Below are 72089 nucleotides of genomic sequence, written 5' to 3' on the forward strand. Positions count from 1 at the left end.
ATCTTCCTGCAAGCCTGAATTTTGAGAAGATGCAGTTTGACTGTATTCTGGTTATAGTGGACCAGTTCACAAAGATGACTCACTTTATCTCTACAACAAAGAAGCTGATATCAGAGAAATTGGCCCATCTCTTTATTTGTGAGATAGTGAGATTGCACAGATTACCTGTGAGTATAGTAACAGATTGAGAATCTCTGTTTGTGAGTGAATTTTGGGGTGATTTAACTCACATCTTGAAGATCACAAGAGCAATGAGCACAGCATTCCATCTGCAAACTGATGATCAGACTGAGAGACTGAATAGTGTGCTGGAGCAGTATCTGCAAAGCTATATTAATTATAATTAAGATGACTGGGTGATGTGGTTGTCAATGGCTGAGTTTGTGTACAATAACTTGTGACAGGCTTCCACACAGAAATCATCTTTCCAGCTGATATATAGATTAAATCTGTAAATGGAATTCTTGAACTCTGATGAGTATGGCTATGTGTGCAAGGATTCAAGGGATCAGGCAGAGACAATAAGATTGCTCCATGAAGAGATCAAGAAATCACTTGCAAAGGCACAAGTCTACCAGAAGAAGTACTACAACCAGAAGCACACTGTGAAGGCCTTCCAGATAGAAAACAAGATGTGGCTCAATCTTCACAATATCAAGACCACACAGTCTAACAAAAAACTGGATTTGTTGAGACATGGGCCTTGTAGAATTGTGGAGAAGATAGGCTTGTGAGCCTACAGACTGGAACTGCCTCCAGATCTGCAAACTCATGATATCTTCCATGTATCTCTGCTCTGTGAACACAAGACCCATGAAGAAATTGATAGCTCACCTCATTACAAAGTTTGTGAGGTGGATGAGAATAAAAAGAAGTACTGGGTCTATAAGATAATTAACTTAAAGAGAGAGAATCACAAGCTGTGGTACAGAGTACATTGGGAAGAATATAATGATAAGAAGAACAAGACATAGATTCCCACAAGCAATATCTGTCCACTGAGAAAGCTACTCCAACAATTTCATAGTAGAAATCTGGACAAGCCTGGTTTGTGAAAGAGATGGATGGAGATAGTGGAACTAGAAAATGGGTTAGAGAGAGAAAAGACATAGTTAAACTGAACTGAATTCAATTGATTTCAAAACAAAAAAAGAAAAAAACTAAACTAAGACTATATAATTAGAGTCTTCAGCTTCTTCTGTAAAGATCTGTAACAACTATCCATAATCTCACTGCTGGAAAGAGCAAGCAAGGTGCCTACAGTATAAACAGTTGTTATATTTTTAACTCAAGTCTGTGGAGATGCACTCTGCAAAGACTATATTATTATAGTCTTGCTGAGCTCTCTTGCAGGTGGAGCACTTCTGTCCAGATAATAGCTGGGCCTCAGTCTAAGTCACAAGAATTCCCTTGTGGAGCTGAGTGTGCACAGCCAACTGGTTTGAATTATTCAAACCAGTAATAAGTATGGGTATTTGAATAAACTTGTGACACCATGCTCTTTTGCAGGCAGACAAAGCTTGTGCCCCTGTGTGGAGGGGGAGACCTGGAAGGACCACCAGATTGGCCTGTGACACACCAGTAAAAGTAGCAGCTGGTGGCATTTAAGTAAAGGTGATCTGGAACCACCATTGTCAGTCTTGCAGAGAGAGTGCTGGATGATCTCAAGCACTCTGTAAGACTACAGCATTCACAAACCCTGCTGATGCAGAGAGAACAACAACAACAATCTAAAGAAGATTAGCTGTGAACTGAAATATAATAGAGAATACTCACATTTCCAGCTGGGGCTAGAGCAATAACCACAGAGAAGAGAGACAGAGCAGCAGAACTCTAACTTCATCAGCATGTGAATTAATGTCAGCTTGTAAGAAGCACTTACAGCTTAAGCTGGCATGGAAGAGACAGTGACAACTGATAAAGAGAGAGAAGAGAGAACAATAACACTCTAGAACTATCAGTCACAAACACTTCTCAAACTTCTTGTGACTACTTACTAAAGGCCCAATCTCATCTGTGAAAGAGAGGGTGGAGGTCCTCTCAAGAGAGAAAAGTGGAGACAAGTTATGAGAGAGAGGAGGAGAGAACTGCACACTGACAGCAACTGCTAGCAAGCATCAGTCTTTCCACAAACCAAACCCCACACAAAGACAAAACCTAATAGCCATGTGAAGTAAAGATATAACCAGAGGTGAACTCACCAGCTTGTGGCCTTTCAGCCAATCATGCAGAACATTAAAGTGAAGCTATTTTTCTTTCAGAACATCAGAGACCTCCTGCAAGTCTGCCTTCTATGTGAAGCAGTACTTGAAGGGTTCACTTATCTTTATAAAGATAATATAGACTAGAGAAGAAAGAGAAGAAAAGAAGAGAAAGAGAAAGCAAGAGAAAGCTCTCTCTTAAGCTAGTATTTATTATCTAATAGTGACACAGGGCTAGCAAGAATAATAGAGACTCTCTACACATTGTTGTGTTATTGGGTTCTGTTGTGTTATTAGAGTTGTGTTAATATTACATCTCTAGTGAGGCTGTACTCTTTTCCTTATGAGAAAATTTTTATTTTTCCCAAGAGGTTTTTTGTTTTTCTACTCATGAAGATTTTTAATAAGACAGCTGCCTTGAGGAACCAAGACTTACAAGAGAGGGGAATCTGTAAGAATTCACTGTGAACCCCTTACACAGATGAACAGCATCTGTAAGGGCCAGAGGCCTCAGCTTGCAAGCTGCTGAGAATTGCATGTGTTCTTGTGAGGCACTAAGTTATGTGCTTGCAAGCACACATAAAAGACTGTCACTGCATGAACTTCTTGCTGGGAGCCAGTGGCAATCTTGTTTACAAGTTGTACATAGTTGCCAGAATACAGATCTTTTACCTCACATACTCTTTTTCCATGTATATTCCTTCTAGAGATTCATTGTTATGCTGATCCACACGTACAATCCTCACATGTAAGCAGTTCCTGATCATGAATACTATAGTTTATCTCCACAGATTGCATCTTCCACAAATAAAATTCAACTGGAACCCAGATGCCATTCTTCACCAGCTGTGATAGAATATCACATATTACAAAGCCAGATGCATCTGTTTCCAATCTGGTCTTTCATTTTATATCAAAATAGTGAAGCATAACAGCTTCTGTAAATGCTCTTTTCAGACTTATGAAGACTTTATGATCTTTCTCAGTCATGAAAGTGTTGACTTCTCTTCTCATCTCTCTTCACACACATCTGCTTAGCTTTGCTTCTTCTCTCTTTAGGAGAGCAGTCAGGCTGCAGGCTATCTTAGAGAATCTTGAGATGAAGCATCTGTAAAAGTTCATAAATTCTAAAAAGATCTGAACCTCTTTCTTACTGGTTGGCTCTGGCCAGTCAAGAATAGTGTCCACACAGCTCTTCTCTATAAGAACACTCTCTGGTGTTATAACATACTCAAGATAGTCAATCTCACAAGCATTGAACTTGCATTTTGCCAGCTTGTAATAAAGATCTGTATTCTTGAGTATCTTAAGTACTAATTTTACATGCTGCTTATGGTTCTTCTCACAAGTCAAGTACACAACCACATCATCAAGATAGGTCACTGCAAACACATCCAGATATTCACTAAGTGCCTTTACAATATATGATTGAAAAGCTGCCAGTGCATTCATGAGTTTAAAAAGCACTACTAAGTACTTAAATAGCTTCTGTGAAGTTCAAAATGCAGTCTTCCACTCATTTTCTTTACAAATTCTCAGTCTATGGTAGATATTCTTAATATCTAACTGAGTGAATATTGCAGCTTCCACAAGCTTATACAATACATCTTTAATTAGTGGTAAAGAATATCTATTCTTGACTGTTTTTGAATTCAGATTACAATAGTTTACACACATTCTTAGTTCATCATTCTTCTTGAACACAAACAGAATGGATGCTTCTGCAGATGACTTGAAAGATCAGATGAACCCATGAGTTAGAGCACTGCTTAGATATTTATAAAAAGTCTCTTGCTCAGCTTGCAAAAGTCTGTATATTCTTTCAAATTCTGACTGCTTCTCTGGTTCAAGATCTATAGTCAAATCATCTTTACAGTATGGTGGCAGCTCCCAAGTTCTCTTGTCACTAAACACTTCCACAAGTTCACAGTAGACTTCCAGTATCTGAAGATCTAGATCTGCTGTCACCACCTGTTCTGATTTACAGAGAATCATTATATAGATGGGCTTCCCTTCTTCCACAAGCTCTGAGAGATTAACTGGTTTAATCTTCACAAGCAGATCACAACATATAGTTTAGAACTCTAGTCTTAGTTTCTTGAAACACATCTTGGAATTGTGTCACTGCAGCCAGCTTAAACTCACTAGCATCTCATCTCTTATGTTCACAACCATTACTTGTTTATGGAACAACTGCCAGTTTCTCTGAGAGTCACAGACTTTAAAGAATATATTCACAATCTCTTCTGCAAGAGTGATATTCTCATGATCCATAGCAGTTTCAATCTCTATAGGCATCTTGTGCATCTCTAGATCTAGCTTTACAGCTAATCACAAACTGATCACTAGAGATTGACAGCCCAAATCTATTAGTGCTGACCAGATAATACTTCTGTTAGTTGAGCTTCACACACCTAGAATAATAAAGAGGAGAGCAAGAAGACTGTTCTTGAACAACTTCATTATATTAATTCTATCTACTTGCAGCCCTCCAACTTTCTATTCACTACTTTTCTTCTTCTTGGAACAGTCTTTTGTGAGGTGGCTCTTTTGACCACACTCAAAGCACCTTCTATTCTTTTTCAAGACTTCACAATTCTTGATAAGATTCTTCTCTATCTTCTGAGCAGGTCTCTGGAGTTGACTTCTCTTATTTATTTACAGCCTTAAGTCATTGATCTTCATATCTCTGTAAGCACTTTCAACTGGATTGGTAGACTTCACATATGAGACATTCTTCACATAGGCTACTGATACACTTGGTCAGAGCCAGATAACCAGTACTACTATATTATTAATATCATCTGGTATCTCCAGCTGTTTATTCAGTTTAGTTCACATAAGCTTATCCAAGCCCCATATAAACAGATTCTTCTTTATTTTCATGGAATCTTCAAATTCTTCACCAATCTCTGTTGTAAGCTCTAGAAATCATTGGCAATAGGCATAATCAATTTCATCCAAACTTTTGCAAAGACCAAAGATTGCTCATCAAGAGTTTCACATACAGTTTGCTGGATCTCCTAGCCTCACACATAGAAATTCTTTAAGACCAGTTCAGTTGTTTTTTAATGGATTGCCTTCACAGTGGGCCTCCTAAAGATCTTTCTCAATATAATCAAGTCTTGTAAGAGCATACACAAGAGTATTCTCATCATTCAGTTTGCTTGCATCACAAATAGATTCAATATCTGAGATAAATTGGTGATATTCTGTGTAGGTTTCAGTCTGGTAGCACTTTGTGTGTTGTGGTGATCTTAAGATTAACAGACACTTTACAGATGTTGGATTGGAGATAGTTATATCAAGAGATTCACTTTACAAGTGCTTTTGAGTGTTCTGGAGAGCATTTAACTTCTCTTCCCATTTCACTATTTTCTTTAGTAGTTTGGTCTTCTCACAAAGCTGTTGAATTTTGTCTTTTGGTGTCAGGGTAGACTTTCTCTCTGAGTTTACAGTGCTTGTTTTATCAACAGTTGAGAGAGATGAGATGTCAAGATTAGTTGTCTCTTCACAAACTTGGGTTTGTTCTTCAGGTAGATTTTTGGCTGGTGTCTCAGATTCACAAGTTTCAGAAGGTTGGCTTCTTTGTATTGATATCATTGTTGGGTGTTACCAAAGAAGAGTGGCAAAATGTGAGAATTATATGTGTGGATCAGCATGACAATAAATCTCTAGAAGAAATATACATGAAAAAAAAGTACATGAGGTAAAAGATCTGTATTCTGGTAACTATATACAACTTGTAAACAAGATTGCCACTGACTTCCAGCAAGAGATTTGCACAGTGATGATCTTTTATGTGTGCTTGTGAGCATGTGACTTAGTGCCTCACAAGAACACATGCAACTCCCAGCAGCTCATGAGCTGAGGCCTCTGGCCCTCACAGGTGCTGTTTGTTTGTGTAAGGGGTTCGCGGTGAATCCTTACAAGAAAATAGTAGAACTTCTGAATGCAGGTAGATTTCTTCAAGCAGTGTACATCAAGAATGAACTCTCTTATATTATTTTCACATCAGACAATAACCAAGTTCTGACAAAAGTGCCTGAGTGATTGAGAAACTATAAAGATGTTTTCTCAGAAGATAAAGTAGTGAAGTTGTCAAAATTAACAAAGATCAGTCATCTGATTGTTCTTAAAGATAGCTGTAAGCCCTTATACATGCTAATCTATAGACTATTACTCAAGCAGACAGAGATTCTATAAGAGTACATTAAGAACAAGTTATGCAAGAGTTGAATATATTCATCATAAAGTCTGGCAGAGGCTTCAGTATTGTTTGCACTCAAGACTAATGAAGAACTCAGACTCTGTGTTAATTATTGTGATCTCAACACAATTACAGTGAAGAATCACTATCTCTTACCATTAATAGATGAGATATTAAGTCAGTTAACAGAAGCACACTACTTTTTTAAGATAGATCTACATGATACCTATCACTGGATTAGAATCAAAAAAGAAGATAAATAGAAGACCATATTTTATACAAAGTTTGGGAGTTTTAAGTATCTTGTTATATCTTTTGAATTGTCAAACACACCAGCAATCTTTCAGTTCTATATTAATAGAGCACTGGCAGACCTGATTGACATATACTGTGTAGTTTATCTAGATGATATTCTTATCTTCTTGATCTCAGAGAAGAAGCATAAGAAGCATGTTAGATTAGTTATAAAGTATCTAAGAGAATACCAGTTGTTTGCAAAGCTTGCTAAGTGTGCTTTCAAAAAACAAACAATTTTATATCTCAGATATATTATTGATACTAAAAGTATTAAGATGGACCCAAAGCAGGTACAGACAATTATGAAGTAGCTCTTGCCACAAAGTTTTTATAATATTCAGGTATTTCTAGGTTTTGTGAACTTCTATCAGAGATTCATACAAAAGTACTCAGTTATTATAACATCATTAACAGATCTCTTGAAAAACAGTAAAAATAAGTGAAAGAAGAAACTATTTCTTCTGACATTCACTGCCAGAGAAGTATTTTATGTATTAAAAGTGGCCTTCTCCAGAGAATTTGTCATTCACCACTATAATTCAGAATGTAAAATATGTCTGAAAACAGATACTTCAGAATATGCTGCAGGTATAATATTACTACAGCTGTTTGATGACAGATAGCATTCAGTTGCTTACTGATTATTCAAGTTTAATCAGACCCAATAAGTCTATAGCACACCAGATAAGAAGATATCAGCCATTGTCTGAGTGTTTGTTTATTGACAGCAGTACTTAAAAGAAATAAAGTACTCTGTAGAGATTATTACAGACTATATAAATCTTTATTTATTTATGAAGTTCAGAAACTAGATGATATAATAACAACATGTAAGATAAATAGAGATTCTCAAACCATATAACTTTGAGATTCTCTACTGCTCTGAGAAGCATAATCCAGCTGATATATTATTATAAAGACCAGATTATATTAAACTAGAAGAAGACATTAATCTGCCAACATATGTACTTAAATAATGTTATGCAGATGATGTTCTAGAGTGGGACCCATTTAAAGAAACTTTCTTTAATAAAGAGAGTATTTAAGTACATACTGCTTGTGCTGTCTAAAGCAGTGAAGTAGAGATAGCACAGAAGAGATCTGGTGGCATCAAGATAGTTCAGTTAGTTCAGAAAGCACTAGCCAGAGATGCTGAAGAGACTTAATAAAGAAATTGCAGAAGATTCTGAATTCTCTATATGCATATAAACATGATAACAAAAAAACAAAAAGATCTATAATAAACTAACTATAAGCACATTAAATCTGCTGCTAGAAGTATAGAGAAATAATCTCTCTGTACAAGCAAGATTTGCTGAGACAAGATCTTAGCAGTTAGAGTAAAAAATAAATAAACAAGATTTTTTAACAAAGAGCAGCAGAATCTACATCTCTAATAATCCAGCTCTAAGACAGAAATTATTACAAGTCCATCACAATAACTTATTTGCAGATCACTTTAATATAGTGAAAATATTTGTCTTGCTCTGGCAAAAATACAATTAGTAATTGATGAGATAAGATATTTAGATATATATACACAAACACCAAACCTGCCAATAAAAGAAGACTCCAATGCACAAACCATATAGATTGCTTGCATTATTACTAACATCCAGTAATCCCTGATATTTAATATCTATAAACTTTATAATGGACCTCTCTCTGAGTGGAGAGAAGAGGAATTTATATGATGCAGTTCTGGTTATTATGGATTAATTTATAAAGCTTGCACATTTTCTTGTATGTAGAAAGAAGATTGACATGCCAGAGATGGCAAATCTTCTGTTCAGAAGTGTGAGGATTGTACATATAGATCAGCATGACAATGAATCTCTAGAAGAAATATATATGGAAAAAGAGTACACAAGGTAAAAGATCTGTATTCTGGCAACTATGTACAACTTGTAAACAAGATTACCACTGGCTTCCAGCAAGAGATTTGCACAGTGATGGTCTTTTATATGTGCTTGCAAGCATGTGACTTAGTACCTCACAAGAACACATGCAACTCCCAGCAGCTTGTGAGCTGAGGCCTCTGGCCTTCACAGGTGCTGTTCGTCCATGTAAGGGGTTCACAGTGAATCCTTACAAGAAAGGTGTTTAAAGACTTCAGATTTCCAAATGATATTGTTTCAGATCAGGGACCTGTTTTCACAAGTGAATACTGGTCAGAGCTATATTTTCACATGAAAGTTAGATGAAAACTTAGCATGGCATTCCACTCACAAACAGATAGCTAAACAGAGGCACTGAACAAGATTTTGAAGAGATATCTTTGTATCTATTGTAGCTACAGGCAAGATAATTAAGAGAAGTGACTTGTGTATGCAGAATTTGCATACAATAGATTAGAACACTTCATGATGCACATGTCCCTATTTAAAGTAATGTATGGCTTTGAATCTAGAAGATCAGATAAGATCCAGAAGTTAATTAATAATAATGATAATGCACAGATAATGCCTGATGGAAGACTAAGAATAATTTTTATGTTAAGAAATAGTCTGGTAGAATGTTTGACAAAAGCAAAAGAGAATCAAGCATAATTCTATAACTGAAGATATCAAGATAAAGTGTATACACCTGATGATGAAGTAATATTGTTATTAAGAAACCTACAAACAATATATTCTTGCAAGAAGTTAGACAACAAGTACTATAGATCTTTCTTAGTGATAAAGGCTATAGAAAATAATGCATATTAACTAAAGCTCTCTCTGAGCTATCAGATCTATAATGTTTTCCATATCTTATTGCTGAAATCATACTGCATAAGAATGGGTGAGGCACCAACACATTCTTCTGTGATACTAGTGAATGGCCATCATGAGTGGGAAGTAGATGAAATCTTGAAGAACAAAGTGCACTATTATAAGAAATGTTACTTAGTGAAATAGAAGAAATTCTCTATTGAGAAATTGATATGGGAATCTGAGAAAAATCTTGAAAATACACAAGAAGTTCTTAAGAATTACTTATAAAAGAAGCAAAGTCACTCTAAGATAAATAAATTTATATACAAAAAGAAGACTAGACAGACTAAAGATTATCACATGTAATAAAATCATACAACTAGTGACAAGAAGAGATACTATAAGAATGCCTGAAATACAGCTACAACAGAGGCAAACCAGCCAAAGACAGACATAATTCTGAAGTTACCAGAACCAGTGATATGATGATGGACAGTATTGCAACAGAAGTAGACTTAACAGATAAAGAATCATAAGAAGAATAAATTATATCTACAATACTCTGGAAACCAGAGAAGACAATGCCAGTCAGATAGTTAATGAAAGATATAAGATTAATCTAGACAGAGATTAGTCTGATAACAAGAGAAAATAATGAAGAAAATTTACAAGACTGCTTTCTATAATATGCTAAAGAGCTTTGGCTTTATCTGTTAAACAAGTGGTGAAATAATCAAGTGAAACTTGAATGTTTCTGATTTCATTTTCTACCTGAGACAGAACAGTACAAACTGGAGTTATTAAATAAAAAAGCTCAGACAGACTGTCTTTGGTAGATTCTGTTTTAGATATGAGATTCATGATCTTAGTCTTATAATGTAATGCAGGACAACAGTATTTTGTAGAAGATTCTTTAAGACAAGAAGTAGTCTGACAGCAACAGCATTTGATAGCTTCAGAGTTGAGTTCATGAAACTCTCACACAAGTACACTCATGTACTTTATGTTGTACAGATGATGTGAATCAGCTATATTAAAACTATAGTATTCTTCTTGAAGTCACAAGAGCTAACAAACTAGTTCAACAGCAGATTCTGGAATCTACAACCATGTCAGAACAATAAGAAGAACAGACAAAGACACACTTATATTATGACAGATACAGATTTGATATTCTAAATAATGAGAACAAGATTTCTTCTCAGTATTTTATAGACAAGACTTGCTTTCATTCAGACAGTCTATATATATTAAGTAAATGTAAATGAAGTATGAAAGAGTGTCTTCTTTGTCATACATAATAGAGTTTTTTGATGATAATATTGTGACAAGTTACAAAATAAATAAGAAATAATGTCTGAGCCCAAATAAAGCAGAAGAAAAAGAAGAAAGAAGAGAATCAGGAACTCTCTATTTATATTTATATCATAATACACTTAAGTTGCTAGTTTCATGACTTGTTAATAGACAATGTGACAACAGACAACAGATAATATAGTAATCAGACAAGTAAATAAACAAAAAAACAAGTATATGACAAAATGCTGAATGTTTGTAATAAAATGATTACCATTCTACAACAAAGAATGTCTACTGCAACCAGTAATGATATGCATGCAGGATGTCTATATAGACAAGCAGTAGTAATGCAGAAGCTTGCACATTCAAGAATCTATAATTCTCCACCAATAATAGAGAAGCTATAATAATGTATGAAAAACCACTTCAGTGACTCTATATCTGTTAGGTGAACCGGTTGTAGGTCACGTAGGTTTTCCCAGAGTTAGAGATATGAAAGAGCTAAGTAGATACAATGCCTGCAACTGATGGGAGAGAGTTGTGCATAAAATATAGAGGTTTCCTCACTCAGAGACTGAACACTAGGGTTCCCACAATCTATGTGAATTGTGTGATCCTTATACATTCAGTGTTGGGGTCACATGAATACCCCTGAACATCTGACATTGTCTGATGCTTGGTTGGTCTAGATCTATGTTTGTAACACTATCCCTCCCTTCAGAGGCCTCAGACTCCAAGATATAAAGTCACTGAAGTGGTTTTTTGTACATTGTTGTAGCTCCTCTATCATTGGTGGAGCATTGTAGGTTCTTGAATATGTAAGCTTCTGCATTACTTACTGCTTGTCTATATAGACATCCTGCATGTGTATTGCTGCTGGTTGCAGTAGATATTCTTTGTTGTAGGACAGCAATTGTTTTATTATGAAAGTCCAGTATTTCATCATATACTTGTTTCTTTGTTTGTTTGCTTGTCTGATTGCTATATTGTCTGTTGTCTGTTGTCATGTTGTTTATCAACAAGTCATGAAACTAGTAATCTTGGTGTATTATGATAAGTATAAATAGAGAGTTTCTGGCTCTCTTCTTTCTTTTTTTCTTCTGCTTTGTTTAGATTCAGGCATTATTTCTTGTTTGTTTTATAACTTGTCACAATATTGTTATTAAAAGACCCTGTTGTGCATGATAAAGAAGACACTCTTCCATGCTTCATCTATATTTACTTAATATTTATGAACTGCCTGGATGAAGGCAAGTCTTGTCTATGGAATACTAAGAAGAAATCTTGTTCTTATTATTTAAAATATCAAACCTGTATCTGTTGTAATATAAGTGTGTCTTCATTCATTCTTCTTGTTGTTCTGACATGACTGTAGATTTCAGAATCCACTATTGAACTAGTTTGTCAGCTCTTGCAACTTCAAGAAGAATATTATAGTTTTGATACAGTTAATTCATATTGTCTGTACAATGTCAAGTGCATAAGTATACTTGTGTGTGAATTTTGTGAGCTTGACTCAGGAGTCACTAAATATTACTGCTGCCAGATCACTTCTACTGTTGAAGAATCTTTCATGAAATGTTATCATTCTGCCTCACACCATGTAGCCAAGACTATGGACCTTATATCCAAGACAGAATCTACCAAAGATGGCCTGTTTGAGTTCTCTTGTTTATCAAGTTCAGTTTGTACTGTTCTCTCTCAGATAGAAAATGAAGTTATAAACATCTGAGTCTTGCTTGATTATCTTATAACTTATTTGATGAGTGGAACCAAAGCTCTTCAAGATAGTACAGAAACTGGTCTTGTAGATCTTCTGTATTATCTTACTTGTTCTCAGACTAACTTCTGCTTAGGCCAATCTTACATCTTCTATTGATTATCTAACCAACATTATTTCTTCTGGTTTTTGAAGTGTTGTAGAAATACTTCATTCTCTTCATACTTCTTTATCTGTAATATCTTTTTCTGTGACTGCATTTTCTGTTGTGGTTCTGTCTGTTGTCATATCAAACATACCTGCAACTTTTGAGCCTCACTTATCTATGGTCAGTTTGCCACTGTCACAGCTGTGTCTCAGATGCTCTCACAGTACATCTTCTTGCTATTAAATTCTTGATTTTGTAGGTGTGTCATAATTTTTATGTTTGTTTCATGTTATATTTATCTTTCTTTCTGTATATAGATTCATTTTTCTTCTTGTAATTTTATCTTTTCTTTAGATAATTCTTAAGAGTTTCTTGTGCATTTTTGAGATTTTCCTCAGGTTCCCACATCAATTCCTCTATAGGAAATTCTTTCCATTTTACTAGATAACATCTCTTGCAGTAGTGTGTTTTGTTGTCCAAGATTTTGTCTACTTCTTACTCATAATAGTCATCTACCAGTACCACAGGAGAACACATTGGCATCTCACCTGTTCTCATACAGTATAGTTCCAACAATGAGATATAGAAAATATTGTAGATCTGATAGCTTAGAGAGAGCTTCAGTCAATATGCATTATTTTCTATGGTCTCTATCACTGAGAAAGATTTATAGTACTTGTTGTCTAACTTCTTGCAAGAACATATTATTCATAGATTTCTTGATAACAACATCACTTCATCACCAGATACATACACTTTATCTTGACATCTTTGATTATAGAATCATGCTTGGTTCTCTTTTGCTTTCATTAAATGTTCTACCAGACTATTTCTTAATACAGAGATTATTCTCAGTCTTCTGTCAGATGCTGTCTGTGCATTGTCATCATTATCAACTAACTTCTGGATCTTGTCTGGTCTTCTAGGTTCAAAGCCATACATTACTTTGAACAGGGACATGTGTGTTGCAGAGTGTTCTGACCTGTTGTATGCAAATTCTGTATACACAAGTCACTTCTTTCAATTGTCTTGTCTATAACTATAATAGACACAAAGATATCTCTTCAAAATCTTGTTCAGTGTCTCTGTTTGGCTGTCTGTTTGTGGGTGGAATGCCATGCTAAGTTTTCATTTAACTTTCATGTGAAAACATAGCTCTGACCAGTATTCACTTGTGAAAACAGATTCCCAGTTTGAAATAATGTTATTTGAAAATCTGAAGTCTTTAAACACTCTTCTGAACAGAAGATTTGTCATCTCTGGTGTGTTAATCTTCTTTCTACATGCAAGAAAACATGCAAGCTTTGTAAATTGATCCACAATAATCAGAACTGCATTGTATGAGTTTCTCTCCTCTCCACTCAGAGGGAGGTCTGTTATAAAGTCTATAAATATTGAACACCAGAGATCATTGGATGTTGGTAATAATGCAAGCAACTTATATGGTTTGTGTGTTGGAGTCTTCTCTTGTTAGCAGATTTAGCATTTGTCTATATACATCTGTACATCTTGTCTTATTGATTGTTAATTGTATTTTCACCAGAGCAAGACAAACATCTTTGCCATGTCAAAGTAACCTGTGAATGAGTTGTTGTGGTGGACTCACAGTAGTTTCTGCCTTAGAGCCAGATTGTTAGAGATGTAGATCCTGCTACTCTTTGTCAAAAGATCTTGTTTATCTATTTTCTACTCTGACTGCTGAGATTCTGTCTTGATAAATCTTGCTTGTACAGAGGAATTGTCTCTCTGTGCTTCTAGCAATAGATTCAACACACTTATAGTTGATTTGTTATAGGTCTTTTAGTTTTTCATCACTATATTTACACACACACAGGGAATCCAGAATCTCCTGTAATTTCTTTGTTAAGCCTCCCCAGCATTTTTGACTAGTGCTCTCTGGACTGACTCAATCATCTTGATGTCACCAGATCTTCCCTGCACCATCTCTACTTCACTGCTTTGAACAGTGCAAGCAGCATATACTTAAATATCTTCTTTATTAAAGAAAGTTTCTTTAAATGGGTTCCACTCTGGAATATCATTCATGTAATGTTGTTTGAGCATATACATCAGCAGACTAATGTCTTCTTCTAGTTTGATATAATCTGGTCTTTATGATAATGCATCAGCTGGGTTATGCTTCCCAGAATAGTAGAGAATCTTAAAGTTATACACCTCAAGAACCTCTATTCACCTTATATGTTGTTGTTGTGCCACCTTGTTTGTGGACTTCATAAATAAATGAAGATTTGCATGATCTGTAATGATTTCTACAGAATACTTCATTTCTTCTAAGCACTGCTGTCAATAAACAAATACTTGAATGATGATCAACATCTTCTTATTCAGTATGCTATAGGCTTGTTGGATCTGGTCAAACTTGAATGACCAGTAGATAATTAGATGCCACCCATCTTCAAACAGCTGTAGCAATATCATACCTGTAGTATGTTCTGAAGTATCTGTCTCCAGATATATTCTACATTCTGGATTATAGTGCCAGATGACAGACTCTCTGGAGAAGATCACCTGCAACTTATGAAACACTTCTCTGGCAGCAGGTATCAGAAGAAAAGATTCTTTCTTTCTTTTTTTTTTACTGCTCTTCAAGAGATCTGTTAATAGCATCACAATAATCAAGTACTTTTGTATGAATCTTCAATAGAACTTTGCAAAACTCAGAAATATCTGGATATTATGGAAACTTCATGGCAAGGGCCACTTTATGATTGTCTGTACCTGCTTTGAGTCCATCTTAATATCTTTGTTATCAATGATATATCTGAGATATGAGATCATTTATCTTTTGAAAGCACACTTAGCAAGCTTTGCAAACAACTAATATTCTCTTAGACACTTCATAACTAGTCTAACATGTTTCTCATGCTCTCTCTCTGAGGCTGAGAAAATAAGAATATCATCTAGATAAACTACACAGCATACATCAACCAGGCCTGCCAGCACTCTATTGATATAGAACTGGAAGATTACTGGTGTGTTTGACAACTCAAAAGACATGACAAGATACTTAAAACTCCTAAACTTTGTACAAAATGTGGTCTTCTATTTGTCTTCTTCTTTGATCCTAATTCAGTGGTAAGCATTATATAGATCTATCTTGGAAAAGTAGCATGCTCCTGCCAACTAGCTTAACATCTTGTCTATCAACAGCAAGGGATAATGGTTCTTCACTGTGATTATGTTAAGACTATAATAATTGACACAGAGCCTGAGTTCTTCATCAGCTTTGGGTGCAAACAACACTGGAGCCTCTGTCAGACTTTGTGATAGATATATTCAACCCTTGCATAACTTGTTCTTGATGTACTCTTGTAGAATCTCTGTCTGCTTGAGCAATAGTCTATAGATTGGCATGTACAGAGGCTCACAGCTGTTTTTAAGAATAATTAGATGACTGATCTTCATTAATTCCAGTAACTCTGCTGCTTTTTCTTCTGAGAAAACATCTTTATAGTCTCTTAATCACTCAGATACTTCTGTCAGAACTTGGTTGTCATCTGACATAAAGATAATATAAGAGAGTTTGTTCTTGATGCACACTGCTTGGAGAAATCTATCTGCATTCAGAAGTTTCACTGTTTTCTTTAAGAATCAGTAACACCATGTCTTGTTCTTCCAGTTTATATCCAGGTTGAAATCTTCTAACCACAGCATGCCTAGAACTATATTCATGTTGATCATGTCAATCACTGTGAATGTATATTTTACCATCTTTGTGGTCTCCATGAAGTTCATTATAGTGAGTTGGGTCTTGTAGGTGCCATACCAATCAGTCTCAGCTCTGTTTAACATCTCAATGACTCCCATGGGTGTCTCTGATTGATCCCAGTCCAATTGGGACACCAGTTTATAGAAGATACTGTCCACTGTAGTACCTGAGTCCAACAGTGCAGCTTGCTCCATAAGATCATCTGATGGTGTAGTCAGTGGGCTGACAGATACATACTGCACCTGCTTGCCTTCTCTATTGGGTTAACACCCCATCTTTCTAATATTTGACCTGGGTCTTGCATGGGCTTTGCAGCTCTAGTCTTTGCCTGATTCTTATTCTTTTCATCTGTCTGCTGGAACTTGTTGAAGCCATTTGTACAGAACTTTGCTCTATAGTCTGATTAACTACATCTTAGGCAGAGCCCTTCATCCATTCATTATTTGTGTTTCTCTTTTAATATTTTTAGAAGTGGTTTCACCAGCATCTTTTTTGTTTGTGAATAATCTTCTTTGTTGTCTTGTTGGGATATATCTTTCTCTTGAGAGATTGAGATTTTCTATTTCTTCTCATTTTAATTCTTATTCCACTGACTTTGCTTCTTCTTTTCTAGAATGGACTTAATAAGTATTGCTTGTTCTTATAATTCTGCAACCATTTTTGGTTGGTGTTGCAGTTTATCCAGTTCAGTCTGGATAATTGATCTGAACTTCATCTGTAGAAAGAATACATAAAAGAATTCATCCAGTAAACTGTCCAGATCCTGTTCAAGTTCAGTAATGTACATGAAAAACAAGAGTATGGATTGGTTCTCTTGTTGAATAGTGTCATGATAATGCTGTATTGTGCCTCAACTACAAGTTATCTCAGATTTAATATTGTTCTTACACCACATCTCAAATTCATTTCATGATATGAGTAGTTGTTCTCTCTCTATTCCCAACATCTATTAATGCATCTGGAGTTTGTCACAAAAATAGCTAGACACCCAATTAATCCTGACCACATCTGGTGCCTTTCATAATAATTTTCTCAGGCAAAACTGCTGTCTTATTAAAGCTAATCACAATTTGCACTCACCAAGTGATTTGCCATGGTAGTAAGATGCTTTTAGTGACTTCACATCATCAAGATCATCTGACTCCTCTATCAGTCTTGTACATAAGAGGAACTCTAAAGAAAAATCATCATTTACTATTCTCTGTTTGTATTCTATCTGCTTCTGCAGCCTGTGTATCTTATTTTGTTCATATATATCTGCTAGATTCTTTTGCAGACATGCCTTCTTTTCTTCAAAGATCTCCTCCCTTTGAATTTTGTTCAATATATTGAGGGGTGTATCTCCATTGCTTGTATCATCTGCTGATGTCTTGCTGGTGGTGGCTTCACTGCTACCAGCATCTTTATCAATGTTCATCTTCTCCACATTAGTGTCTATCTCTGTTAGATCTGCAACATAGAGTGTTGTTGTGGTTTGTCTTGTGAGTCTTGGTGGCATTATACTGACTTAGGCAATCATATGTCAGAGTGTTCAGAATGTTAGGTGAACTGGTTGTAGATCATGTAGATTTTCCCAGAATTAGAGATATAAAAGAGCTAAGTAAATACAATGCCTGTAACTGATGGGAGAGAGTTGTGTGTAAAACATAGAGATCCTCTCACTTGGAGACTGAATGCTGAGGTTCCCATGATCTATATGAATCATGTGATTCTTATATGTTCAGTGTTGGAGTCATGTGAATACCCCTGAACATCCAACATCATCTGATGCTTGGTTGGTCTAGGTCTACATTCATAACAATATCTCAGAGTCCAAGGCCTCTGGAGGAGGGGATAGTGTTACAAATATAGATCTAGACCAACCAAGTATCAGACAACATCAGGTATTCAGAGCTATTCACATGACTCCAACTCTGAATGTATAAGGATCACACAATTCACAGAGATCATGGGAACACCAGCATTCAGTCTTCTAGTTAGAAAATCTCTATATTCTACACACAACTCCCTCTTATCAGTTGCAGGCATCATATACACTTAGCTCTTTTGTACTTCTAATTCTGGGAAAACCTATGTGACCTACAACCAGTTCTCCTAACATAGATAATATGCTATTAATAGTTTGAAATACAAACTCAAGTAACATAATATACAAGAATATAAGAAATTGTGTGCAGAAGATAAAGAAATATATAAAAGCTCTGAGCAGAATTTATATAACTAAACAAATTAAATTCAGAGAGACTCTCTCTAATAAGCAAATTAGGCTGGTATTTGGGACTGGGACAGAATCCCATTTCCCATTGAATCTGGTCCTGGTCCCAAATTTAGAAATAGCCAGAATCCCAAATATGAAATCTCAGTCCCATATTCCATTTTACTCAAGAGCTTGAGGTCCTGTTCCCATTCCTATTCCAGAAATTATTTCCCAGTCCTATTCTCAAATAGAAAATTATGTCCCACATTTCATTCCAGCAGAGATAGTAGACTTCCATTTCCCATTCCAGCCAGATCTATAGTGGGACTGGAATGAGATCAGAATTTCTGGTCCCATTATGTCAAATTTATAGAGAAGAGTCAAACTGATCAAATTTTGTGTGGACTGTTACCAAATTTTATTACTTTTTTGATAAAGGTGAAACCCATAGAAAAATTAATTTGATTATCAAAAGAAACAAAGTATTAAAACTAACTAATAGTCAAAGCCAGCAAATAAACAGAAACTGTCTAAATGGCAAGTTAATTATTATTATTATTATCTTCATCATTATTATTGTTCTTCTTCTTCTCTTACTTCTTCTTCTTCTTCTTTTTCTTTTTCTTCTCCTTTTTCTTCTTCTGCTTCTCCAGAACCAGCTTTGTGAACTGAACAGAGGCTCTAATATTCATCATTTGACAGACAGAGACCCTGACAGTACCAGAGAGAGACAGAGAGACAGTGGTGAGCAGTGGCAGTGGTGGTGGAGCAGCAGCCACAGTAGTTGACAGAGCAGGAGCAGCATACAGACAGCAGATGGTGACAGCAGAGACAGGGCAATCAGATACATCAATCAGGCCAAAATAGTTCAACCCAATTTTGGTACTGATGCCAAGAATAAGCTTCATATTATTGGTATTGACCATAACACACTTACAGTGTGCCATTGCCATAATAGAATCTATATTACTCAGTATAATTATTGGTGTTATTACTAAGAGTAACTTACACTTAAACAGAGTGCACAAGATTACTTCAGTTATCTTCTGAAGTAACTTAATAACAGTATATTGCCAGCAATATTTATATTCTTGATGACAGAACAAAGTAATTTTCCAAATTGATTATTAAAACAGAGCTACTGGCAAGATTAACTTGGTAGAGCTCTGAAAGTGGCAGATTTTCTTAATGATATCTATTTTCATCAATTAGCATCAAGACTGTTACTAAAAATTATTACTTTTTGATATATAAGTGCTGGCCTTTCAATTTTGAACAGAGAGATGGGGGCAGAGATTCTTCTAGTTAAAGTTGATCAGATCAACATCTTTATTAACTTTATGCTAATTACTCTTCTTCAGGGCTTATTCTTTCAATACAGTCTTGTGCCACTTCTCTCCAGCTGTGTGAAATGAACATGCACAGGGAAAACTAATATCTTGTCAGTAAATAATGTGTGCCAGAGCAGTATTCTGCAAGCACTCATCTCTTAATGTAATCCATTTTGTTGCAGTATATGTTCATTGTACACACAGATATTGAAGCTGCAGTAAATAAAAAGATGGTGAAGAGGGGAGAAGAGAGAGAAATAATCAATATTAGTCCTGAAGAGAAAGAAGAAGAAGAGAAAGAGAAAGAGAAAAGAAGAGAGACTAATCTGATGTTATTATTCTGTAGCCAGTATAGCAACAATGTGTTGATCTTGCTTATAGCAACATGCCTGTAGAATGTAAATAATATATATAGTAATCATTCTACAGTACTTGATCAATACACTCTATAATTTCATTATTCTGTAGCCAGTATAGCAACAACATGTTGAGCTTGCCTATAGTGACATGTCTGTAGAACACAAACAATGTGTATAGTAATTATTCTATGCAAGTACTTGATCAATATACTTTATAATCTCATTATTCTGTAGTCAGCAATTCAACTCATCACATATAATTATGAAGATGGGGCCAAAACAATATTCAATAAGAGAGAAGATCTGTGCAGTACAGAAGCACTGCCAGGTCTTGAAAGATCATTAAAAAGATATATTCAAGGCAGGAGAGATAGATTGCAAGATACATCATGATATGCTGAAGAGAATTCAAGCAAAACATGAGTGATATATACTCTTAGTGATTTGCATTGAATTATATTGACATCTATTGCAGGCAGAATAGCAGCAAGAAGAATCACAAGATAATTAAAGATAAAGTTATTAAAGAGTTGATGATCAAGCAATTTGTCAAGAGCAAGTTAAAGAAGTACTATAAGCACCAGCTCATGGTCTCTCAGCAAAAGAAGAAAGAGAAGGAGAAGAAGTATTAGAGCAGGGTACAATGAAATGCCTTGTCAAGATAGGCAAGTTGGTTGATATGGTGAGAGTGCAAGAAAGGTGAAAAATCACAACATAGTAAGAGTATAGTTGAGTAGTAAGTGTAGAGATAGGTATGTCCTAACAGATGCCTAAGCTCACAAGAAGTAATAGTACTAAAGAGCTCTGTACTAATACAGGCAGCTTTAATGAGGAACAGTAGCAAGTTTTATAAACAAGAAATCTTTATATTCCCTAACTAATAACCAAACTGGTAGTAAGAAACAAGTGTGTAGAAAAGAGCAATAATGTGTGAAGATAATAGGCAAGATGCAGGGGCTACAGATGATTTATATAGCTCAAGAATAGTAGCTTTAAAGTAGTTTGCATCTCAGACCAGAACAATCTTTGTTTTAATAAGATACTGGAATCCCCACTACATTTTCTTCTAATCTTTAATATTGGTGTCTTCTGACAACAAGCAACATATAAAATAAAATAAAATCAATTTAGTAAAATAAGAGAATAATAAATAGTAATGAGCACTCTGGTAAGAAAAAACATAGAAAATAAGAATAAGAAAAGTAATAGCAGCAATCTCTAATAGTGATTATTATAATCCTCTTCTTCCACCAAGTTCTCAGAAGAAGAAGAAGACTGAACTGATGCTGGATTAATATTGTTGTGCATGCAATATCAATAGAATTTATTACTAAAAGCTTTCTTTTCAATTTAGTAAGTCTTGATAATAGCATCCAGAGCAATTCATATAGTCTTTAGATGCCAGTTATTAATGAAGTCCTGAGTCTTTTTGTCATCAGGGCCAAAGAGAATATTGAGTTTCTTAATTACCATGGAGTTGTCCTATCTAATTTATTCTACCAGGGCATCTGATATAGCTTCTGAGCCTTGTAATTGAATAGTGGTAGGGAATTAATATGGAACTAATATGTAATGATTTGAATGACTGGATGAAGATGAAGACTCTGAAACTAGATCTCTATATGCAGCAGAGAGCTGGAACCATGTACCAGCTTTATTGACTTCTGGATGTCTATGATTCTCTTGGATTGTCATATACCAGAATAGCATAGTGCATTGGATCTTTTTGCATAGATCATGGGCTTCATAGGGTAGCAGAGGGCTTGTAATTTGAACATCACCAGGCTTGTAAATAATATTTGTCCATCTAATATCAAATTTTCTTTTATTATCTTTGGTATATATTGTATCTTTAATATGGTGAACATAGGCATCAGTAAATAAGTCTTGTTCTTTGACTAGTTCTTATTAATTCTCTAGATGATTATGCATTTCTGGCAAGATTTCTGTACAGTTGCCAGGCTCTTCTGCAGTTAAGATCAAGAATTCTTGTATTATGTTAATACCCCTTCCAGTAGTAATAGCATCTGGAATATTGACATTGATATGGCAAAACCCAGTTTTATTGCCTGGCTTAGCATACTTGATATAGTATGGATAGGAGATTAATTTTCAAGTGTGGTTGGGTCTTGTCAGTATGTACCATAGGTAGTATGTAGGGTTCTGATGCATAAGTTGTTGGCTGATACTGTGATACATTGTTCTCAACCATCTGTAATTATTATAATCTCTCATTATTTGCTGATGATGGTAGTACATGTTGTATTTGCTGTTGACCCAAGTAAGTACTGTGATAGTGATGTCTTGTAACTTATTGTTCCACCAGTGTATTAGCTGAAGAATAATAACAGATTCAGTGGTCTCCCATTCCTTCTAAAAATTGCTGGTGGTGAACTTGTTAACTCCAGTTATTTGTGTGTATTGATTAAAGTCAAAGGTCTTCATCTTTGTGACCAGAGAGATAATTAGCTGATGTTTGAATTTGTAAATATTTAAAGCATCTTCAGCTCTAGCTAGTCTATTTGCCAAATAAAACCAGAGATAGATGCTGTCATTAATCTTGACTGAGTTAATATTGTAATGATTCCTATGAATGTAAGTGTTGTGTTAGGTTTTTGGTGACTGGGAACCTCCCTGAGTTCTTTGAGTTCTTGAAGGTATCAAAGGGCTTAAAGAGAGCAACAACAGATTGGAGATAGTGATCAATAATTCAATAGTGCTCCAGTTGAGTAGGCAGTCTTGCTCTGATGACAAAGAGTTTCTGTACAGGTATATCAGAGTCAGGGCAAGACTATCATATCTTCTCAAGAGTAGTGGGATCAGGTATAATTGTACAGTATCACAAGACTTCAATGATATGAAAAGTAATCAAGATATAAAAGTATCTGATTCAAAGATATCTGTAAGATAGGTAAGAAGATTAATCACAATAAACAAGTTCATTGGATTTCTGGTAATAAGCATTCTTATATACATAATACTTTTCTGATGATACTTACAATACTTTCTTCCAGATTACTTATATTATAGTATCACAATACATGATACTCTCTTTTCTATATCTTGTCTCACTCATATTATTTCCTGGTCATGTGACTTCCCACTCTAAGATTTCTCCACAACAGTTTATAACTTTATCTTGTCAGATTTCATCCAATCATTCTGTGTCTTTGACTGCCATGTCACAAGTTTCATAATATCATTCTCTTCTTTTATAGCATGTTGTCCCCAACTGCTCTGCTTTCTTTTCTAGAATATAAAAGAGTGATTTCTTCTTCTTGTGTTTTTCTGTGCTCTTCTTTCTTAAGTGAGTGTCTTTATAGCTTAATCATAGCTTTCAAATCTGCCATTTGCAAGAATGCTCTGATCACTAATATTGAGAAATCAGGATTTATTATGATCTTCTCTTGTGTTCATTGTTCTTCTCTTAATAAGACATGTATTATGTCTTCTTGTTCTTCTTGATGCAGTGAGTGTATACATTCTGATTATTTATATGTTCATGATAATGGTTCTTCTGCTGAGAAGTGATGTTCTCTTGAAAAAGCTCAGAAGAAACTAGAGTCAGAGAAATATCAAGCTCTTAAGAAACAGATTTATATCTCTTCAAAACTTCTTTATCTTCAAAAACAAGAGTCCCTTCTTAACCATCATGGTAGTGATATGATAATTCAAGGTCTTTCTTCTTTGGAGGAATTGGAGCACTTGAAAGAGAAAGAGCAGAAAAGAGTGGCTGAGCAGACAGAGATCCAGAATCTGCTAGCTTTATTAAACAATCTTTCTTCTTCAGGCTCTTTTCTAGTTATTTCTGATTTGTTTGTTAATGCTTTGCTGAGTGAGGATATTATTAATGATACATCTCAATAATTATTCAGATATTCTTGAGGTTTTCTGTTGGTTCTCAGATGTTTTTCAAGATATCATACTCTTTTCATTTCACTAGATAGTGAAGTTTTTCACTGATCTTCTGATGATCTAGTATTTATTTGACTTTGTATTCTTGTTCTTCATCAATCTCTGTGGGCATTTCTTTGGTGTGTAGTGGTGCTTTTTTCAATAATGAGACATGAAATACTGGATGTATCTTCATCTTCTTGGATAGCTGGAGTTTGTAATTGACTTTTCCAATCCACTATGTGATTTTGTATGGTCCCAATTTTTTGAAATCAAGTTTTTCATTTGGTCATTTGGTTTTGATATTCTGTCAAATTAGAAATACTTTTTTCTTCTCTTTTAGAGTTGGTGCCTCCTGGCATCTTCTGTTGTAGTAATGCTTTATTCTTTTGTTCAGAAATTTGATGTTCAGTTTCATCTGGTTCTGCAGTTCTTGTAGTTGTATTGCTGTAAGTTCTGCTTTTTGAGCTTTTTATTATGTAATTCTTGGGTGTTTCTGTATTTTCAGTTCTCTGCTGTAGTTTATATAGAATAGTGTTATTTCTGTAGTGGCATTCTTTGCTCTGTTGTATGCTAATTATGCTATAGATAATAGTGTAACCCAATTGTTCTGTTGATAGTTGATATATTCTTACAGATATTGCTTTAAGATTTGATTCAGTCACTCTGCCTGTTCATCTGTCTGTGAATGATAGGCTGTTAATATTTTCTGTTCAATTCCCAATTGTGCCATCAGTATTGTTTAGAATTTGCTTGTGAATCTGGTGTCTCAGTTTGTACTTATTTCTTCTAGCATTCTGTGATTGGCAAGTATGATTTGCAGTACTATTAGTGCTGTATCTGGTGCTATTGTTGCTTCTCTGAATGGTATAAAGTATCCATACTTTGTCAATCTGTCAGTAACTACTAGTATTGAGTCATACTTCTTCTCTTTTATATTCTTTGAATTTGGGAGTTTTATGATGAAATTCATTACTATGAATCTCCATGGTCCTTGCAGTTGCAGTATTGGCTGTAGCTTTTCATATAGTTAGTGTTTGTTGGCTTTGCTTTGTGCACATGTCTCATATTCTTTGATATGTTGTTGAATATCCATCCACATTCCTGGCCAATAATAGATTCTTGTGATTTTTTCTATTATTTTGTTGATCTCAAAATGTCCTGCAGTGATTATGTCATGTTCTTGTACCATCACTTGCTTTCTGACTTCTCTGAGTACATATATCAGTTTATAATATAGTATTATTCCATCTTCTTCTTTAAAGTTCTTATTTTCTTTGTTGATTTTTCTTGCATATTCATCTTTCTTCATTGCTTCTTTAATTCTTTTCACAATATCTAATTCTTTCATGGTGATTCTTGTCACTCTCAATATTTGTTAGTCCAGAACCATATTCTTTATTTTTTCCAACTCTTTGAAGAGTGTTCTTGAATCTTGTTCTTTTCTTATAAGATCTGTTCTTCAGCTTAATGTGTCCACTCAGGCATTTTCTGTATCTTTGCAGTGTCATATTCTGAAGTTGTAGTGTATCAGTACATCTGTGTACTATCTGGCTTGTCATCTTATAAGTTCTTTGGTTGTTATAAAGTATCACAGATTGTTGTGCTCTGAGATAATCTCTGTCTGGTGTTAATTTTCTTGTAGTTCAATCTTCTATTTTTTCAGTAATGCCACTATTGCAAGTAGTTTCTTGTTGTGGATATTGTAGTTTTGTTCAGCTGGTGTCATTATTCTTGCATAGTATATAACTAGTTATAGTCTTTCTTGTTTATCTGGTTGTTGTAGTCTTTCCACTATTGCACAGTCTGATGTATCTGTATCAATCACACATTTCTTTGTTGGATTATAGTGTTGTCTTATCTCTTCTTTTCTGAACTTGTTTTTTATTGCTTCAAATGCTTGTTGACACTTCATTGTCTATTTAAATACTTTGTCTTTCTTGAATAGCTGTGTGAGCAGTCTCACTTCCTTTAAAAATCTGTGTATGAACTGTTGATAGTAATTCACTAGTTTATAAAACATCTGAACTTCTTTGACTTTCTTTGGTATTGGCTATTGTAGTATTTTGTTGATTTTTTCTGGCTTCATTCATATTTCTTCTATTGACACAATGTGTCTAAGATATTCAATCTTCTTCTTGAAGAAGTCATACTTCTTTAGCTTTGCTGATAGATTGTATTTTTATAGTTTTTCTAGTACTTTCTTGACTTTTCCAGTGTGATTCTTTTGGTCTTCTTTGGTCAATATAACCACATCATCAAGGTATGCAATGACAAAATTGTCTAGGTACTCTTGCAGTACATTATTGATAAGTGCTTGGAATATTACTGGTGCATTTATTAGTTCAAACAGCATGATGTTGTATTTGTACAGTCCATATCATGTTCTGAAAGCTGTTTTCCACTTATTGTCTTCTTTAATTCATATCTGGTAGTAGGTGTCTTTGATGTTAATTAGAGTAAACCATGTTACTCCCCTTAATCTGTCTTGCACTTCTTCAATCAGTAGTATCAGATAGCAATTCTTGACTGTGATGCTGTTCAACTGTCTGTAATCTATATATAGTTATAAAGTTCTGTCTTTCTTTAATACAAACAGTATTAGATATTCTGCCAGTGATATTGACTCTCTGATATAATCTTTTTTGAGATTATTCTCAATGTATTTTTTTACTTCAGCTGATTCTTTCTCATTCAACTAGTATATTAGCAATTTCACTGGTTGTTTTCTATCTTGTAGCTTTATCTTGTGGTTCCAGGGTTCATGCTTTGGTAGACTGTTGCTCTGATCTCTTTTTCTGAATACATCAATATATTCCCAGAATTCTTCTGGTAGAGTTTCCTTGATTTTTTCATTCTGGTCATTCTTTTGTATTTGCAGCTGTTCCAAGTCATTGGGGTTCTTTATGACTTGATTTACTTTGTCATCATGGGTCAGGTTTCTATGAATTTCTTTAATGTTGATTGATTGTTCTTTATGCAGTATCTTCTTGTTGATCTGACTTATTACAGTCAGTGTCTCATCTAAGTTATTTCTAAGTATGGGTCTCCAATCATAGTATACTGGTTTGAGAGAGCATTCATAATTTATTAGTCTAATCTTTTCTTCTCATCAGTCAATTTCTGGATTGTGTTGCTTTAACCAAGAATATCTCAAGACTATATTATAGTCTTCTAAGTTTGTCACTTCAAAATGCACTTTCTTATGATGTTGTTCTATTCTTATTCTGATGAAATAGATCTCTTCTTTAACTCTATCAAGAGTTTCTTCTCCCAGTTCTGATAACTGATAGAGATATTTCTTTATTCACTTTATAATGCCAGCTTGTTTAGTGAATCTTCTGTCAATAAATAGTCTGGTTGTTTCTGAGTTTACTAGAATTATTGCACACTTTAATTCAAGTAAGATTACTATAACTCTGAGATGACAGATTTGTTTATTAATGGCTAACAGTTTTGCTTGCCTATTCATACTGCTCACAGGCTCTTGTTTATAGTAGTCTTCTCATTTTCCAAATTAATAAGAGTTATCTTGAGTACTTGTTTGTGTATTTTGCAATCATTTCCATCAGTACATTATTTCTTATGTATTTTTCATATATACTTGTTGTCTCTGCATTCTGTGCAGTTTTCATATTCTTCTAAACCATGCAGGGATCTCATTATTTTTCAAAATCTTTTATCTTCATGAAATTTGCATTGGCATTTATACTCAAATTCATTATAACATGGGTGGTTTGATTTTTCCATCTCTTTCTGTTTTCATTCCAGTGCTATCTGTATATTGTTATCACTAGTAATTTGTTTTCTTCTTCACATGTGGTTCAGTGCAATTGGTTCTCTTGAATTTATAATATTCTTATCATTGGGCATTTTGCCTCTTCAGATATTACACTTTTTATGAGACTGAGTTTCTTCAAGACATCTTCTTTATGTTTCTTAGATTCTAGTATTTCCCACCTTGGTTCTTTCTTCAGCTTTGGTGTGGTTGTTGATTTTTTACTTAAGCAATATTCTTTATTATTGCTGTGATCTTGTTTTTGAGTTACTTATAACTTTTTCAGTAGTTATAGGTAGTATTCTCTGTTCTTTTCATCTCTGTAGATAGAATAATTATTGTTATAGCAAAAGCTTCAATAAATTCTAGCATGATCTGAATATTCTGTAGATAAGATATTCTGTAGGTCTGGCATTTCCCATTCTTCTTTCTCAGTGTCATATTTGCAATACTGGTAATTCTTGATATTGCAACTATAGTCTTCATAATACATAAAGTCTTCTATAATCTATGTCTATTATTTGAACTTTTCTTGTTATTTCTGGTGAAGCTTGCATGAACATTTATAGATTAGATACTAAGCATGTTTCTTGTGCTTTGGGTTCTGAATTTTGTTCATTTTCTTTCAGTAGTGATATTTATGGTCAAGTAATTAAATTCTCCAATTATCACTTGATTTGCTTCTCATTCTCACACATAATTCTTTACATAACTCCCATTTTTCATCATCCAGCTGGTTTCAGTATTTCAGTTCATCTTTTAACTACTGAAGTAGCTTCAGATAGACTTTTATAACTTGTTCTTTAAATATCTTTCTGAACTGTTGTTGGAGTTTTTCTTTAATTTACTCTTTCTGAGTTGTTACTCAGAGATATTATTTGACTTTAGAATCTTCTTCATTTTCTTTTGAGATTGCTCTGAGTTTCTTATCTCTTTACTCTACTTTCTTTGCTCTGCACTATCTTGCTCAGTATCTGAGCTTGACACAATAGAAGTATAATTTTTCTTTCTTTCTCTGCTCTTTTTCTTTCTTATCAAGCATATCAACTTTTATTGCATCCAGCTTCATGAGTGTGTGTTTATAAGAGTTCAGTTGTACATGTTTGCTCCAGTCTCATCTTCCAGTGTGGTTCAATAAACTGGGTCACTTTCATAACACTTTTTCTTGCTTTTCCATCTTTCATTTATAAAGTTAGTTCCCAATTCTGACTGCCACTTCAATCATCTTGATCAGAGTGTGTGATTATTTTTCCAATCATACCATTTCATTTTTGATCTTATTGAATAGTTCTTGATAGAAAGTGTTAGCTAAGGCTTCATCATTCCAGTCAGTATTAATACTGACTTGCTGGAATCTCATGACATATTCTTGTGGTGATATCTTTTGTTGTATGTAGTGTAACTGCTGGACTGCTACATTTCATTCTTTAACTTCTCTGAAAGTGATTTTTAATATTTAAATAAAGATGTTATAACTGTCAATAATCTTAAGCATATTGTTGTCCTGATTGACTTTATCTCTCTTATAATAATTCCACAGATAGGCATCAAATCAATCAAATGCTGCTTCACAAAAGTATAATGCTGCCATTATTATCTTGTTCTTATTATTACTGAGTTCTTTGTCTTTTATATTCATGTAGATATGCAGTTGTCTTAAGAAAGCTTGTAATTTTTCTTGTTTGCTCTTGAAGAGTTCTGGTAGATTGACTTTGACTTCATCTTTCTTTTTCTGTTGTCTGATGAATGAGATGGCCATGATCTAGGTCTCAAGCTGCTCATTATAATTTTTTAACTTGTGGTTCTGCTCTTCAAGTCTCTTGGTAATCTGTTCAAGCTGCAAGATTCTATTTATAAGATCTTAAGTATTGATGGCTGGTGCTTTGAATGCAGACATGGTTTCTATACTTTATTAGGTCTTGATGTGGGGTGGGGGTCATATCTTTATACTTGATATGATGCAGAAAGTTCTTTCTTTATATATAATCTCTGAAGTCTCAGATATATTCTCTCCTGAGTTAGAGATAATCAATATGTTATATTAGATTTTTGGTGACTGAGAATCTCTCTGGGTTCTTTGGATTCTTGAAGATATCAAAAAGCTCAAAGAGAGCAACAACAGATTGAAGATAGTGATCAATAATTTAATGGTGCTCCAGTTGAGTAGGCAGTCTTGCTCTGATAACAAAGAGTTTCTGTACAGATATATCAGAGTCAGGGCAAGACTATCATGTCTTCTCAAGTGTAGCAGAATCAGATATAATTATACAGTATCACAAGACTTCAATAGTATAAAAAGTAATCAAGATATGAAAGTATCTGATTCAAAGATATCTGTAAGATAGATAAGAAGATTGATTATAATAAACAAGTCCATTAAATCTCTGGTAATAAGCATTCTTATATACATGATGCTCTTCTGGTAATACTTGCAATACTTCTTTCCAGATTGCTTATATTGTAGTATCACAATACATGATACTCCCTTTTCTATATCTCATCTCACTCATATTATTTCCTGGTCACATGACTTCCTGCTCTAAGGTTTCTCCACAATGGTCTGTGACTCCATCTTGTCAGATTTCATCCAATTGTCCTGTGTCTTTGGCTGCTGTGCCACAAGTTTCATAACAGTAAGCCAAATAATTGAGAAGCTTCTCTCTATTAAGTGTGTGAGTCTGTAAATCAAGTTTTGAAGCTATTAGTTTAGCATGATTATAGTATAGGTAGATGTCAGCTTTCTTATTGCTAAAGATCTTTTCTAATTGCTTCAGAATGTAAATAAGCTCCAATTCTGAACATATTTTAGTACTCTTTATCTTTTGAAGAAGCTGCTGTTCAAAACCACAGCAACAGCAAGTATCAGAGCATACTGCTATAACAGATTCTTCTCATTCATGTTAGGGTATTTCCTCATCACTTTCAGAAGAAATAACAGACTCATCTTCATTATCTAGGTTTTAGAGGGTTTGGTGTGCTGACATGGCTGCAATTCTCTCACTGTGTTGTGTTAGGCTTTTGGTGACTTGGAACCCTCCTGGGTTCTTTGGGTTCTTGAAGGTATCAAAGGGCTTAAAGAGGGCAACAACAGATTAAGTAGTGATCAATAATTCAATGGTGCTCTGGTTGAGTGGGCAGTCTTGCTCTGATGACAAAGGGTTTCTGTACAGGTATATTAGAGTCAGAGCAAGGCTATTGTATCTTCTCAAGAGTAGTAGAATCAGGTACAATCATACAGTATCACAAGACTTCAATAGTATAGAAAGTAACCAAGATATGAAAGTATCTGATTCAAAGATATCTGTAAGATAGATAAGAAGATTAATCATAATGAACAAGTTCATCAGATCTCTAGTAATAAGCATTCTTATATACATGATGCTCTTCTGATGATACTTGTGATACTTCCTTCCAGATTGCTTATGTTATAGTATTACAATACATGATACTCTCTTTTCTATATCTCATCTCACTCATATCATTTCCTGGTCATGTGACTTCCCACTCTAAGATTTCTCCACAACAGTTTATAACTTTATCTTGTCAGATTTCATCCAATCATTCTGTGTCTTTGACTGCCATGTCACAAGTTTCATAACATCATCCCCTTCTTTCACAGTATGTTGTCTCCAATCACTCTGCTTTCTTTTCTGAAGTATAAAAGAGTGATTTCTTCTTCTTATATTTTTCTGTGCCCTTCTTTCTTAAGTGAGTGTTTTCATAGCTTAACCATGACTTTCAAATCTGCCATTTGCAAGAATGCTTTGATCATTAATATTGAGAAATCAGCCTTTATTATAGTCTTCTCTTGTGTTCATTGTTCTTCTCTTAACAAGATATATATTATGTCTTCTCATTCTTCTCAGTGCAGTGAGTGTGTGCATTTCAGTTATTCATGTGTTTGTGACAATGGTCCTTCTGTCAAGAAGTAGTGTTCTCTTGAAAAAGCTCAGAAGAAACTGGAGTCAGAGAAATACCAAGCTCTCAAGAAACAAATTTACATCTCTTCAAAACTTCTTTGTCTTCAAAAACAAGAATCTCTTCTTAAACATCATGGTAGCAATATGATAGTTTGGGGTCTTTCTTCTTTGGAGAAATTGGAGCACTTGAAAGAGGAAGAGCAGAAAAGAGTGGCTGAGCAGACAGAGATTCAGAATCTGCTTGCTTTATTAAACAATTTTTCTTCTTCAGGCTCTCTTCTAGTTATTTCCAATTCATTTATTAATGCTTTGCTGAGTGAGGGTGTTATTAATGATACATCTTAATAATTGTCTAGATGTTCTTGAGGTTTTCTGTTGGTTCCCAGGTGTTTTCTGAGGTATTGTATCCTTTCCATTTCACTAGATAGTGAAGTTTTCTGCTGATCTTCTGATGATCTAGTATCTATTTAACTTTGTATTCTTGTTCTTTGTTGATCTCTGTGGGCATTTCTTTGGTGTGTAGTGATGCTTTTTCTAATAATAAGATATGAAATACTGGGTGTATATTCATCTTCTTGAGTAGCTGGAGTTTGTAATTGACTTTTCCATTCTGCTTTATGATTTTGTATGATCTTAATTTTTTGAAATCAAGTTTTTTGCTTGGTTGTTTGATTTTGATATTCTATCAAATTAGAAATACTTTTTTCTCCTCTTTTAGAGTTGGTGCCTCCTGGTGTCTTCTGTTATAGTAATGCTTCATTCTTTTGTTCAGGAATTCAATGTCCAGTTTTATCTGGTTCTGCAGTTCTTATAGTTGTATTGCTGTAAGTTCTGCTTCTTGAGTTTTTTGTCATGCAATTCTCAGTTATTTCTGTATTTCCAGTTCTCTACTATAGTTTATATAGAATAGTGTCATTTCTGTAGTGGCATTCTTCACTTTATTATATGCCAATTGTGCCATAGGTAGTAGTATAACCCAATTGTTCTGTTGATAGTTGATATATTCTTACAGATATTGCTTCAAGATTTAGTTTAGTCACTCTGTCTGTCCATCTGTCTGTGAATAATAGGCTGTTGACATTTTCTGTTTAATTTCTATTTGTGCCATCAGTGTTATCTAGAATTTGCTTGTGAATCTGATATCTTAGTCTGTGATTATTTCTTCTGGCATTCCATGGTTGGCAAGCATATTTCACAGTACTATCAGTGCCATATCTGGTGCTGTTATTGCTTCTCTGAACAGTATGAAGTATCCATACTTCATCAATCTGTCAGTGATTACTAGTATTAAGTTGTACTTTTTTTCTTTCATATTCTTTGAATTCAGAAGTTTCATGATGAAATCTATTGCTATGAATTTCCATGGTTCTTACAGTTGTAGTATTGGCTGTAGCTTTCCATATGGTCAGTGTTTGTTGGCTTTGCTTTATGCATATGTCTCACATTCTTTAACATGTTGTCAAATATCTATTTACATTCCTGATCAATAATAGGTTCTTGTGATTTTTTTCATTATTTTGTGAATTTCAAAATGTTCTGTAGTGATTGTATCATGTTCTTGTACTATCACTTGCTTTCTGGCTTCTCTGGGTACATATATCAGTTCATAATATAGTATCATTCCATCTTCTTCTTTGAAGTTCTTATTTTCTTTGTTAATCTTTCTTGCATATTTATCTTTCTTTATTACTTCTTTGATTCTTTCCTCAATATCCAATCCTTCTGTAGTGATTCTTGTTACTCTTAACATTTGTCAGTCCAGAACCATATTCTTTATTCCTTCCAACTCTTTAAAGAGTGTTCTTGAATCTTGTTCTTTTCTCATAAGATTTAGTCTTTGACTTAATGTATCCACTCAGACATTTTCTGTGTCTTTGCAGTATTATATTCTGAAGTTATAGTGTACCAGTATATCTATATATCATCTGGCTTGTTGTCTTGTAAGTTCTTTGGTCATCATAAAGTATTGCAGGTTGTTGTGATCTAAGATAATCTCTGTCTGGTATTAATTTCCTTGTAATTCAATCTTCTATTTTTTCAGTGATGCCACTATTGCAAGTAGTTCCTTGTTGTGAATATTATAGTTTTGTTCAGCTGATATCATTGTTCTTGTGTAGCATGTGACTAGTTGTAGTCTTTCTTGTTTATCTGATTATTGTAGTCTTTCTGCTATCATACAGTCTGATGCATCTGTATCAATTACACATCTCTTTGTCAGATTGTAGTGTTGTCTCATCTCTTCTTTTCTGAACTTGTCTTTTATTGCTTCAAATGCTTGTTGACACTTTGTTGTCCATTTGAACACTTTGTCTTTCTTGAATAGCTGTATAAGCAGTCTCACTTTCTTTGAAAATCTATGTATGAACTGTCAGTAGTAATTCACTAGTCTGTAAAACATCTGAACTTCTTTGACTTTCTTTAATATTGACCATTGTAGTATTTCATCAATTTTTCCTGGCTCTATTTGTATTTCTTCTGTTGATATGATATGTCCAAGGTATCTGATCTTCTTCTTGAAGAAGTCATACTTCTTTAGCTTTGCTGGTAGGTTGTATTTTTATAGTTTTTCCAGTACTTTCTTGACTTTTCCAGTGTAATTCTTTCAGTCTTCTTTGGTGAATATAACCACATTATCAAGGTATTTTGTTCTGGGGTCTGTTTTCCATTCATCACCTTCTTTGATTCATATCTGGTGGTAGGCATCTTTGATGTTGATTAGAGTAAACTATGTTACTCCCCTCAATCTGTCTTGCACTTTTTTGATCAGTGGTATCAGATAGCAGTTCTTGACCATGATGCTGTTCAACTGTCTCTAATCCACACATAGTTGTAAAGTTCCATCTTTCTTTGATGCAAGCAGTATTGAGTATTCTGCTGGTGATATCAACTCTCTGATGTAATCTTTCTTGAGATTATTCATGATGTATTTTTTCACTTCAGCTGATTTTTTCTCATTTAACCAGTATATTGGCAATTTCACTGGTTGTTTTCCATCTTGTAGCTTTATCTTATGGTTCTAGGGTTCATGCTTCAGTAGACTGTTGCTCTGATCTCTTTTCCTAAATATATTGATGTATTCCCAGAATTCTTCTGGTAGAGTTTTCTTGATTTTTTTATCCTGGTCATTCTTTTATATTTGCAGCTGTTCTGAGTTGTTGGGGTTCTTTATAGCTTGATCTGCTTTGTCATCATGGGTTGGGTTTCCATGGATTTCTTTAGTGTTAATTAATTATTCTTTATGCAGTATCTTTCTGTTGATCTGACTTATTACAGCCAGTGTCTTGTCTAAGTTGTTTCTGAGTGTAGGTCTTTAATCATGATGTACTGGTTTGAGAGAGCATTTACAGTTTATCAGTCTAATCTTTTCTTCTTGCCAGTCAATTTCTGGATTGTGTTGCTTTAACTAAGAGTATCTCAAGACTATATTATAGTTCTCTAAGTTTGTTACTTTGAAATGCACTTTCTTGTGATGTTGTTCTATTCTTATTCTGATGAGATAGGTCTCTTCTTCAACTCTATCAAGAGTTCCTTCTCTCAGTTTCAATAACTGGTAGAGATATTTCTTTATTTACTTCACAATACCAGCTTGTTTAGTAAATCTTCTGTTGATAAATAGTCTGGTTGCTTCTGAGTCTACTAGAACTCTTGCACACTTTGATTCAAGTAAGATTGCTGTAACTCTGAGGTGACAGATTTGTTTATTGATGGCTAATAGTTTTGCTTGCTTATTTATGCTGCTTACAGACTCTTGTTTATGGCAGTCTTCTTGTTTCCCAAATCAATAAGAGTTGTCTTGAGTATCTGTTTGTATATTTTGCAATTATTTTCATCAGTATATTATTTCTTATGTATTTTCTGTATGTACTTGTTGTCTCTGCATTCTGTGCAGTTTTCATATTCTTTTAAATCATGCAGAGATGATATCATTTTCCAAAATCTTTTGTCTTTGTGAAATTCACATTGGTATTTGTACTCAAATTTATTGTGATATAGATGGTTCAGTTTTTTCATCTTTTTCTGTTTTTCATTCCAGTACTGTCTGCATGTTGTTATCACTAGTAATCTGTTTTCTTCTTCACATGTGGTCCAGTGCAATTAATTATCTTGGATCTGTAATGTTCTTGCTGTTGAGTATTTTGTCTCTTCAGATATCATGCTTTTTATAAGACTGAGTTTCTTCAAGACATCTTCTTTGTGTTTCTCAAATTCTAGTATTTCTCAACTTGATTCTTTCTTTAGCTTTGGTGTGGTTGTTGGTTTTTTGCTTGACCAATATTCTTTATTATTACTATGATCTTGTTTCTGAGTCACTTGCAACTTTTTCAGTAGTTGTGGGTAGTATTCTCTGTTCTTTTCATCTTTGTGAATAGAGCAATTGTTATTATAGCAAAAGCTCTAATGAATTCTGGCATGATCTGAATATTCTGTGGATAAGATATTCTGTGAGTCTGGCATTTTTTATTCTTCTTTCTCAGTGTCATATTTGCAACACTGGCAATTCTTGATGTCATAATTATAGTCTTTATAATACATGAAGTCTTCTGTAATTTATGTCCATCATTCAAACTTTTCTTATTATTTCTGGTGAAGCTTGCATGAACATCTATAGATCAGATACTAAGTATGTTTCTTGTGCTTTGGGTTCTGAATTTCATCTGTTTTCTTTTAGTAGTGATATTTGCAGTCAAGTAATTAAATTCCCCAATCATCACTTGATTCACTTCTCATTCTCATACATAATTCTTCACATAACTTCTATTTTTCATTATTCAGCTGGTTTTGGCATTTCAGTTCATCTTTTGGCTGCTGGGGTAGCTTCAGACAGATTTTTATAACTTGTTCTTTAAATATCTCTCTGAACTGTTGTTGAGGTTTTTCTTTAATTTGCTCTTTCTGAGTTATTGCTTAGAGATATTGTTTAACTTCAGAGTCTTCTTTATTTTCTTTTGAGATTGCTCTGAGTTTCTTGTCTCTTTGCTCTGCTTTCTTTACTCTGTACTGTCTTGCTCAGTGTTCAGACTTGATACAATAGAAGTATAATTTTTCTTTCTTTCTCCACTCTTTTTCTTTCTCATCAAGCATGTCAACTTTTATTATGTCCAGCTTCATGGATGTGTGTCTGTAAGAGTCTGGTTGTATGTGTTTGCTCTGATCTTATCTTTCAGTATAATTCAATAAACTGGGTCATCTCTATAGTACTTTTTCTTGCTTTTCCATTTTTTGTTTGTAAAGTTGGTTCTCAATTCTGACTGCCACTTCAATCATCTTGATCAGAGTGCATAATCATTTTTCCAATCATGCTATTTCATCTTTGATCTCATTAAATAGTTCTTGATAGAAAGTGTTGGCTAAGGCTTCATCATTCCAGTCAGTGTTAACACTGACTTGCTGGAATCTCATGGCATATTCTTGTAATGATATCTTTTATTGTATGTGGTGTAACTGCTGGGCTGCTGTATTTTGTTCTTTAACTTCTCTGAAAGTAGTTTTTAATGTCTGAATAAAGATATTATAACTATTAATAATCTTAAGCATGTTGTTGTTCTGATCAACTTCATCTCATAATAATTCTACAGATAAACATCAAACCAATCAAATACTGCTCTGTAAAGATATAATGCTGTTATCATTATCTTATTCTTATTGTTACTGAGTTCTTTGTCTTTTATATTCATGTAGATATGCAGTTGTCTTAAGAAAGCTTGTAATTTTTCTTGTTTACTCTTGAAGAGTTCTGGTAGATTGACTTTGACTTCATCTTTCTTTTTCTGTTGTCTGATGAATGAGATGGCCATGATCTAGGTCTCAAGCTGCTCATTATAATTTTTTAACTTGTGGTTCTGCTTTTCAAGTCTCTCAGTAATCTGTTTGAGCTGCAAGATTCTATTTATAAGATCTTGAGCATTGATGGCTGGTGCTTTGAATACAGATATAGTTTCTATACTTTATTAGATCTTGACATAGAGTGGGGGTCATATCTTTATGCTTGATGTGACACAGAAAGTTCTTTCTTTGTATATAATCTCTAGTGTCTCAGGTGTATTCTCTTCTGAGTCAGGAATAATTAATGTGTTGTATTAGATTTTTGATAACTGGAAATCTCTCTGAGTTCTTTAGGTTCTTGAAGATATTAAAGAGCTTAAAGAGAGCAACAACAGATTGGAGATAGTGATTAATAATTTAATGATGCTCCAGTTAAGTAAGCAGTCTTACTCTGATAATAAAGAGTTTCTGTACAGGTATATCAGAGTCAGGGCAAGGCTATCATATCTTCTCAAGAGTAGTGGGATCAGATATAATTGTACAGTATCACAAGACTTCAATAGTATGAAAAGTAATCAAGATATAAAAGTATCTGATTCAAAGATATCTATAAGATAGATAAGAAGATTAATCACAATGAACAAGTCCATTGAATCTCTGATAATAAGCATTCTTATATATATGATGCTCTTCTGGTGATACTCACAATACTTTCTTCCAGATTGCTTGTGTTGTAGTATCACAATACATAATACTCTCTTTTCTATATCTTGTCTTACTTGTATTATTTCCTGGTCATGTGACTTCTTGCTCTAAGGTTTCTCCACAATGGTCTGTGACTCTGCCTTGTCAGGTTTCATCCAATTATCCTGGGTCTTTGGCTGCCGTGCCACAAGTTTCATAACATACTGCAGCACTTCAGAGCTTCTGATTAGCTAGGTGGATTGGCCAGCACACTGGTGAATCCAAATAGCAGCTGTGATTGACCAGTTTCCAATCCACACAATCTAATCAATATTGTACTATTGTAGTGGGGATTCCGGTACCTCATTAGGACAAAGGTTGTTCCAGTCCAAGACACAAACCACCCCAAGCTACTATTCTTGAGCTATATAAACCACCTGTAGCCCCTGCATCTGGCTTATTACCTTCATGCACCATTGCTCTTTTCTACACACTTGTTCCTTACTACCAGTTTGGTTATTAGTTAGTGAATATGAAGATTTCTTGTTCATGAAACTTGCTACTGTTTCTCATTAGAGCTGCCTGTGTTAGTACAGAGCTCTTTAGTACTATTACTTCTTGCAAGCTTAGGTGACTGTTAGGACATATCTATCTCTACACTTACTACTTGACCATACCCTTACTATATGGTGATTTTTCAGCTTTCTTGAGCTCTCACCATATCAACCAACTCACCTATTTTGATGAGGCATTCCATTGTACCCTGTTCCATTTGGTGACCAAGCTGAGACTTGAAGATGATGATGCAGTGATTTGGTGACTGTCAAGAAAGAGAAAAACAAATTCTGAGACACATGAAGCAATACACTATTTCAAGGTAAGATCTTATGGACTAGGAACACAGTACTAATCAGGTTTTTTATTTAGAAATAAGATTATGGAGCTTAGATTTGAATGCCTCTTATCTAGAGCTTGCCTAATAAACAGGTTTTTGGAAGATATTGACTAATAGACAGAACATACTGTGTGACATGACCAAAGATCAAGAAATCAAGAAATTGGAATCAGAATCAACTATGGCTGAAGGTACTACAGAATCATATGCAACTATGTTACAGAGTGAGGACAAGAGAATTGTGGTTCATTCCCACATTTCTATGCCTTCCCCTGGCACAGCAAATGCATCTTGGTTTGACAGCAGAGATGCTACTCTGTTTATTGAAAGATTTTATCAGATGTGCAAGAATCATGGGGTAATTGACTCTAAAAACATTATTGAATGATTGGCTAGGTACTGTGTTACATGGATTGGAGAATGAATGAAGACCTTGGAAGGCTACAAAGAAGATAATTGGAAAGTATTCTCCAAAGAGATTATTTATGAATTTTGTGATTAAGATATTATCTACAAGATTCACCATCAGGATTACCTCCAGGCAATTACAAAGAAACTGTGTGCTTGGGATGGCAACATTTGTGCCTATGTTTGAGAATACACTACTATTGCCAGTACAGTTCAAGCAAATGAAAGGCTTGATGAATTCACTAAGATGTCTTGATTTCTTCAGGGGCTACCTGAGAAGCTCCAGAATAAGATTATTGATAAGGCCAAGCTCAATCTTTCAGACAATATGTTGCCTATTGATTTTAGGAAGGTTGTTCAGGTGACTATGGATTTGATTGACCAGTATAAAGGAAATAAGAAGATCTTTGAAGAAGATGAAATGAAACAAAAGAAAATGGAGAAGCTTGGTGAGTGATATCAATTAACTAACAAGCCCCCTACAGTTAAAGCTTCAAAGAAAACAGCTAGTTTTGTGAAGACTAAAGAATCCAAATTAAAAGCTAAAGTCAAGGGCTCTGACAGCACCAATATTGAAGCTGTTATTGAAAAGATAACCAATGAGTTCATAAATTTGGCATTGGCCATGAGAGTACAATCAAATCAGATACAAGGGAATTCTGATCAGTATTATATGCTGCAGAGAGAAGGACCTTCAAGACCTGTACCAAATTATCCAACAAATGTGACTGTTAATTCTACAACTGTACAAGAGAATACTCAACTGCCAGTCAACCTCTATTTGGCTTGAAATGGCTCTTCTATGACAGACTATAGTAGTGCTTGTGGATAAGAAGAAGCTTGAACTGAAGAAATTTTGACATGTTCCTCATGCTTCTACTGTGGAAAACCTGGACATTGTCAATCTCAGTGTTATGAATACTAATCTGATATGAGTAATGGATACTGCCATATTGATGACAAAGGGAACTTATGCATAGGCTCTAAGAATCAAAACTATTGAGCTGTCACTCCTAAACCTGGAATCTCAAACATGTATATTTTATGGTCTATAGAAGAGGATGAATGAGTGATTCTGGAGTTAACAAGCTCTAAAAAGAAGACCAATCAGCAAGAAGAGACACCTCCCACAAATTCAACCAGTGTGAAGGTCCAAGCAGAACAGCTTGCATATCTAATATCTGATGGAGAATCTGATTTGGATAAGAAATATGAACCATTGAAAGAAAGAACATCAGTCAATGTTGAAACAGTTGGAGAAGCTAAGAACAATCAAAGAGCTAAGATTACAACATCCCATACTCAGTGTACTGGACAATTTATTACTTATCAGGATAATCAGGCTAGTGTTGATGATAATATCATGGAATACATTGAACTGATTAATCAGAAGAAGCCTGAAATTCAGAGCAAGTCTGCAGAGAAATAAAGATCAAGATATTCTGCAACAGATCACTTATCCTCTCAGATCTGTGACTCAATGAATGCCAATGAATTAATGGGTTGAATTCTCAATGGAAAAGTCAAATTGTCAGTCAAGAAGCTTATAGATGTATCACTAAAGCTTTATTGAGTGTTCTTCAGATCAGACTGGAATAACAGTACTAGCAAAAGTCATGCAAGAGTTGGAATCTCCAAATCAGTTCAGCCTGAGCTAAAGATCAATTCTGGTTGACTTACTTCAAAGCCCATGGTGCCAAAATCCAAAACAGCATATGGAATGTGTTTGTTATATGCACCAGTCACTATAAACCAACATGAATTAATGGTGTTGATTGATACTGGTTCAGAAATCAATTTGTTGTCTTGGAAGTATGCTGAAATGTTGAATCTGCCAATGGAAAATAAGCTGTGAGTGACCATGGTTGTTCAAACAGAAGAAGTTGCTTCTTTTTACATATTTTGTGATGAGGTGCCTGTTCAAATTGGAGATATTGTTACACATACCCCTTTCCTTATATTTGAGGGAGAGGATCAGCAACTTATTCTTGAAAGACCTTGGCAATTTGCTGTCTGTTGGGAGTGTAACACCTCAGAAGACAGCAGAGTGAACTATGAAATTTATAATGAGAAACAAACATGTTGCCTAGTTTTTGAAGACTTTAAGCTAAACTTGAGCAACATAAGATATGTGACTGATAAATTAAACAGTGATCATTTAAATGATTCAACAGGCATTTAATCAGGCAGGTGCTTATAGATACAAGACCTGAGGGGGATGAAGAAGATGTGATGAAGATGATAGATATAAGAATTAATGATGAGAAGGTTGAAGATCAGGAGATTGAAAAGAATAGGGAAGTTGGAAGTGTTGGCAGCATTGCCAGCATTGGTGCTTACAGCAATGAGGAGAAACATAATTCTGGTGTTGGTGAATCCAAAAGTGTGCTAAGTCTAATTAAATTGACCAGCATGCTGGTGAATCAAATGGACTAATTAGAAGACAAGAATAATTTTGCATTGGGAGTTTGGATTTTCTGATCTTCACTTCCTGATCCAGACAGTGTCATGGCTCACTGCAAACATTACACATGTGATATAAATTCTAGTTTAATTTGCAAACCTATTCCATAAAGTGCTTGATCAATTTACACATCTCTGAACAAAAATCACAATTTTGTCATGAAGAAATTGTGTTAGATAAATATTTTCAATAGTGGATGGGACATCAGACCACCTTCTTCAGAGATCTGAAGAGTGTGCACTACTTATAAGCAGAAAGCTGATAAGATAAGGTCATTAGCACCTGAAAAATCTGATGGAAGCAAGCTGGAAGATCTAGATAATTGAGTGAATGTTTGTTTGAATAAGTATTACCCTGAGGAGAAATGTGTTGTGTTTAATTGTGAATTTGATGACCATATTAGGCCTAGAATTGCATTCTTTCCTGTTGGAGAATGGCTAACAAATAAAAGAATTGAGAAGCTCAAAATTGGATTTGAACTGACAAGTTGGGAGAAAGAATTTTTCATATCAGTCCTTTATAAATGTGAAGGGGCATTGGCTTGGTCATTCAAAGACCTGTATGGTGTTCATCCTGAATGCTTGTCTCCCCAGATTATTCAGACAGAGCTCCATGAGGCTTGGCAGACTAAGACTTACTGAATTTCTTGTACTCTACATAATAAGCTAATTAAAATCATTCAGGACAGGTTAGAAGCTAAAATGTTGAAGCCTTGTCATGATTCATATACCAATCCCTATTTTCTGGTTGCAAAGAAACAGAAAGATGAATATTGTTTAGTTGATACAGCACATATGTATAACAAAGTTACTATTCAGAATGCTTTTATTCTCCCTAATGTTGACAAATATGCTGAAGACTTTGGTGGACTTGTTATAACTAGTTTATGCAACTTATTCTCTGGATACAATAATTTCCTGTTAGCTGAAGAAAGCAGAGATATGACAGCCATTGCAATCTCTATTGAGCTCTTTCACCATATGACTTTAGTTCAAGAGGTAATGAATTCACCAGCTCAAGCCCAACACAGGATAATGAAGATAATATGTGAGGTTTTTCCAGAGATTGCTCAAGCCTTTATGGATGATCTTGGGGTAAAAGAATCACATGTCAAAGATGAAACTGAAGTTCTTTCAGAAATAAGAAGATTTGTTTATAACTATCTGCAGAACCTGAATTATGTTCTGTGGCTTGTTGAAGTCTCTGGGGCCAGGATCTCCAGTGCCAAATCTCAATTCTGCATGTCTGGAGTCAATGTTGTTGGATGGGTCTGTGACTATAATGAATGATAATCTGAGGAAGCCAAGGTGGCTAAAATTGCAAATTGGTCTACTTCTATGAGTGTTACAGAATTATGAGGATTTCTAGGGCTAGCTGCATATTTCTGAATACTCATAAAGCATTATAGTTGGATAGCTGAACTTTTACATTATCTGCTTTAATGAAATATTATATAGACATGGACTGAAGAGCAAAATGATGCCTTTATGCTTTTGAAAGAAATGTTATATTCATTCTCTATTGTTCTTTCAATCAATTACAAACAAGATTCTTTGCTTATTACTGTAGCTGTTGATGCCAGTGAATTAGAATGGGGAGAATGCATTATTCAGAAGTAACAAGAAGCTCAATATTCCACACAATACAAATCCAGAGTATGAAATGATTCAGAGAAAACATATGATGCTGGCAAATGAGAATGCAGAGCTGTTTTGAAAGTCTTCAAAAAATTCCAACATTATATATATGGAGTGCTCTTTACTTTGGAAATTAATGTAAAAACTCTTGTCACCTAACTTAATAGGACTGCTACAGATATTTCAGAAGCTTTGGTTACCAATTGGATAGCTTGGATATGCCTCTTTGACTTTACTGTTAAACATATTCCTGGGACAAAACACACAGCTGCTGACAGACTATCTCACCAAGAACTAGGTATTGGGGAACAGCCTGAATCTGAAGAAGATGAAGATCTGTTTGCCTTTATGAATTCTATAAGAGTTTTAGCTGGCTGAGCTCTCAATAGTGAAGATCTTATGATACTGGACTCCACATATTCAGAAGAATTGGAGAAAATTGCATGATATCTAACCACCCTATCAAAACCATTGGGCATGGGAGGAAAAGAGTACACAAGATTCCAAAGAAAAGCAATTAAATATGTGAGGGAGGCTGATCAGTTATTTAGGCAAGTGGAATCTGGTGTGCCTCTAAGATGTGTTGTGGACAACAAAGATTAGTGTAAACAAATTTTACACATGATGTACAACAAATTTAACTATAAAGAGCAAGAGAGAACATACTCTGCTCTACAAGCTCAATACTAGTGGTCAGGGATGTATAAAGATGTGTCTGCTTATATAAAGCACTGTTCTCAATGTTAACAAAGAGATTTGCAAAGATTGAGTGAAGAGCTTCATTCTATCTGGGCCTCTATCTGTTAGAAGAAAGTTGGAGTGAATATCAAGCACATGTCTTCCTGTTAAGAATAAAATTATTTGGTTGTTGACAGATGTGACTTTACTGAATAAGTGAAAGCTAGAGTCTTGAAAAAAGCAACAGCTGAAGCTGTGGCCAAATTTCTTTATAAGAATATCATCTGTCAATGGGGCCTGCCTGCCAAATTTATTATGGATGGAGAACCAGAAAATAAGAATGTTGTGAAGACCTTACTGAAGAAATTCAACATTAAACACATTGTTATTTCACCCTATAATCCTTCTGCAAATGATATGGTGGAAGTTGGCCATAAGCCTTTGGCTGATGGGCTAGCTAAAGCTACCAATGGCACTGGAAGGAATTAAATTAAATATCTTCCTGTGATTCTGATGGCAGATTGAATGATGACTAAGACTAGTACTGGTGTCTCCTCTTATAGATTGCTAATGAGCCAGAAGACAGTTCTTCTGATTAAATTCAAGATTCTTACTTGACAAATAATTCCCTGACAAAAGATTTAAATAACTGAAGATCTGCTTCTGATATAAGCACAGCAAATCAAAAGACAAGATAAGAATGTTCTGGAAGCAGCTCATCATTAGCTCCAAATGCATGCTAGAAATAAGAAATACTTTAATGATACCCATAATATTCAGACCAACCCTCTTCTATCTGGAGACCTTGTCTTGCTTCACAACACCAAGAGAGAACAGAATATATCTAGAAATAACACTCTGCACTTTCAATGGCTAGAACTCTATAGAGTTAAGTCTGCCAATCAAGAACTAGGTTCCTATCATCTTGAAGAGTTAGACAGTACTGAACTCAAAGAATCTATTGCAGAAAACAGATTGAAGAAGTATCTTATGAAACCTGGAATGAAGCCACTTAATGATAGTCCAGCAGATTCTAATATAGAGATGGAGAACATCTCTCAAAGATATGCCACCAGAAGTTGATCTAACATTTCCTCAAGCAGTTTCTCAGATGTTAGCTTCTTGAATCAGAGTGAAAATGAAAATAATCAAGAAGAAATGGAGCAAACACAATTTCCAACTGTTATACTAGATGACTGGAGCTTTGCTGTTGTTATACCTCCACAAGATATTTAATTTGTTGTGTTTTGTTTGCAAAAGTGAAGTTTTTTTGCTTGCTTATTTGGGAAGTTTCTTTTATTTACCTGCAAAGTGAAGTTTTTGCTTGCTTATTTGGGAAGTTTCTTTTATTTACCTGCAAAGTGAAGTTTTTGCTTGCTCTTTCAGAAAGTTTCTCTTTCTTTATTATTTGCTTAGCATTCACTTTGTCTGGAGATATTTAAAGGTCAATTTTTCTTTGCTGGAGCTTTTACTTTCTTTTATATTCAAGCTTGATTCTTTTTACAGATTCAACATTTCCTTCTATTCTGTTATTCTGACATTTGCAAATTTTTTGATCTCTGATATTCTTCAAAAATGGCTGGATGAAGCAACCTGCCTTCTTTAGCACCAGCAACTGAAAACCAAGATCTGGTTATTACCAGAGACAGTGGAGTCAACTTAGATGGCTATTTCTTCAATAACCTAACAGCAGCTATGGAATACATCAATAATCAAGCTCTGCACTGTCAATATGGTCTACAAGTTGAGCTGATGAATGCACTTATACAAGTGACTGATGTGGTCACTGACTTAGTGGCCCATTTCTATCAATATGTTGAAAGATCCAGAGCTTGGCAACATGTTATGCACACCAATTTTGAAGCTGATTTCCATGATGCTTGAAAGATTATCCTGGATGTTGAACAACATCACATTGATATGCAAAAGATCATGAATAGGCTTGTTGCTATATGAGGGATAGACAGAATTGATGCTATATAATCAAAAGTAGAGAGTCTGTAGGCCACACAAAAGCTTCATTATACTCTAAATATCTATAAGAATTGGGATAAGTTTGCTAACAATATTAACAGCACAGTGCTCTAAAGACTAGATGCTACAGGAGCTGAACATTACCAGAGCTTAGCTATATTGTCAGACAATTATACTACAGCTGACAAAAAAGTTGATCATACTTGCAAACTTTTTTCAAGAGATGCTCTACACTGACAAGAACTTACTATTGGAAACTATAGTCTTCTACAGCCATTGGCTCTTTCACAGTTATCTAGCTCCCAATGTTCAATTCAGAATATTGATAGGAGCCCTTCTACTGTAAGCAGCCCCCAAGGTCTACTAGAAGAACCACAGTCACCAAGATCATCAAGAGATGTTTCAATAGATGGGATGTTGATGCTGCATAGCTGCAATGTATTGGGAGCCTCTATACATAGTACAATGTTGATTAGATCACATGGATTGGAAACTAGTTAATTACAGCCACCATTTAGATTCACCAGCAGGCTGGCCAATCCACCCAGCTAATCAGAAGCTCTGAAGCACTGCAGTGAAAGAATTGCAGCCATGTCAGCACACCAAACTCTCCAAGACCTAGGCAACAAAGATGAGTCCATTATTTCTTCTGAAAGTGATGAGGAAATACCCCAACATGAATGAGAAGAATCTGTCATGACAGTATACTCTGGTACTTGCTGTTGCCATGGTTTCAAACAGCAGCTTCTCCAAAAGATAAAGAGTAATAAAACACATTTGGAGTTGGAGCTTATTCACATTCTGGAGCAGTTAGAAAAGGCCTTTAGCAATAAGAAAGCTGACATCTACCTATGCTATAACCATGCTAAACTAATGGCTTCAAAACTTGGTTTACAGACTTGCACACTTAATAGGGAGGAGCTTCTCAACTGTTTGGCTTACATTCATAGGAATCATCACAATATTAGCTTAGTCAAGACCAATGACAGCACCTACCTCTGGTTCTGTTTGGCAAATAGACAAGGTAGAGCTGAAGATGCTTTAGGCATTTACAAATTCAAACATCAGCCAATTATCCCTCTGGTTGCAAAGATGAAGATCTTTGACTTTAACTGATACACATGAATAACTGGAGTTAACAAGTTCACTACCAGTGATCTTCAGAAGAAATGAGAAACAACTGGGTCTGTTGTCATTCCTCAGCTAATGTGCTGGTGGAATGATAAGTTACAAGATGCTACCACCACAGTACTCACCTGGGTCAATAGTAAATATGACATGTATTACTATCATCAGTGAATGATGGGAGGTTGTGACAATTACAGATGGTTGAGAACAATGTATTACAGTATTAGCTAACAACTTATGCACCAGGACTCTATATACTATCTATGATATATACTGACAAGATTCAACCACACTTGGAAATTAATCTCCTATCCATACTATGCCAAGTATGCTAAGCCAGGGGATAAAACTGGGTTTTGCCATATTGATGTCAATGTTCCAGATGCTATTACTACTGGAAGAGGCATTAACATGATACAAGAATCCTTGATCTTAACTGCAGAAGAGCCTGGTGACTGTACAGAAATCTTGCCAGAAATGCATAACCATCTAGAGAATTGGTGGGGACTAGTTAAAGAATAAGGCTTATCCACTGATGGCTATGTTCACTGCATTAAAAATACAATGTATACTAAAGATGACAAAAGAAAATTTGGTATTAGATGGACTGATGTCATTTGTAAGCCTGGCAATATTCAAATTACAAGCCCTCTGCTACCCCATGGAGCCCATGGTCCATGCAAAAAGATCTGATACACTATGCTACCCTGGTATATGGCAATTCAAGAGGACCATGAATATCTAGAAGTCAATAAAGCTGGTACATGGTTGCAGCTCTCTGCTGCATATAGAGATCTAGTTTCAGAGCCTTCATCTCCATCTGGCCATTCAAATTGTTATGTGTCAGTTCCATATTGATTCCCTACCACTATTCAATTACAAGGCTTAGAAGCTATATCAGATGCCCTGGTAGGATGAATTAGATGGGACAACCCCATGGTAATTGAGGAACTTGATATTCTCTTTGGCCCTGATGACAAAAAGGCTCAGAGCTTCATTAATAACTGGCACCTAAAGGCCATGTGAATTGCTCTGAATGCCATTGTCAAGACTTACCAAATTGAAAAGAAAGTTTTTGGTAATAAATTCTATTAGCATTGCATGCACAACAACATTAACCCAGCATCAGTTCAGCCTTCTCCTTCTCCTGAGAACTTGATGGAAGAAGAGAATCATAGTGATCACTATTAGAAATTGCTGCTATCACTCTTCTTATTCTTATTTTCTATGTTTTTTCTTACCAGACTGCTCATTACTATTTATTATTCTCTTATTTTACTAAATTGGTTTTATTTTATTTTATATATTGCTTGTTGTCAGGGGATGCCAACATTAAAGACCAGGAGAAAATGTAGTGGGGATTTCAGTATCTCATTAGAACAAAGATTGTTCCAGTCTGAGATGCTAACCACACCAAGCTACTATTCTTGAGCTATATAAACCATCTGTAGCCCCTGCATCTGGCTTATTATCTTCACACACCATTGCTCTTTTCTACACACTGATTCCTTACTACCAGTTTGGTTATTAGTTAGTGAATATGAAGATTTCTTGTTCATGAAACTTGCTACTGTTTCTCATTAGAGCTGCCTGTGTTAGTACACAGCTCTTTAGTACTATTACTCCTTGCAAGCTTAGGCATCTGTTAGAATATATCTATCTCTACACTTACTACTCAACCATACCCTTACTATGTGGTGATTTTTCACCTTTCTTGAGCTCTCACCATATCAACCAACTCGCCTACTTTGACAAGGCATCCTATTGTACCCCGTTCCACTATGTATAGAGGCTCCCAATACATTGTAACTATATGGCATTGACATTCCACTCATTGGAACATCTCTTGGTGATCTTGGTGACTGTGGTTCTTCTAGTAGATCTCAGAGACTGCTTGCAGTAGAAGGGCTTCTAGTAATATCCTGAATTAAATGTTGGGAGCTAGATGACTGTGGAAGAGCTAATAGCTGTAGAAGATCATAGTTTCCAATAGTAAGTTCTTGTTAATGTAGAGCATCTCTTGAAGAAAGTTTGCAAGTGTGATTGACTTCTTTATCAGCTGTAGTATAATTATCTGGTAATATAGCTAATCTCTGGCAATGTCCAGCTTCTGTAGCATCTAGTCTTCAGAGCACTGTACTGTTAATATTATTGGTGAACTTATTCTAATTCTTGTAGATATTTAAAGTATGATAAAGCTTTTGTGTGGTCTACAGACTCTCTACTTTTGACCATATGGCATCAATTCTGTCTATCTCCCATGTAGTGACAAGCCTATTCTTGATCTTTTGCATATTAATGCAACATCATTCAACATCCAGAGTAATCTTTTGAGCATTATGGAAATCAGCTTTGAAATTAGCATGCATAACATGTTGCCAAGCTCTAGATCTTTCAACATATCAATAGAAATGGGCCACTAAGTCAGTGACCACATCAGTCACTTGCATAAGTGTGTTCATCAGCTTGACTTGTAGACTATATTGACAGTGCAGAGCTTGATTATCAATATATTTCATAGCTGCTGTCAGATTATTGAAGAAATGGCCATCTAAGTTAACCTCACTATCTCTAGTAATGACCAGATCTTGATTTTTGATTTCTGGTGCTAAAGAAGGCAGGTTGCTTCATCCAGCTATTTTTAAAGAATATTAGAGATCAAAAAATTTGCAAATGTCAGAATAACAGAATAGAAGAAAATGTTGAATCTGTAAAAAGAATCAAGCTTAAATATAAAAGAAAGTAAAAGCTAAAAGAAAAAAAAATTAATCTTTAAATATCTTCAGAAAAAGTGAATGCTAAGCAAATAATAAAGAAAGAGAAACTTTCCAAATGAGCAAGCAAAAACTTTACTTTGCAGATAAATAAAAGAGAAACTTCTCAAAAGAGCAAGCAAAAACTTCACTTTTGCAAATAAAACACAACAAATTAAACATCTTGTGAAGGTATAACAACAGCAAAGCTCCAGTCATCTGATATAATAGTTGAAAATTGTGTTTGCTCTATTTCTTCTTGATTATTTTTATTTTTACTCTGATCCAAGAAGCTGACATCTGAGAAACTGCTAGAGAGCATATTAGATTAACTTCTGGTGATATATCTTTAAGAGATATTCTCCATCTCTACATCAGAATCTCCTAGACTATTATTAAATGGCTTTATTTCAGATTTTATAAGATACTTCTTCAATCTGTTTTCTGCAATAGATTCTTTGAGTTCAGTGCTGTCTAACTCTTCAAGATGATAGAAACCTAGTTCTTGATTAGTGGACTTAACTCTATAGAGTTCTAGCCATCAAAAGCACAGGGTGTTATTTCTAGACATATTCTATTCTCTCTTGGTATTGTGAAGCAAGACAAGGTCTCCAGATAGAAGAGGGTTAGTTCAAATATTATGAATATTATTAAAGTATTTCTTATTTCTAGTGTGTATTTAGAGCTGATGATAAGCTGCTTTCAGAATATTCTCATCTTGTCTTTTAATTTGTCATACTTATATCAGAAGCAGGTCTTCAGTTGTTTGAATCTTTTGCCAGAGAATTATTTGTCAAGTAGAAATCTCAAGTTTAATCAGAAGAACTGTCTTCTGGCTTATTAGCAATCTATAAGAGAAGACACCAGTACTAGCCTTAGTCATCATTCAATCTGCCATCAGAATTACAGAAAGATGTTTAATTCAATCTCTTTCAGTGTCATTGATAGCTTTAGCTAGCTCATCAGCCAAAGGCTTATGGCCAACTTCCACCATATCATTTTGCAGGAGAGTTATAGAGTGAAATAATAATGTGTTTAATATTGAATTTCTTCAGTAAGGTCTCCACAATATTCTTATTTTCTGGTCCTCCATCCATAACAAATTTGGCAGGCAGGCCTTATTGACAGATGATATTCTCATAAAGAAATTTGGCCACAGCTTCAGCTGTTGCCTTTTTCAAGACTCTAGAGCTTCCACTTATTCAGTAAAGTCACATCTGACAACAATCAAATAATTTTGTTCTTGACAGGAAGACATGTGCTTGATATCCACCCCAACTTTCTTTCAACAGATAGAGGCTCAGATAGAATAAAGCTCTTTACTCAATCTTTGTGAATCTCTTTGTTGACATTGAGAACAGTGCTTCATATAAGCAGACACATCTTTATACATCTCTGACCACCAGTATTGAGCTTGTAGAGCAGAGTATGTTCTTTCTTGCTATTTATAGTTAAATTTGTTGTGCATTATGTGTAAAATTTGTTTGTGCTGATGTTTATTGTCCACAACATATCTTAAAGACACATCAGACTCTGCTTGCCTAAATAGTTGATCAGCCTCCACTACATATTTAATTGTCTTTCTTTAGAATTTTGTGTACTCTTTCTCTTTCATGCCCAATAGTTTTGATAGAGTGGTTAGATATCATGCAATCTTTTCCAATTCTTCTGAATATATGAAGTCTAGTATTCTAAGGTCTTTACTATCAAGAGCTCAGTCAGCTAAAACTCTTATAGAATCTATAAAGGTAAATAGATCTTTACCTTCTTTAGATTCAGACTGTTTCTCAATATCTAGTTCTCAGCAAGATAGTTCATCAGCAGCTGTGTGTTTTGTCCCAGGAACATATTTAACAGTAAAGTCAAAGAGGCATATCCAAGCTATTTAATTAGTAACTAAAGCTTCTAGAACATCTGTAGCAGTTCTATTAAGTTGGGTGACAAGAGTTTTTGCATCAATTTCCAAAGTAAAGAGCACTCTATAGATATGATGTCAGAATTTCTTGAAGACTTTCAAAACAGCTCTGCATTCTTGTTTGCTAGTATTATATGTTTTCTCTGAATCACTCCATACTCTGAATTTGTATTGTGTGAAATATTGAGCTTCTTATTGCTTCTGAAAATGCATTCTCCCCATTCTAATCCACTTGCATCAACAGCCACAGTGATAAGTAAAGAATCTTGTTTGTAATTAATTGAAAGAATAACAGAGAATAAATATAACTTTTCTTTCAAAAGCATAAAGATATCATTTTGCTCTTCAGTCTATGTCTATATAATATTTTGTCAAAGCAGATAATATAAAGATTAAGTTATCCAACTACAATACTCTATAAGTATTCAGAAATATTCAGCAAGCTCTAGAAATTCTTGTAATTCTGTAACACTTATAGAAGTAGACTAATTTGTAATTTTAGCCATCTTGGCTTCCTCAGATCATCATCCATTATAATTACAGACCTATCTAATGACATTGACTCCAGACATGCAGAATTGAGATTTGGCACTGGAGATTCTGGCTCCAGAGATTTTGACAAGTTATAGAACATAGTTCAGGTTCTGCAGATGATTATAAACAAATCTTCTTATTTCTGAGAGAACTTCAGTTTCATTTTTGATATATAATTCTTTTACCCCAAGATCATCCATAAAGGCTCAAGCAATCTCTGGAAAAACCTCACATATTATCTTTATTATCTTGTGTTGGGCTTGAGCTGGTGAATTTGTTGCCTCTTGAACTAAAGTCATATAGTAAAAGAGCTCAATAGAGATTGCAATAGCTGTCATATCTCTGCTTTCTTCAGCTAACAGAAAATTATTGTATCCAGAGAATAAGTTGCATAAACTAGTTATAACAAGTCCACTAAAGCCTTCAGTATATTTGTCAACATTAGAAGAAATAAAAGTATTCTGAATAGTAACTTTGTTGTACATATATACTATGTTAACTAAATAATATTTGCCTTTCTGTTTCTTTACAACCAGAAAATAAAGATTAATATATGAATCATGGCAAGATTCCAATGTTTTAGCTTCTAATCTGTTCTGAATAATTTTAATTAGCTTATCATGTAGAGCACAAGAAATTCAGTAAGTCTTAGTCTGCCAAGTCTCATGGGACTCTGTCCAAATAATCTGGGGAGGCAAGCATTCAGAATGAATATTATATAGATCTTTGAATGACCAAGCCAACACCTCTTCATGTTTATAAAGAACTAATATGAAAAATTTCTTCTTCCAACTTGTCAGCTCAAATTCAATTTTGAGCTTCTCAATTCTCTTATTTGTTAGCCATTCTTCAACAGGAAAGGGCACAATTCTAGATCTAATATGATTATCAAATTCACAATTAAATGTGATGCATTTCTTCTCAGGATAATACTTATTCAAATAAATATTCACTCAATTATCTAGGTCTTCTGGCTTGCTTCCATCAGATTTTCCAGGTGCTAATAGTCTTATCTTATCAGCTTTCTGCTTATAAGTAGTGCACACTTTCCAGACCTCTGAAGAAGACAGTCTGATATTCTATCCACTATTGAAAATGTCTATCTGATGTGATTTCTTTGTGACAAAATTGTGATTTTTGTTCAGAGATGCATAAATTGATGAAGCACTTTGTGGAATAGGTTTGCAAATTAAACTGGAATTTATATTATGTGTGTAATGTTTGTAGTAAGCTGTGATGCTGTCTGGATTGGGAAGTGGAGGTCAGAAAATCCAAACTCCTGATGCAAAATTATTCTTGTCTTCTGATTAGTCCATTTGATTCACCAGCATGCTGGTCAATCTGATTAGGCTTAGTGTGCTTTTGGATTCACCAATGCCAGAATTATGTTTTTCCTCATTGCTGTAATCACCAACACCAGCAATGCTGTCAATGCTTCCAACTTCTCTATTCTTTTCAATCTCCTGATCTTCAATCTTCTCATCATTAATTCTTATACTTATTGTCTTCATCATATCTTCTTCATTCTTCTCAGGTCTTGTATCCACAGGCATCCACCTGATTAAATGCCTGTTGAATCATTTAAATAATTGCTGTTTAATTTATTAGTTACATATCTCATGTTGCTTGAGTTTGGCTTAAAGTCTTTGAAAACTAGACAATATATTTGTTTCTTGTTATAAATTTCACAATTTACTTCACTGTCTTCTGAGATGTTGCACCTCCAACAGATAGTAAATTGTCAAGATCTTTCAAGAATAAGTTGCTGATCCTCTCTCTCAAATATAAGAAAAGAGGTATGTGTAACAATATCTCCAATTTGAACAGACACTTCATCACAAAATACATAAAAAGAAGTGACTTCTTCTGTTTGAACAACCATGATCACTTGTGGCTTATTTTTCATTGACAGATTCAACATTTCAGCATACTTCCAAGACAACAAATTAATTTCTGAACCAGTATCAATTAATGCTATTAATTCTTGTTGGTTTATAGTGACTAATGTATATAACTAACATATTTCATATGCTGTTTTGGATTTTGGCACCATGAGCTTTGATGTAAGGTAGTTCACCACTAAACAAGCTACACCACTAAATGAGCCAAATTTCGCCAAATGCTCCACGCAATGAATTTATTAAATATCTCAACAACAAGATCTTTATTATTAAATAGCTATTAAATATTAAATAAATGTATTTTTTAAAGCATAGAAATTAGTATAGTTAGGAAAATAAACAGGTGGACGGCCTAATATTATGGCCAGAGCGAGAGATTCAGGGGGTAGATAGGAAAGAATTCAAAGGAATGTCAACAGTAGATTTCTTAGCTAGGGAGCCTAATGCCTTGCTAGAGATGCTTGTAAAGCTCTTACTTCCCCTTTTGGAAGGTTGTATAGGCTCTTCATAATGAGGCTCTTTAGTAGGGGAGTCCTTCTGACAGTGCTTTGAAGCTGGTGCTTGAAGCTCTGACTGCCAGTGTTTATTAGCATGTTCAACTGCCTGTTTTTCCTTCTCTGCTAGTTGTAAAGCCTTCTTCTCCTCATAAGCAACATGTTGTGCCTCTCTTTGTCTAGCATATTCAATTTTTTCAGTCTCTTGTTACTTCTGGGTCTTTTTACAGGCATCCTCCCATTCAATCTATCTTTTTTCAACATCTCTAGCAGCCTGCTTCTTTTGAAGGTCTCATTGAAGTTTTATCTCTTGTGTTTGAGCAATTTTATCAGCTTTTTCAGTCTCTATTTCATCCAGGCGCTTGTGTGCCTTAAGAACTTTTGTTGGAGACCAGAACTGCACTTGACTAGAATTATCTCTATTAAGTAGGCCTAGGGGCTTGCCTCACTTGCAGCATTGCTTCTCCATCACTAGAGTTGATCTTAGCTGCTGATTCTCATGTTCCAGCAGTTCATTACAAAGAGCAAACTGCTTACTGGCTTGGATAACCCATCCAATGCTCTGTAAATTTAGGCTGTGCCAGAGACATATATTCTTGATCTCTTGTTAGAGCTGGTGCATATTGCTAGAAATAGAAGGTTTAACTGACAGTGTAGGGGCTTGAGCAGTTTCAAATCAGTGTAGTTAATATTGAGAATCCAGAGGGTTAATTTCAGTCTTTGCAAAGCCAGCAAGTATATTTTCAACTGTCAAAGCCTTCTTTCAAGCTACATTGAATAGTCTCCAGAAATCCCTTTTTGTCATTCAAATATAGCTTATTTCTTGATGTAGTAGTGCTTCCAGCTCATTGGAATATGCCTTGCCCAGCAGCCTAAAGATTCCAACATCAAGAGATTGCAAACAGTAGGTTGAATGCAGCAGGAGAATCATAAGAAGAATCCTTTTACAGTTAGCATATTCAATAAATTTCATATTTATATGGGAGGAATGGCCATCTAGTAGAAGCAGATATCTTTCTTGACCAGCTTGTTTCTTAGTATGCTGATTGAAAATCCATTTCAACCACTGTAGTCCATATTCATCATTGCTCCAACCATTTGTTGAAGCTGCAAAGTAGACCTATTCACTTCCATCATAATCATCTAGCCATGTATTCTGGAGATCTCATGATTCACTCTGATAAATAAGAGCTGGAGGTAGTGCAATTTCTTCAGCAGAGACTGAGCAGAGCAATGAGAGGAATTCCCAACTATCATTCTGGGTGGCAGCATTCTTTCCAGCTTATAGAGCTTCAATAGAGACTAATCACTTTGAGGCATGGCAGGAGCCTAGAAGGAATCCTTTTTCATTAAAGTTGTAGATATTTGAGGGCTTAAGATTATATTGATCAATTTTCTGCTCCAACTATTTCATAAGTAGTAGTCAAATAGTTAGCCAGCATCAACAACTGCAATTGCAAGTAATCAAATAAATCATCAAATTACAAGCATATAGAAGTGCTTAAAGCACTGATAGTTATCTGCTACCTGTCTATTTTGATCAATTGCTTTGAGATAAATGCATTTGATCTTGTCATTATGTCACTCATGAAATTAATTAACCCAGTTGATTCCAACATCCTCTCCTGTCATCTCTTGTACAATATTTTGTAGAATCTGAGGTGTAATGGCAAGGCTGCAGCTAGAGAGCTTGTTTATATAATTCAGAAGCTCTGCCTTCTGTATATCAGAGAGCTTTTTCTTATATTGAGAGGCTGCTTCATTCTGAGCAAGTTGCAAGTCTTTATGCTGTTGGTGCAGGGTCTCTTAGTTAACTGAGTACTTTCTCGTGGTTGCAGCATAATTTGGGGTCTCTTGTGATTCAAGATCTTCAATTGCAAGCCTAATTGAGGTGTTGTTGACCATGTTGTCACATATTGAATATTGAATGTTGGAGGAATTTTGGTGGTGGAAGATTTGGCTTGTTTAGTGGTGTGGCTCGCTTAGTGGTGAACTACCTTAAGTCAACTAGAATTGATCTTTAGCTCAGGCTGAACTAGTTTAGAGACTCCAATTTTTGCATAGCTTTTGCTAGTACTGTTATTCCAGCCTGATCTAAAGAACACTTGATGAAGTTTTGATGATATATCTATAAGCTTATTGACTGACAATTTGACTTTTCATTGAGAATTCAACTCATTAATTCATTGGCATCTGTTGAATTACAGATCTGAGAGAATAAGCAATCTGTTGCAGAATATCTTAATCTTTGTTTCTCTGTGAACTTACTCTGAATTTCAGGCTTCTTCTAATTAATTGATTCAATATCTTTCATGACATTATTATTAACACTAGCCTGATTATTCTGGTAAGTAATAAATTATCCAGTATGCTGAGTATGGGCATTGCAATCTTAGCTCTTTAATTATTCTTAGCTTCTCCAACTGTTTCAATATTGACTGATGTTCTTTCTTCCAATGGATTATATTTCTTATCTGAATCAGATTCTCCATCAGATATTAGATATGCAAGTCATCCTGCTTGAATCTTTATACTGATTGAATTTGTAGAAGATATCCCTTCTTGCTGATTGATCTTCTTTTTAGAGCTCATTGGCTCTGGAATTGTTCATTTATTCTCTTCCATAGACTGTACAATATACATGTTCAGAATTCCAGGTTTAAGAGTGACAGCTTGATAGTTTTGACTCTTAGAGCCCATGTGTAAGTTCTCTTTGTCATCAATATAGCAGTATTTGTTACTTATATCAGATTGGTATTTATAATACTGAGATTGATGATGTCCAGGTTTTTCACAGTAGAAATATGAGAGATGTGTTGAAATTCCTCCAGTTCAAGCTTCTTCTTGTCCATAAGCACCACTATAGTCTATCATAAAAGAGTCATTTCAAGCTAAATAGAGATTAACTGGCAGTTGAGTATTCTCTTGTACAGTTGTAGAATTAACAGTCACATTTGTTGGATAATTTAGTATAGATTTTGGAGATTCTTCTCTCTGCAGTATATAATACTGATTAGAATTCCCTTATATCTGATTTGATTGTACTCTCATAACCAATGCCAAGTTTGTGAACTTATTAGTCATCTTTTTAATAGCAGCTTTAATATCAGTGCTGTCAGAGCTCTTGACTTTGGATTTTGATTTGAATTCTTCAGTCTTCACAAAACTAGCTGTTTTCTTTGGAGCTTCAACTGTAGAGAGCTTGTTAGCTAATTAATATTGCTCATCAAGCTTCTCCATTTTCTTTTGTCTCATTTTATCTTCTTTAAAAATCTTCTTATTTTCTTCATACTGGTTAATCAAATTTATAGTCATCTGAATAACTTTTCTAAAATCAATAGGCAATATATCATCTGAAAGATTGAGCTTGGCCTTGTCAATAATCTTATTCTGAAGCTTCTCAGATAGCTCCTGAAGAAACCAAGACATCTTAGTGAATTCATCAAGTCTTCCATTGGCTTGTACTGTACTGGTGATTGTAGTGTATTCTTGAATATAGATACAAATATTGCCATTTCAAGCACATGGTTTCTTTGTAATTGCCTGGAGGTAATTCTAACAGTGAATCTTGTAAGTAATGTCTTGATCATGAAATTCATGAATAATCTCTTTAGAGAATACTTCCCAATTATCTTCTTTATAGTCTTTCAAGATCTTCATTCATTCTCCAATCCATGTAACACAGTACCTAGCCAACCATTCAATAATGTTTTTAGGATCAATTACCCCATGATCCTTGCACATCTGATAAAAGCTTTCAATAAACAGGATAGCATCTCTGCTGTCAAACCAAGATGCATTTGCTGTGCCAGGGGAAGGCATAGAAATGTGGGAATAAACCACAATTCTCTTGTTCTCACCCTGTAATATAGTTGCATATGATTCTGTAGTATCTTCAGCCATAGTTGATTCTGATTCTGATTTCTTGGTTTCTTAATCTTTAGTCATGTCACACAGTATGTTCTGTCTATTAGTTAATATCTTTCAAAAACCTGTTTATCAGGCAAGCTCTAGATAAGAGGCATTCAAATCTAAGCTCCCTAATCTTATTTCTAAATAAAAAAAAACTGATTAGTACTGTGTTCCTAGTTTATAAGATCTTATCTTGAAATAGTGTATTGCTTCATGTGTCTCAGAATTTATTTTTCTCTTTCTTGATAGTCACCAAATCACTGCATTATCATCTTCAGGTCTCAGCTTGATTACCAAATGGAGTAGAGTATAATGGGATGTCTTGTCAAGATAGATGAGTTGATTGATATGGTGAGAGTGCAAGAAAGGTGAAAAATCACAACATAGTAAGAGTATGGTCAAGTAGTAAGTGTAGAGATAAGTATGTTCTAACAGATGTCTAAGCTCACAAGAAGTAATAGTACTAAAGAGCCCTGTACTAATACAGGCAGCTCTAATAAGGAACAGTAGCAAGTTTCATGAACAAGAAATCTTCATATTCACTAACTAATAACTGAACTGGTAGTAAGGAATGAGTGTGTAGAAAAGAGCAATGATATGTGAAGATAATAGGCAAGATGCAGGGGCTACAGATGGTTTTTATAGCTCAAGAATAGTAGCTTTGGAGTGGTTTGCGCCTTGAAGTGGAACAATCTTTGTTCTAATAAGGTACTGGAATCCCCACTACAGTATCATCAAGAAAAGACTACAGAGATCAAGAATAAAGCTTGGTAGAAAAAGAAGATAGAATTTAAAAGTAACAAAATTTGGTAACAGTTCTGACATATTTAGGCCAAAACAAGCCAGATGCAGCATTCTATTACTGCATATAGAGAGGCCTGATTCTGCCAAATGATAGTCAGACTTGAGATCAAGATTATGATCTATAATCATGATTATCTTGCTGCAGTTAGTGTGTTAAGAAAGAGGGTTAAGAAGAAGATAAGAGAATTTCTGAGCCAATTACAGAGTCTGAGTCAAGACAACAATAGCTCACCTGTTCCAGAGAAGATAAAGAAAGATGATTTTGAGATTGTGATGTTCTCTAATAAGAATGATAAGGAGAACAATGAGATGGAGAATGATTGAATTATTAATATCTAGAGAAGAAAGTTAGGTTTTTAGTTCTTTTTTCATATTAATTTGAGAATGGGGTGCTATTAAATTGGCAAAATGTTTTATTTTCCTGAAGAAGAATGTTCCATTTTGTACAAGAAGAAGATTTTATACTTGGTTGCTGTACTTACAGAGTAAAATAAGGCTAACTATTTAGAGATTGTCAAATTTTGTGTGAGCTCTGACCATATTTTGTTACTTTTTTGACTAAGGCAGAACTTAGAGAAAAATCAATTTGATTGTGAAAAAAAAAAAAAAAAAAGAAAAGAAAAACCTAATGACTGAAGCCAGCAAACAAGCAAAATCTACAGAGATTTCTTCAGAATTAATTATAGTTCAACATGAAACAAAATAATTTGTATTGTGGAAGGAGCTGCATCATAAGTTATTTGTTACTTGATAATTGACTACTGAAGCTGCTTAGTTGGTTAATAATAAGAAGTGTGGTGATCTCAACTGAAAGGTAAAGCTGTCATTCTGATTTTTGATCAAAATTTGATCAGATGGCAGAGCATTCTAAGAGTACTTCAGAGATGATTTGCAAGCATTGCTAAATCTTTCTTAATTATTCAAGCTTTTCTTGAAACAGTACAAGTGATCTGAAGAAGTATTTAATAAGTAAAGATTATATAAAAACTGGTGACAGACAGAGTAATACTCTGATTAACATGATGGTAAATTATGAATTCTAATTTTCCAAATGTAATGAATTTTAGTAACAGTTCTGGTGTCTTAGTAACAGTTTCTGAAGTATTCTCAAACAAATTCAGATCTGTCTGTTTCTGAATGTAATCAAGACAATTTTCTTCAGCAGCTTGTGCAAACATTAATATTCTTGAATTTCTTATTTTGTGCTATTGAGAATTCAGTATTCTGTATATTAATAACCATGCTCAACTCTGCAATGGCTTTACAGATACCCATATAAGAAACATTATATCAGATTATGAATAATATATACAATCAGCTATTTTAAAATCTTCTCTTTAACCATGATTCAACAATCAAGATATCTCTGACAGTGAATAATTAAACAAGTCCCAATAATCTTGCCTTTATGACAATTAATAATTATTATATTATAAAGAATTGGAAGTACTGTAAGCATTTACTGAGTTTTGAAAGTTTAGAAAGTGCTTATACTGACAAGAATATAGCAGAGATTCTTCAATAATTACTAGCAGTATAAAGACTTGAGATTAATCTTCTTATAATTACAAGTAACAATATGTTAAACAATGATATCATGCAAGCACATCTTACATATTAGTTGAGACCAGTATTGCAGCAGTTGAACAAGACAACTGATTAAGATGTAGAGAGTGGAACAATACTCTATCTTATATAATTCAACTTGTGATTTAAGAGCTGGTTTGCAATCTCAAGATTCAGCCAGACAATAATACTCTACTCACTATCTTTAATGAGAGCTTAATTACTGATGATCTAGTATTAACAGACACATTTGCAAATACTCTTAGAAAGATAACAAAATTTGATAATAGTCTTGATATACTTGAGTTGATTTACTAATCTTTGCTTGACAATAGATTCATCTTGTTGCTAATGCAACCAATACCTTTTCTCAACTCACTGCACATTTCTGAGAATATTAATAAGAGAACCAGTGCAAGATGATTCAAGATATTTGCACAAGATGGAATTTCATCTATAAGATATATGTTTGTGTCTTGTTGCTTTGACAAGCTGTGAACTTATGGATTCAGGACTTATCACTAAAATACCAAAGACTTTACTTATTGGACCATAACTGGAAGCAGCTAGAGTATATAGTTAAACTGTTACAGTTATTCAGTTAATTTACCAAGATACTGTCCAAAATAACAGACTCAATAATTTATCTGGTATGGGCAACATACAATCATCTTTTCCAGTATTTAGAAAGAGAGAAGAACAAGGCCCAACAGTTAATAACAAGAGAGAATATTCAAGAAGCTATCAAAGCTGCCAACTTGAAATTCCAGAAATACTATAGTGATACTGAGCATTCAAAGAGTGAGCTGCTAGCTGTAGCTGCTGCTCTCCATTCATCATATCACATAAAAGTATATGATTCAGAGAATTAAACTAGTGATGAGTGTGAAACATACCAACAATATATTTTAAGGTTTTACAAAAAGTATTATGAGAAATATAAACAGTCAAGAGAAGTAATACTTAATATAAATAATGTATGTTTATTATAAGTATTATTCTGATTTCTTCTCTGCTAACTTCTCTAAAATATTGAGGAAATAATTTTTGAGAGACTTCATTAAAGATAAGCAAATTTTCAAAATGAAATGGAGCAATATTTAAATGACAAGAATTTGACATTATCTTGAGCTCCAATTCTGGAATAGTGGAGAATGCTAGAGTCTAATTTTTCAACTGTTGCTTAGATGGCAAGAAATATTCTGGCTATATCTTTAACAGAGGTTGGAGTAGAACAGATTTTCAATGTTGCTTGGAATACATGTTATTATTAATAATTATGGCTTCATGCATCTACAATCAAGAAGATCATGCTGCTTAAACATGGAGATAAGGTGCATATACTAGATAAAGCACTTATATTGCATGAGAAGTTGGTTAAGAAAGTCATTCAAGATAATCAAGATGATCAAGATACTACAGAGATTATACAGAAAGAGATTGCAAGCCTGCTAAATCCACTAGTTAATTCAGATAAGAAACAGAAAATATGTCAATGTTATTAATAGATAGACTCAAGTAGCTAATAGCTTGCAATATCATTCAATTATGCAAAGAGCATTACCAAATTTCAGTACTTTTCTGAAGTTGAATAAATTAATAAAATTATGTTAGAACCATTACCAAATTTCATTACTTTTTGACAACACAAATGGGACCAGAATTTCTGGTCTCATTCTACACTTTACTGGTTCTGTCTCATATACAATATTGAAATTCTGATTCTATCCTATTTTCTCATATCAGGTTCTGGGCCCATTCTACTAGCTAGATTTTGATCCCAGTCCCAATCCTATTTTAATCCCAGTTTCCATGGAACTGTCCCAATATGCTGTTAAACAACCCAGTCCCATCTCATTAAGCTGAGCTTCAACCTGATCCTATCCTCAGGACAGGAATTGGGATAGGAATCTGGGACCAGAATGGGAAATCCCGGAACTAAATACCACTCTAAAGCAAATCATATAGAAATATGCTTTATAGAAGAGAGTCTTGTAAAATAATCATGTTAAATTCTTATATAAAAAAATGTTTAGTAAAATAAATCACAACTGTAGATATTGTAAGACTTCAGATTATGTTATATAACAATACTTTCATCTTCTCATCAACAAGAGATATCAAGAATAAAAGTCAAAGCCATACTTATAGATGAGATCAAGACTTAAAGAAAGATGATATACAAATTCTAAACAGAAAAGCTAGAGCTAATTCAAATCTCAGTAATCAAATTTCAGTAAAAATACTAAGAATAATACAGAAGAAAATTATCTTATAATAGAATTTGAAAATAGCTTTACTGATATAACATTCAGATCTGATCTGATGGCATCTGTATTCAAAAGAGCTGTTGGTCTAAAAGCCTGACTTATTAATATATGTTGCAGCTACTTAATTTATTGCAATAAAGTCTACTTTACTAGCTTTAATTCTAATACAGAATATTAGTACAGGGCTTCAAATAAAGAAATTATTTCTATAAAGAGTAGTAGTATAGTATATGTTAGATGTATTGTTCAAGATAGCATTATTGATGAGATTCATATACATGCATGGTATAATCTGAAGTTAGGCATGAATTTGCTTTTCATAAACCAATTGACTGAAAAGTTGAATCTCTACTTTACAAAAGTAGACCACATGCTGTGAACACAAAAAAACTACAAACTAGTGGAATATACTAAGAAAAGTGATGGTGTTATGATTCTTGAGACAGAGCTGCTTTATTAGCAAGAGAAAGTCATTTAACAGATGTATGCTACTATAAAGCTTACACCAGAGCTTCTCTATAGATGACTGGGACACTGTATATTCTCTATCACATGAAAAGCAGCAAAGGATCAGAAAATTAAAATAGAAGATTAAGATACTTTTCATTGCAAAGTATATGTACTAGAAAGGTCAAAACAGCAGATATTTTAAATACCACAGATCTGATCTATAATTTCTGAATAAAAGATTCATATTAATCTTCAAATCATAAAGCTAACAAGTTTTCAAGTTTTTAAATATACTCTAATAATTGTGAATGACTGCACATGCTTTAAATAAGTTACACTGCTCAAAAATAAGACTGAAGCTTCACATAGTCTTCAGAAACATGTCAAGAGACTCAGAAATCTGCTAGATTTTTACATAAATATCATACAGATAGATGGAGATATTGAATTTTCACTATTTAGAAAGGAATTCACTCCAGTCTGTAAAATTAAATGTGAAGTGACTATTCTATATACATCTGAGCAAAATAATATAGCAGAATGAATTAGTGACTATTTGTTATAAATGTAGATCTAGATCAACCAAGCATTGAATGATGTTGGATATTCAGAGGTATTCATGTGACCCTAACTCTGAATGTATAAGAATTACATGATTTGCATGGATTGTGGGAACCCCAGCATTTAGTCTTCTAGTTAGAGGACCTCTATGTTCTATGCATGACTCTCTCCCATCAGTTGTGGGCATTGTATACACTTAGCTCTTTTGTACTTCTAATTCTGAGAAAACCTACATAATCTATAACTAGTTCTTCTAACATTCTGAATGCTCTGATATATGATTGCCTAAGTCAGTACAATATTATTAAGACCCATGAGATGAATCATGACAACACCCCATGTTGCAGACTCAACAGAGATAGACACTAATATAAAGAAGATGAACATTAAAGATGATACTGGTAGCAGTAAAGCCATCATCAGCAAGACACCAGCATATAATACAGGCAATGGAGATACACCTCTTAATATATTAAATGAAACCTGAAGAAAGAAGATCTTTGAAGAAAAAAAAATACATCTGCAAAAAAATCTAGCAGACATATATAAACAAAACAAGATATGCAGGCTACAGAAGCAGATAGAATATGAACAGAGAATAGCAAATAATAATTTCTCTTTAGAGTTTCTCTTGCACACATGACTGATAGAGAAGTCAGATAATTTTAACAATGTGAAGTTCTCAAAAGCATCTTACTATTATAGTAAATTACTTGATGAGTGCAAATTGTTGCTAGCTTCAATAAAACAACAGTTTTGTCTGAGAAAATCATTACAAAAGACACCAGATGCAGTCAGAATTGATTAGATATCCAGTTATTTTTGTAACAAACTTCAGATGCATTGGCAGATGTTGAAAATAGAGAAAGAATAACTACCCACATTATGAAATAAATTTGAGATGTGGTGTAAGAATAACATTGAATCTGAGATAACTTATAATTGAGACACAATATAGCATTATCATGATACTGTTTAATAAGAGAACCAATTTATACTCTTGTTTTTCATGTACATTGCTGAACTTGAACAGAATCTGGATAGTCTACCAGATAAATTTTTTTGTGTACTCTTTTTATAGATGAAGCTCAGACTAATTATTCAGGCTGAACTGAATAAACTACAACACTAACCAAAAAGAGTTGCAGAATTATGAGAATAAGTAATGCTTATTGAGTTCATTCTAAAAAAGAAGAAGTAAAGTCAGTGGGACAAGAACTAAAATAAGAAGAAATGGAAAATCTCAATTTCTCAAGAGAAAGATGTGTTTCAACAAGACAATGAAGAAGGTTATTCATAAATAAAGAAGATATCAGTAAAACCACTTCCAAAAATATTAAAAAAGAAATATAAATAATAAATGAATGAAGAGCTCTGTCTAAGATATAGATAATCAGATTATAGAACAAAGTTCTGTATAAATGGCTTCAACAAGTTCCAGCAGACAGACAAAAAGAATGAGGACTGGGTGAAGGCTAGGGCTGCAAAGTTTATGCAAGACCCAGATCAAATATTAGAAAGATAGGGTGTTAACTTAATAGAGAAGGCAAGCAGGTGCAGTATATGTCTGTTGGCCATACTAACTATACTTAGATGGTCTTATAAAGCAAGCTGTACTGTTGGACTCAGGTACTACAGTAGACAGTATCTTCTATAAACTGGTGTCCCAATTGGACTGGAATCAACCAGAGATGCTTATGAAAGTCATTGAGATGTTGAATGGAGCTGAGGCTGATTGGTATGGCATCTACAAGGCCCAACTCACTATAATGGACTTCATAGGGACCACAAAGATGGTAAGATGTATGTTTGTGGTGATTGACATGGTCAACATAAATATAGTTCCAGGCATGCTGTGATTAGAAGATTTCAATCTGAATATAGACTGGAAGAACAAGATATGATATTACTGACTCTCAGAGAAAACAGTAGAACTTTTGAATGCAGATAGATTTCTCTGAGTGATGTACATCAAGAATGAATTCTCTTATGTTATTTTTGTGTCAGATGATAATCAAGTTCTGACAGAAGTGCCTGAGTGATTGAGAGACTATAAAGATATTTTCTCAGAAGATAAAGTAGCAGAGTTACTGAAATTAATGAAGATCAGTTATCTGATTATTCTTAAAGACAGCTGCAAGCCTCTATACATACTATTCTATAAACTATCACTCAAGCAGATGGAGATTCTATAAGAGTACATCAAGAACAAGTTATACAAGAGTTGAATATATCTGTTATAAAGTCTGATAGAGACTTCAGTATTGTTTGTACCCAAGACTGATAAAGAACTCAGGCTCTGTATTAATTATTGTGGTCTCAATGTAATTATGGTGAAGGACCACTATTTCTTACTGTTGATAGATGAGATGTTAAGCTGATTGGCAGAAGCACACTACTTTTTCAAGATAGATCTATATAATGTCTACCACCAGATTAGAATCTAAAAAGAAGATAAATGGAAGACCATATTTTGTACAAAGTTTGGGAGTTTTGAATATCTTGTCATGTCTTTTAAGTTATCAAATGCACCAGTGATCTTTCAGTTCTATATCAATAGAGCACTGGCAGACTTGGTTGATGTATGCTATATAGTTTATCTAGATAATATTCTTATCTTCTTGATCTCAGAGAAGGAGCATGAGAAGCACATTCAATTAGTTATAGAGTGTCTAAGACAATATTAACTGTTTGCAAAGCTTGCTAAGTGCACTTTTAAAAGATGAACAATCTTGTATCTTGAATATATCATTAATACTGAGGGTATTAAGATGGACCCAAAGCAGGTACAGATGATTATAAAGTAGCTCTTGTTATGAAGTTTTTATAATATTTAGATATTTCTGGATTTTGCAAACTTCTATTGGAGGTTCATATGAAAGTACTCAGTCATCATAATATCATTAACAAATCTCTTGAAAAATAGTAAAAATGAATGAAAGAAGAAACCATTTCCTCTGATATCTGCTGCCAGAGAAGTGTTTCATACATTAAAAATGGCCTTTTCTGGAGAATCTGTCATTCAGCACTATGATCCAGAAGGTAGAATATGTCTGGAGATGGATGCTTTGGAACATGCTGCAGATATATTATTGCTACAGCTGTTTGAAGATGGGTGGTGCCCAGTTATCTACTGCTCATTCAAGTTTAATCAGGCTTAATGAGTCTATGGCATGCTGGATAAGAAGATATTGGCCATTATCTGAGTATTTGTTCATTAGTGGCAGTACTTAGAAGAAATGAAGTACTTTGTAGAGATTATTACAGATCATGCAAATCTCTGTTTGTTTATAAAGTTCATAAACAAGATGGTACAACAACAACACATAAGATGGATAGAGGTTCTTGGAGTATATAACTTTGAGATTCTCTACTACTCTGGAAAGCATAACCCAGCTGATGCATTATTATAAAGACCAGATTATATCAAACTACAAGAAGATATTGGTCTGCCAACATATACACTCAAATAATATTATATAGATGATGTTCCAGAGTGGAACCCATTTGAAGAAACTTTCTTTAATGAAGAAGATATTCAAGTATGTGCTGCTTGCACTGTTCAAAGCAGTGGAGTAGAGATGGCACAGAGAAGATCTGGTGGCATCAAGATAATTAAGTCAGTCTGGGAAGCACCAGCCAGAGGTGCTGAGAAAACTTAATGAAGAAATTGCAGAAGATTCTGAATTCTCTGTATGCACATAAATATGATGATAAAAAATAAAAAAATCTATAATAAACCAACTATAAGTATGTTGGACCTGCTGCTAGAAGCACAGAAAGACAATCTCTCTGTACAAGTAAGATTTGCTGAGGCAGAATCTCAGCAGTCAGAGTAGAAAATAGATGAATGAGATCTTTTAACAAAAAGTAGCAGAATTTATATTTCTAAAGATCCAGCTCTAAGACAGAAACTACTATAAGTTCATTACAACAATTTATTCACAGATCACTTTAGTGTGGTAAAGATGTTTGTCTTGCTCCAGCAAAAATACAATTAGTAATTAATGAGACAAGATATACAGATGTACATACACAAATACCAAACTTGTTAATAAGAAAAGACTTTAACACACAAACTATATAAGTTACTTGCATCATTACTGACATCCAGTAATTTCTGGCATTCAATATTCATAAACTTTATAATGAATCTCTCTCTGAGTGAAGAGAAGAAAAATCTATACAATACAGTTCTGGTTGTTGTGGATTAATTTATGAAGCTTGCATGTTTTTTTGTGTGTAGAAAGAAGATTGATGTGCCAGAGATAGTAAATCTTCTGTTCAAAAGAGTATTTAAAGACTTCAGATTTCCAAATAATATTATTTTGAACTGGAAATCTGTCTTCACAAGTGAATACTGGTCAGAGCTATATTTTCACATAAAAGTTAGATAAAAACTTAGCATGATATTCTACCTACAAATAGATGGCCAAACAGAGGCACTGAACAAGATCTTGAAGAAATACCTCCACATCTATTATAGTTATAGACAAGATAATTAAAAGAAGTGGCTTGTATATACAGAATTTGCATACAACAGATTAGAACACTCTGTAATGCACATGTTCCTATTCAAAGTAATGTATAGCTTTAAACCTAGAGAATCAGATGAGATCCAGAAGTCAATTAATAATAATGATAATACACAGATGATATCTGATAGAAGACTGAGAATGATTTCTATATTAAGAAATAGTCTGATAGAACATTTAATGAAAGCAAAAGAGAATCAAGCACAGTTCTATAACTAAAGATATCAAGATAAAGTGTATGCATCTGGTGATAAAGTAATATTGTCATCAAGAAATCTATAAACAATATGTTCTTGCAAGAAGTTAGATAACAAGTACTACAGATCTTTCTCAGTGATAGAGACCATAGAAAATAACATATATTAACTGAAGCTTTCTTCAAGCTATCAGATCTACAACATTTTCCATGTCTCATTGCTGGAACCATATTATATAAGAACAGATAAGGCACCAACATGTTCTTTTGCAGTACTAGTGAATAACCATCATAAGTGAAAAGTAGACAAAATCTTGGACAACAAAGTGCACTATTATAAGAAACATTATCTAATAAAATGAAAGAGATTTCCTATTGAGAAATTAATATGGGAATCTGAGAAAAATCTTAAAAATGCACAAGAAGTTCTTAAGAATTATCTATAAAAGAAGTAAAGTCATTTTAAAATAAACAAATCTATATACAAAAAGAAGACTAGACATACTAAAGATTATCACACATAACAAAATCAAACAACTAGCAACAAGAAGAAGTATCACAAGAGTGCCTGAAACACAGCTACAACAGAGATAAATCAGTTAAAGACAGATATAGTTCTGAAGTCACCAGAACCAGTAGTACAATAATAGATAGTACTGCAACAGAAGTAAACTTAACAGACAAAGAGCCACAAGAAGAACAAATTATATCTACAATACTCTAGAAATCAGAGAAGATAATGTTGGCCAGATAGTTAATAAAAGACATAAGATTGGCCTAGATAGAGATTAGTCTGACAACAAGAGAAAATAATGAAGAAAATCTACAAGACTGCTTTCTGTGATATCTTAAAAAGCTTTAGCTTCATCTATTAAACAAGTAATGAAATAATCAAGCAAAACTCAGACATTTTTAATTTCATTTTCTACTGGAGCGGGGTACAATAGGATGCCTCATCAAAGTAGGCGAGTTGGTTGATATGGTGAGAGCACAAGAAAGGGCACCCCCCAAGCGACCCGTAACTGACACAATGCCGTATATTTCCCTTGATACCTATCTATCTCTGTGCTATGGGACTATCATCGAAAAACCGAGCCATCATTGACATCAGATCGCTCCCAGCAGGGTTTCCCATCCATCCCCCTCTACGGGCTGCCCAGTGATAGACCTCGGCCCTACGCGAAGTTAATTCCTCCCGACCGCCGAACATGAACGGTCTGCGATCAAGCCCAGCAAGACCGCCGATTAATCCACTCGCCCTGGAGGTTTTGTTCTCTTTTGCCTCTCTTTTCCAGCAATTCAATTATTATCGGGAAGTTCGAAACAAATGCAAACCCCTGCTTGTTTATTTAGTAGATATCAACACTGTCAGCAAACCCCAGACAGTGAACCTGTTAGGGCTTCGAATCTAGGGGCAGTAAGAAGAGATCTACATTGCCAACTAGGTAAGCTATTTCAACGAAATACTAAGGTGGTGAGAGAAAGGGGGTCCGGGGAGCAGTGGCACTGTATACAGCTTGCAGGCGATTCCCGCGGCCCTAGCCCTAAGCCCTACATTCTATCAAGCAGCCATATTCCGGATCCTAACAGAACCCGTGTCGAGACACTAGTCTCTATGTAGTTAGTCTCCAGCTTAGTGGCTCAGATCTTTGATCTGATGCAGAGTTTTCATCTCACTTCTCATCCCACAATTCTTTGGGATGAGAAGAGCAAGAGCACTGACATCTATTGAGTTCACATTCCATGATTTCTATAGCTTTCACTTATGGTTAGTAGTCTTGTAGGCTCTTCAAGAGATTCTGAGCCCTTCTTTAAAATTTTTAAAGCTTTTAAAGTTGTCAAAAGAGAAAAAACTTTTGATAAAATAATAAACATTAATTCAGAGAGCTCTTCAGCTTCAAATCTCAATTCAACCTCCAGAAATATAAGTCCAGCAGAATCTATGGAGAATACTAGTATCAGTACAGATGCACATTTACAGCCAGCAGACATTACACAGTGAGTTGACTTTCTACAGAGTAGTATTGTAGACTATCAGTTCAGAGAAATAACTTCTCAAATCAAAAAAAACTTTAATATAGTAGATAAAATAGTTATAGATATCACTGGAATAACAATTTAATTAATTTTCATGCTACAAGGTAAGAAAAATGTGAATACTTGATTAAATATTATCAGATTGTAGCTAAACCACTATAGCTGGAGAATTCTATATAATACAGTGGTGTCAGAGCCTACAGAGACTTCTGAAGATATATAAATCAAATAGCAAAATATGTTACAAACATAGATCTAGACCAATCAAGCATCAGACAACATTGGATGTTCAGAGATATTCACATAACTCCAATTCTGAATGTATAAGAATCACACAATTTGCATGAATTATGAGAATCTTAGTATTCAGTCTTCTAGTTAGAGAACCTCTACATTCTACACACAACTTTCTTCTATTAGTTGCAGATATCATATCTACTTAGCTCTTTTGTACCTCTAATTCTGGAAAAATCTATATAATCTACAATCAGTTCTTCTAACATTCTGAATACCCCAACATACAATTATCTAAGTTAATATGATACCATTAAGACCTATAAAATAAACTACAACAACATTCTATATTGTGGATCTGACAGAGATAGATATCAATATGAAGAAGATGAACATTAATAAAGATGCTGGTAGTAGTGAAGCTATTATCAGTAAGATATCAGCAGATAATACAAGTAACAGAGATATACTTCTTAATACATTAGACAAAACTCAAAAAGAAAAGATCTTTGAAGA

General features: G+C 34.4%; 5 protein-coding genes across 5 annotated transcripts; 1 reads left to right on the plus strand and 4 right to left on the minus strand.

Moving 5' to 3' along the window:
• Nucleotides 1-17293: 17293 nt before the first annotated feature.
• CIMG_13449 (uncharacterized protein) lies at nucleotides 17294-17799 on the minus strand (the record flags this gene model as incomplete). The annotated part of the gene is made up of 2 exons (XM_001245852.2): nucleotides 17294-17343; nucleotides 17382-17799. 2 exons carry the CDS (start codon nucleotides 17797-17799, stop codon nucleotides 17294-17296), a joined length of 468 nt encoding a protein of 155 aa, XP_001245853.2.
• A 1292-nt stretch (nucleotides 17800-19091) lies between these two features.
• Nucleotides 19092-19445, minus strand: CIMG_13450 (uncharacterized protein; the record flags this gene model as incomplete). The annotated part of the gene is made up of 2 exons (XM_001245853.2): nucleotides 19092-19383; nucleotides 19432-19445. The coding sequence occupies 2 exons, from the start codon at nucleotides 19443-19445 to the stop codon at nucleotides 19092-19094; spliced, it is 306 nt and encodes a 101-aa protein (XP_001245854.2).
• A 1137-nt stretch (nucleotides 19446-20582) lies between these two features.
• CIMG_13451 (uncharacterized protein) lies at nucleotides 20583-21016 on the plus strand (the record flags this gene model as incomplete). Its single annotated transcript, XM_004446135.1, has 3 exons — nucleotides 20583-20611; nucleotides 20664-20813; nucleotides 21007-21016. The coding sequence occupies 3 exons, from the start codon at nucleotides 20583-20585 to the stop codon at nucleotides 21014-21016; spliced, it is 189 nt and encodes a 62-aa protein (XP_004446192.1).
• An 8396-nt stretch (nucleotides 21017-29412) lies between these two features.
• CIMG_13452 (uncharacterized protein) lies at nucleotides 29413-29619 on the minus strand (the record flags this gene model as incomplete). The annotated part of the gene is made up of 1 exon (XM_004446136.1): nucleotides 29413-29619. The coding sequence occupies one exon, from the start codon at nucleotides 29617-29619 to the stop codon at nucleotides 29413-29415; it is 207 nt and encodes a 68-aa protein (XP_004446193.1).
• Nucleotides 29620-58221: 28602 nt separating this feature from the next.
• CIMG_13453 (uncharacterized protein) lies at nucleotides 58222-58911 on the minus strand (the record flags this gene model as incomplete). Its single annotated transcript, XM_001245864.2, has 2 exons — nucleotides 58222-58477; nucleotides 58697-58911. 2 exons carry the CDS (start codon nucleotides 58909-58911, stop codon nucleotides 58222-58224), a joined length of 471 nt encoding a protein of 156 aa, XP_001245865.2.
• Between the last annotated feature and the right edge of the window lie 13178 nt (nucleotides 58912-72089).

Source organism: Coccidioides immitis (assembly GCF_000149335.2).
Source record: "Coccidioides immitis RS genomic scaffold supercont3.4, whole genome shotgun sequence".
Classification (NCBI taxonomy): Eukaryota; Fungi; Ascomycota; class Eurotiomycetes; order Onygenales; family Onygenaceae; genus Coccidioides; species Coccidioides immitis.